This window comes from Ursus arctos, unplaced genomic scaffold, assembly GCF_023065955.2.
Source record: "Ursus arctos isolate Adak ecotype North America unplaced genomic scaffold, UrsArc2.0 scaffold_11, whole genome shotgun sequence".
Taxonomy (NCBI): Eukaryota; Metazoa; Chordata; class Mammalia; order Carnivora; family Ursidae; genus Ursus; species Ursus arctos.
In genome coordinates, this window is record NW_026622775.1 from 51,070,040 (window position 1) to 51,142,128 (window position 72,089).

A 72,089-nucleotide genomic window follows, 5' to 3' on the forward strand; every position below is an offset into this window, starting at 1 on the left:
CGCAAATATTACCATTAGGAGTTGGCTTCCCTTCTAAATACAGTTGTGTGATTTTATCATCTCCTTCCATGTTTTCCCAAGTTGTTTATTTTCCTCATTTTTGCCAACACATTTTTGTAATCTTGAGTTCCAGAACCTGTTAATACATTGCAAATATAGGAAACTCTATAATAAGAATATACTAAAACCTGTTTTAGTTAATCTCACAATATAAAAAAATCATTCATAAAGCACTAATTGGTAGTTAAATAAACAAGATCAGGTATTTACATAAAGAGCACCTTTCACAATAAGATGAATTTTACCAGGCCAATGGTTTGACTGCTGCTGAGACAAAATCACCACTACGGTTAAGAGCTGAGATGGTAAACGCACAGTCCATTCCCTTGGGTACCAGAGCTGGGATTTTCTTCTCATTAGTTTTGAGCAAATGAGCTAAGCAGACCTAAACAGATAATGCCCTAGATATATCAGGATAGAGAAAACGAGTCTCTTAGGAGTTGAGCCTAAGTAATACAGAGACAAAAGAAATATTGGAATAACTGAAATTTTATATTCTATAAATGTCCAGAGTCAAACCTTCTTGAATAGGTAGAGTAATTGCTATGGGGAACTAAATTCCCTATACCTTTAAAAAGTAAATATGTTTTATGGTTCTCTACAATCCATTATTTTGTGGACTATATCCCTAAATTGTCCTGTTCACACACAGTTAGTCTTTGAAGAATACATCTAATGACTAGACCAAGAGGCCCTGGAGACCAGATTCTCATCTTCTGCCACTTGGTATCTCTGGCACCAAGTAGAGTAATGAACAGTCCTGACAAATGCAGATACCCTCAAATCTGCACGTATATGTAGGCATGCTTAAATACAAACAGCCAAACGTGGGACCTGCTTAGTCTTTTCATTTCAGAGATGCTGCTGAATCGTTTTAGAAGATGGGTTCCCTGTGCAGCACCTAGTACCAATATTTGGCAAGCACTAGGGTCAATAATCTGTTGCACAAATGAAGAGCAAATGCAGATTTACAAAAAGCTAAATATGCTATCGTGATTTTCGTACTGCCCAAATGAGTCAGGACTATGCCTCTTTCCATGTCCTTAACAAAAAAACAAAAAAACAAAAAAAAGAAAAAGAAAAGAAAAAAGAAAGAAAGAAATAATAATAATGATGATGATAAATGTTAGCAAAAAATAATTTAATTATTTAATTTTTTAAATTCTTTTTTTTTTTAAGACTCATATACTAGCATTCCCATTTCTAGATTTTTGAAGTTCATTCTGGCCTGGCATTCATAAGTAGCATTACCCAACAGGAGAGTATGTACTGAGGAGGAGTGGACTTCTGTTTATTTACTGATGTCTCCTACGCTCCTTGAACTGAGTCTGGCACATACGAGGTGCTCACCATTTGTGGAATGAATACATGCAGAACACATAAAAATACATTGTGAGAGACAGCTTGATGTTGGACTAAGCTGAATTAAGTGACATGCAGTCCTAGAAACCCTCCTTCTGATAGCTTTCATTATCAGATCCAGATTTTATTTCTGTATGTCCTTCCAAATGCTGCTGAATGAGAACGTCCACTGGTGACTTCCACATCTCAGAAACGGCCTGCCGAGCTGGCACAGTGAAGAAGCAGTAACTTCCTTTCTTGGCCAGAAACAAACATCTCTTTTAGGCAAAGGGGTCAGACGTTATCCTCTGTCATCCCACTCTTCCAAGGGGCCTCCTCTACCTGTGACATATTAATAAATGGTGTTGTATTTATTTCCTTTGCCTGTTCTCAGCTATTTTTATTTGCTTTTATCATCCTAAGAAGAGGCAGCTAATCCCATTTCCCAAAGTGGGTTAGTTATCTTTAGTTCTTGTATCTCCACCGTACTGCCATTTTTTTCTTAGAAGACTTGAACATTCCTAATCTTGGCCCTCAAAATGAAACATATGATGAAACTCATACTAGCTATTTAATGGAAAACAGTATGAAGGAAAATTGCTCATTACAAGTTCTGGAGTCACTAAGGAATTTCTGTAATTCATGGACATTAATTTGGAGATAGTGAGATAAACCAGAAGCAAGAATCAAATTGTGCAAGGGGTCAAAATTAAAAAAAAAAAAAAATCTACTTTACAGCTAATTAAAGTGAATAGAAAAATATTTGTGTTCTTGACAACTTATTCTGTATATTACTTTTGTCAATATACAGCATTTTAAAAAGTCAACCTTATCCCTAAATCTTATTAGACTTTTAAATTTTTGTTTGGAAAAGGGAGGGCAAGTAGAATTAAATAATAAACTAAATTAAAGAGAACTGAACACTTGCCTGGAGGAAAGGGGACACAGGGAGTGGTACTCTGTTATTTCTGCAATTTTCTAAGACCAGATAGAGGAGGGAGAGATAAAAATCTAGACATTTTGCCCAGTAATTGGCTTCAAAAGGCTGTGCCTGACTTTGTAGAAGATCAGTCTCCCTTAAAAGTACAGAGCTTGCTCAGCAGCCCAGATCATACTTAGGTAGTGTTGATTTACACACTGCCTTTATTTGGGGGAAGGGGGAAATGATCGGGAGTCCGTACTGATTTGTTGCAGTAAGAAATGGGGAATAGAGGGATAATCTTTATTTAATTAAAATATTTACTACTAAGAACAAGACTCTTCCAATTCCTACATTAAAGTTGGGATTTGTCTAATGTCAACTTCTTTTGAATTTCACAGTGTGTTCTCATGATCTGGAGAGGCCAAAGACACAGATATATGATACCTTGTATATAATGAGACATACTGTCCTTGGGTCCTCAAAAGGATCCAAGTAAAAGGGAACAGGGAACATACTGATGCCGTTCTGAGAAGGCTTAGAGCCTGATCTGAGAGTCATGGGGCTCTAAACTCCATGGGGGGGGGGGGGTAGTAACAATATCATTTCTACATAGAAATAAAACTATGGTTAAAGAATGAATTAATAACAATAACAAGCAAGCATTATGAGACGAAGCAAAGAAAATAGGGGACGTGATTCTTACATAAACAAATATATGATCTCCTGGTCTTTAGTTTTATGAAACCATAGCAGGGAATGATTGGCCAATTCATTCATACATGCAAATAGTATTTATTGATACACTACTATATTTCATGCACTTTTCCAGATACTGGAGATACCAGAAAGAATAAGCCAGACAAGCTCCCTGTCTTCAAGAATCATATCTAGAAAGGTCTAGCAAGGACAGTTTATGATTCACAAAACCTGATTTAAAGTTCTAATAGTAAGCAAAGCTTTGGTACACTTGAAGATCTCCTTCTATCTGGAAAAGTTTTACTCTTTCTGACATACAAGGATAATAGTGATGCACACACAACAGAGTGAAACAATGGCAGGGGAGAAAAAGAAAGCCCTCTCCCTGCCAGAGCTCTTGAATCAATTCTGACAATCAATCTACTGCCAGTTACCAAAATAAATCTGCCCACAAGTTGATGTTTAACTTCATGGTATTTAATATATGTCCTCTAAAAGCTATACGAGCGACTTGAAAGAGTTCATTGTACTTTTCAAAATGCTAAATAAACTATGAACTATATGGGGCGCCTGGGTGGCACAGCGGTTAAGCGTCTGCCTTCGGCTCAGGGCGTGATCCCGGCGTTGTGGGATCGAGCCCCACATCAGGCTCCTCAGCTATGAGCCTGCTTCTTCCTCTCCCACTCCCCCTGCTTGTGTTCCCTCTCTTGCTGGCTGTCTCTATCTCTGTCGAATAAATAAATAAAAAATCTTAAAAAAAAAAAAAACTATGAACTATAAAAACATTTTCTGGGCCAACTCCTGAACAGAAGTCAAATTTGGAGAAAGTTACAACACCTCTGCATTTCCATTCTCATCTCCAACAGTATTATTAAAAGAAAGCACAAAGTTAATATTATCAAGCCATTAGCCACTCAACATCTCCCAGTTTCAAAGTATCCTTTTTCCACTAACAATCTCATTCAGAACCAATCTTTATATAAGAAGCTCTGGTGGTATTTTTTTCTAGTATATCCTTTTTAAAGTACAGTACTTATTTTTCCAGTGTTTGTCCAATATTATAGTTTTTATGTCCTTTTGCAGGAATGCTTGTGGAATTAATGCAAGTTTAAAGAGTAAGGGTTTTTGTAAGGTTTCAAATACTCTATAATTTATAGAACCTGAATATCATAATCGGAATCACAATACTTATAGGGATGTTTTGTCAGTACATAGCAGTTACCTGTAAAAGAATATAATATGAAAGGAAAAACAAGAAAGAGGAAGGGAAAAATATTCTTCTGGCATTTGAGGTAGAACAAGAAAGTCACATGTAATGAAGATATTTCAAGCTTATCATCATATACTGCTCAAAGGGTTTTAAGAAATTTCAAACATACATAAGACAAGATAACATAATGGTGAAACAAATGTTTGGCATTTGAAGTCAGAAACACCAAAGCTGGAATTTCAATCCTAACACTTAGTGATTGAATGATTTTGGTCAACTAACCTCAGTTTCTTCATTATAAAATTGGGGTGATAGCACATATATTTTTTTTAAGTAGGCTTCTCGCCAAGTGTGGAGTCCAACATAGGGCTTGAACTTATGACCCTGAGATCAAGACCTGAGCAGAGATCAAGAGTTGGATGCTTAACCCGCTGAGCCACCCAGGCACCCCAGGATGATAGCACATATTTCATGGAGCTGTGGGGGTTAAACTGTAATATTTGTTGTGCATGCAAAGCATATTCATGTTCATAATAAGCACATACATATTTAATCAAACACACATACACACATTTTCAATAATCTTAGAAAAGAAAAAGGTATTATTACTTTCATTATCATGGTACAGCCTCACTGTGCTAAGAGTTTATGTTCAAAATTCATGTGTGCCCATTTAATTTTATATCATATTAAAATATTGGAAAATATTATATGCCATCATTAGGGTGAGGCAAGTCTAATACTCTCCTTCATATTTATGCCAACTATATTAGTTTCCTGTTGTTGCTATAATATTTACCACAAGTTTAGTGACTCAAAACAACACAAATTTATTATCTTACAGTTCCGAGGGTCAGAAATCCAAAATCAGTTTCACTGAGCTAAAGTTATGGAGCCATCAGGGCTGATTCGTCCTGGAGGCTCTGAGCACAGAATCTGTGTCTTTGCCTTTCTCAGTGTCCACCTATATTCCTTGGCTTGAAGCCTTTTCCAACTAAGAAGGACATCACTTCACTCTGCTTCTGTCATCCATCTCTTTCTCCAACTCTGACTCCTCTTATCTCCCTCTTTAAGGAGGGTTATCTGGCCAAACCAGATAATCCAGGATGATTCTCCCCTTCTCATGATCTCTAACTTAACTACATTTGCAGAATCCATTTTTTGTGTGTCTGTATGTAAATGTATACATATATATGTATGTATACACATACACACACACACTATATATAGATACATATGTGTATCTATCTGTGTAAGCATCTATATATAATAACATGCACAGGTTCTGGAAATCAAGAAATGGAGATGGGCGGGCATTACCTAGCCTACCACACCCACTGAAGGTGAGCAGAATATGTTACCCCAGAATGTGCCATTTTGACCGGTGAATTATTTTGAGCTGAAGACAATCAAGGTCTCAGAAAGAGCTTTTTGCCTCTCCCTTGAATGCCTCTAAGAATTTAGACAGAGGGTTCAGAAAGAGAGCTACCACCAGGTATTACTACAGAGTATGGACCAGGTGTGGTAAGCTGGGGAGAGGTCAGCAGGGACTATTCATATTTCTCTCTGTGTCCCATTGTCTCTGCATGAAAAGCATTTGTTTAACAAATATTTGCTCTTCCCATCTTCCTGTGAATTGTCTTCCTTCCCTTTGAAGCCTCAGACCCCTACCCCATTCTCCTTACCTCAAAATGGCATATAAGCCTCAACTGCCCTATTTGCCCCTGAGTCTCATATCTTTGGGGCTTCTACACACACAAAATTAAATTTGTTTTTCTCCTGCTAATCTGTCTTATGTCAATTTAATTAATAGACCAGCCAAAAGAACCTAGAAGGGAAGAGTAAATCTTTTTCCTCCCCTATAACACATAAGGCATAAGAAATGCCAATTTAAAAAATAATAATGTAATAAAATGCACTTAAGAGAATAATTCCAATTATAGTTCAATTGATTTTCAATACAGAAGAAATTCAGATCTTACAGAGACAGAGGCATTGTAAAAGTGAATGTGAATTATTATTTTGGCTTAATCACTGAATGTTAATCAACCTCAGAAAAAAAAAAATCTATTTTCTGGAAGGCATTCTGGCATCAGGAAGAGTTTCAGATTCTCCCACAGATTCTGTAAATTCCCAGTGCTCAGGTGACAGGTGGCAAGGTGAGAATCATAAGAAAGAAAGGGGAAAGACTGCAGAAATTATACACTGTGGGCTCTTTTTTCTGAATAAATAAAATATGACTCACTCCCCCAAGAAGGCATGAAAATCTCCCCCACAACAACTTTAAGCTTACAATAATCAGTCCATAGTCTACAGCTACAGCCCAAGGTGTGGGTCAGAACAGACCTGTGGAGCCCTGTCAGCTAGGGAACATCTGTCTGCTCTTTGGACTGTGAGCCCAGGGGGGTAGTGAAGACTGAGATGCGTACCAGAAGCCCCAGAATCTGTTGGAATAGCTAGAAATGGACAGAGGTCATAAGTGGATAGCCTGGAGATAACCATTGTGACTGAGGGGCATAAATGCTAAAAAATTTTAAAAGTTATTGGCTAAGTAACACTGAATATGAGGCACTGGAGAAGTTTCCTCTGCATCAGAGAAAGAATTAGAAGATAAAAGAAGCCTTGGCTTGGTTTAAGAAAAAAACTGAGATAAGAAACAGAATAGCAAGAATTTCAAAATGACACTCAACAGGATATTTACAAAAATAGATGACATTTTCAACATGATTTTTGCTTTGGGGTCATAAAAAGAGTGAAAAAAATGTATAAGTTGGTAGTACTCTGAGTAAATGGGAGTTGGGAGACCTGGTTAAACTTAAGTAATTTATCGTTTAAGCAGGTATCATTAAGGAAGGAATGAGATGATCGGGTTGTAAAACAAGTTGTAATTAGATTCATATTATTCATATCATCCCAAGAAAATGAAACCTGTTTTCTGGCTATTCAATGAAGTTCAGCATAGCTTATAAAATAGGAAATGTTATTGAGTGATATTTGTTCTTTTCAGAACTGGCTTTTTCTAAGTATTGATAATATTGGACATTTAGCAACTGGACACTACAAAAGAATTAAAACATAGGAAGGTAAAAGGAAGCACCAAAGATCGTTTAATTTTTTTCCATGTATTTTTGTAGTAATGGCGCTTTTCTTTAAAATGTTTGGAGGGGGATGCCTGGGTGGCTCAGTCAGTTAGGCAACTGCCTTCGGGTCAGGTCATGATCCCGGGGTCCTGGTATCAAGTCCTGCATAGTCGGACATCCGCTCTTTGCTCAGTGGGGAGCCTGCTTCTCCCTCTGCCTCCCATTCCCCCTGCTCATGCTCTCTCTCTCTCTCTGATAAATAAATAAAATCTTTAAAAAACAAAAACACCCTGTAGTTTTGTACGCATCTGAAATAGATGTCTGTATTTCCAGATGATCATACTAAACACTAGAATATAGAACATTCTTTTAAAATAAATAAACAAAATAAAACGTTTGGAGGAAGACATGCTAACATATTCTGATATCTCGACCCATTTAAGAAAGGACTTTTTCTAATTACTCTAGAAAGTCTAACCTTACATTACAAAACCAAAGATTTTGGTTTTCTCCTGGGGATTCAGAGTAAACACTGCTAGCTCAATCGGTGTATTCATAAGGAAAGCAATTCTTTTCCTTTGCACCCAGCTGTTACAGAATGTTTGGAAGATGTGGACATTCACGTCGTGCCTTTAAGCGCTCTATTAACTCCAGTGATGTGTGTCATTGCGTGTGTGGTGGTTCTGAGAGATAGTGCTCTGCGCCCGAAGTGATGTTGTGGGAGAAATTCTCCCTTTCTCTCATTTGCCACTGTTTTCAGTATTGTTGTCTGATGCATTTAAGGGCTCTACACAAACTTCAGCAGGGCTGTGTGAAGTGAACCCCTTCAGTCATGCTACCGCTTCTGCTGCAAACCAAGACACATCCCTCAGCAGCTTCCTTTGTTGAAGAGAAACACTTCCTCAAGTGTATGATGCCCAGTTAAGCTCATCCGAAGTCCTTCCTCCTGATATACTTTAAGTCCAGGAAGTCCACAGTCCATATTCCACACATAAGGTGAAAATACAGTGTAACCTACTGGACATGCACCGGAATATTCTAATTATTTTTATGCTGCAATTTCAATGTGCTAGCTGGGGTATGAAATAAATAAGATGTCCTCTAGAGCTCAGTTTGTTTGCTCTTTGCTGTAACAATGTCTCTTCTTAAAAAACACTCTCACAAGCACTGATAGGGCTCTAACATATGTGCTCACATTTCAGCGACCACCTGTAAGTCCATCTCCCTGGAAGGCACAGGCCCCTGGGAAAATGACAGACGGTTGGTCTCATTCAAACTGTCAGAATCTCTGGGAGTGGGGCCCAGAAATCTGGATTTTGAGCAGCTCCCCAGGTGACTGCGATTCACACCAAAATCTGCGAACCACTGATACCGATTTTTTAAATTAAAAATGGCATTATTTCCGCGAGTGTCCGATTTGAGCAGCCAATGTGAGCGCAACCCCCAGGACCACTCATGCCATCAGCAAGCCAGGCAGGTATCCGGCACGGATGCAGCAACACTTGCCCCAGCTCATCTCCTAAGTGTCCTGTGTAATCATTAGCAAAAGCATCATAATGATGACTCTGTGACCCAGCGGCGCCCCTGGCTTTCCTCCCACCGGCTTTATCTACAAGATAAAAGCTTCCAGCTTTATCCACTGCAAAAAAAAAAAAAAAAAGTCTGTTTCTCTCCCCCCCCTCCCCAGGTTTTGCAGTATGTTTAACACAGCAGGTGGCTACTTGTGACACTTCCAGGGGGCAGAATGGCTTCTGAGGCATCTGGCCCCCTGCTGAGTGAAGGCAAATTCTTAGTCTCTGAAGAATCCATAACAAACATTCATAGTTTTTGTAGACCTTTACGTCTCTATTATTTTTTCCCTTTAAAATGGTTTGAGGGAGAAGTGCTTGACAGGAAAAAAAAAAATGCCTGTTGTATGGCTGTGGTATGTGTTCATACAAACAGGAACAGGCTTTGTTCTAAGAGCATTCTACAAAGTGGGGGCTCCTTGTGTATGTGGGTCACCCAGTGAGTTGGTTACATCCAGATTTCTCAGCTCTACCCAAAGAGTTGGTCTGGGGTGGGGCTCTGCATTTAAACAACCCTTTTAAAAGATTCTGATTCAGGTAATTCATGGATGAACTTGAAGAAACGCTGCAGTAAATGGCCCTCTGCACTATCTTCCCCACTGTGGGAACCCGAATTCCAATTGCAACGACTGGTTTTCCACATGCTTATTTATAGTAATAGCTGAAAGGATTTTCCAACTCTGCATTTTCTAGAAACAGAAATATTCAGTGGAGAATACCTGAGCCTACGATTGGAAGTAAACCATATGCATATGGTTTATTGAAAAATTAGCTAAGTAAAGACACATAAAATGAACCTAACAATGTGCATGGATTCTGTCTGAATGATCATTCATCCACACAAAGGATTGGTGAAACACGGACTGAATATGGCTAAAACATATTCACCTTGGTCCTAACTGTAACCTCTTTCCATGTTGTAACACCTAATTTTCTTCTCTTAAAAGGTTCTATGTTGCACACTTGCTTTTCAAACAGGAACTTTCTTATATCAAAGTGCTGATGTTAATTACAAGAACTCTTAGTCTTTTCATCAATAGTTATTCAGAGTTCAAATTAAATTAGCTCCTTCAGCAACCACTGCCCTCTTTTAACTCCATCTATTTATTGCCACACTTTCCAACTTGCTAACATATGGCTCGTACAACATAAATCTATAATGAAATCTGGGTCTCCCCATTATGGATACTACAAAATATATGCTGTTATTTACTGCAATTGCTACTTACCTGGCAACAGAGTCAGTTTCTCTCTCTCCTTCTCTCTCCCCCTCCTTCCCCTTCTTTTACTTGAACTCTGCCTCCGTGATGGTTCTCTCATTTTTGTAGACATTTGTGCAACTATGAGCTTTGCCTATATTTCACTACAACCTCAGGAAGCTGTTTTTGGAAGCAGGAGTTGAATAGAGCCAAAAGAACCCTCCACCAGGCATAATAAAACTTGAATGCTTGTCATGCCTTTTGGAGGTTTCCCTTTTAAATGTGTACAATTTCAAAAGAAAACTTACTACAGCAGAACTCTCTTTAACATATACAAACTTTCGGAATGGATTTTGAAATTATATACATAACCCTGTACTATAATGATCATAAAACATGTCATTTCATTTACAAAATGAATGCTAACAAATTTAATCATGTATCCCTACCTAGTTGGCCCAGAAGTATTAACATAAATCCAGAGTGTCTGAGGCATACTAAAACTCATGGGTACATTAAGTATTTGTAGAATTCTAAGATTGACTCTTCATTTTTTCCCCTCAGTAAACACGTAATAGCTTTATCATCAAATAGGTAGTTTAAATGTAAGTATGCCTGGAATATAGAAGTAAAAGATACAGGAGGTGAACAAATAAAGACAATGGCTTACATAGAAAACCTCTTCCATGGAACAATGAATATTACCTAAAATTTATGGACAGTTATGTACGTGATTATCTCTAAGACAGAGATACACATACTTTAGAACATATAATCCATAGAATATATAATCCAAACCCATGTGAATAATTCTATTTTGTTTTAAAATAGCCAACTATTGGAGCGCCTGGGTGGTTCAGCTGGTTAAGCGTCTGCCTTCGGCACAGGTCATGATCCCAGGGTCTTGGGATTGAGCCCCACATGGGGCTCTCTGCTCAGCGGGGACCCTGCTTCTCCCTCTGTCCTTCCCCCTGCTTGTGGTCTCTCTCTCTGTCAAATAAATAAAATCTTTTTTAAAAATTAATTAATTAACTAAATAAAATCGTCAACTATCATCTGAACTATTGGAAGAAAACAGAAAAATCTACATGAACAACGATTGTTTCTGTTAATGCTAATGTCTGAGAAACACAAGTACCAGGGGCGTAGGATTTATGTGGATGAAGGTCAAGGTGATAAAAGGGCTATACGAAGTTCTACCTCCATCTGCGGCCTTTTACTAAAGTTTCCTGACACAGACACCTAAAACTAATCAGATTGGAAACCACTCACATTTTACTATCCAGAGATCAGGAATTTCCTTTTATAACACAATGCAGTAACCAATACAACTGAGGTTCAAATGGTGCACTTTTGTTATTACTAGCTAAAATATAAACAGTGATTTGTGATTTATCAAAGGCTAGTCAGTTAAGACAGGGGAAGAAAACAGATAAAAATGACAGGGAATTTATGTAACAATATTTTACACAGTTTAGTGAGCAATAGAGACATAAACTTTTGCTGTGGCTAGAAACTCATCTATAAATAGTATCTACAAATAATTGTTCCTGTGTTCCAATTTCTCATTCTGATATTTTATTTTCTTTTAGCTGTGATCCTACCAGACTGCCTCATTTTCGTTCTAGTTGCTTTTCTGGAAATGTTTTTTCCGTAAAATATAATTGGTAGAATTGTTTCTCACAACACCTAAAAACATCCTGATTAGGATACATAGACTCTTGTTGCATACACAATTGATATAATCCCTAAAAATCCAATGCTCCAGGAGGAAAAAGGTTTATAACAGTAAATCCCACAAGAAAACAATTTAGTATACATAAAATATGCGTGTGTTCCATTCTGTTTCAAACTTATATGTGGCAAACTTTTACAGAATCAATAAATGATACCAAAAAAAGACATTCCCCAATGATATTCAATAGAAAAATTTGCTAAATATAGACTGGATCTGAGAAGACATGAAAGCAGACACCAAGTATATTAAGACAAGCCAATTCTAAATATTTGAGTATTTGACAAGCAGTTTAAACTAATCTAAACCAATTCTTTTATCTTTGAGAGAGGATCCCAGACTCCCAAAACTATGACTGGCAAGTTTTATCCTGAGTAGCTGGGAATATAAGAAAGGATCAAAGATACAAAAATAATGTCAGTGGTTAAAAGGAATTCTCAGGCCCCTATCCGTAGAGCAGCCACCAAAATTCACCCAAGAGTTCTGGGGCAGGAAACTTTGCAGGAAGAAAGAATAATAGAGTCAGGACTACTCAAGGAGTAAAAGAGTTTAAAGACATCATGTGTTCACTTCTGAACTAGCTACTCAGCTGTAAACAAACCTGGTACTCTGTGTAATTAATTGCCTTGTATGCTATTATTCAATAAGTCTATTATTATCAAGAGAGATATGTGTATATTTTTCCTTATACACTCTGGGTCGATATCGCATATCACCTCATTGATTCTCCTGCTGAGTAGAGAATGTGGGGACCTTCTAATGTTATTAGTGATACACAACCCAGCAAGCACAATAATACGGTCCCTAATACAAAAGAACGCTTTCTGTCAACAGCTTATTAGGCCAAGATCATTAACCTTCAAAACAAATTTCTCATTCATAACAATATGAATAATCCCTCTTCTCCATAGCTTGTAGGGGTTATCTGCTCTAACCCACAGTCCAGTGGTTTTGTACCTGATAATTAACAGTGGCCAGGCTACCTGGTAGGCTCTATGGACACAGAGTCCTGGCTTTTATAAAGTTTACACTCCTATAGAAGGGCCAGAATGTAAAAGACTGTAGTGATAACCAAACTGAAAAATGTATGTGAATATAACCACATGTTACCTGTTCATAGGAAGCAGAGTTTGTCTTATACGGACAGCACTAAGCCCTGACCCTTCTCCATAGCCGAGTAACAGATGCTATGATTTTTTTCGGAAAAGTTTTATGAAAAAGATGATTAAACAATATTAAATATATTTTTTCAAAAGGAAATAAAGCAACTCTAATCTTATCACTGTAACAAAGCATTTACATTTTTGCCTAATACTTTCTCGTTATCTATATAATCTCATTCATAGCATTTACATTTTAGTTTGCTTTTTAGTAGACTTAATTTTTATGTTCTATATTTTTTTAAAGATTTATTTATTTGGCAGAGAGAGAGAGCACAAGTAGGGGAGCAGAAGGCAGAGGCAGAGGGAGAAGCAGAGCCCCCACACAGCAAGGAGCCCAACATGGGGCTCTCGATCCCAGAACCCCGGGATCATGACCTGAGCTGAAGGCAAACATTTAACCAACTGAGCCACCCAGGGGTCCCTGTTTTATCTTTTTATATTATAAACATTTTACATATTTATTTAAATGTACATGCTATTTATATTTGCAATAAAAAGTCCAATGATTTTCTTATTTCTAAATGTTCTAGAGCAGTTTAATTCAAAATCCTTCATCATTTGTCATTACTAACTACCAGCCACATAGCATTTATACCCACATCTAAACCATTGCACTATAGCAAACCTGCATCCCTTATTTTACAACGTAAGACCTACATTTCTTTTGTTCTTTTAGGTAGAGTCTAGTTACCAAAGGGAGACAATCTTGTTACAGAGTGACATCTGTTCAGAAGGCCCAAGCACCACAGGGAGGGAGATTTTTCACAGGAACCACTACCATATAATGGTATAGTCATATTTCACACAATAATAAATTTGCCTACTCCTTTCCTAATTTCTGCTTAGTACATTTTCTTAGCCTCCTCCAGAAAAATATGAAACAATAATGGTGATAGAAGAGATTCTTATATTATTCTGAATCTTTCACAGAAAGATTTTGAATTTTCAAAATTATAACAGGTTAGATTTGTATTCATCCATACTAATGAATTTTCCTTCTACTGTTTTACCTATGGTTTTTAATCAGAAATGTATTTGTATATCATCAAAAATCATTTCATCATCTATTGAAAATCTCTGATAACTTTTGTCCTTAAAATGTTAACTGCATGAATTAGATTAATAGATGTTCAAAATTAAACTTTCCGTATACTCCTAGAAATAACCCCATTTCTTCATACTGCTATTAGTTTAATATATCTGTATATTATTTTTCTTGATATTATTTTCTGAATTTTGGCACCAATATTCATTTGGTAGAAATGTATAATTTATTGTTGTGTAATGGTTCATCATAGTCTCTTCTGTTCCTGTGTGTTTCTTTAGTATCAGATGTAATGTCAGTTCTTTCCGATTTTGAGTCCTCTCTTTTTTTCTTGATTAGAGAAATTGATCACCTATCTTACATCACTCACAAAAATTAACTTGCAATGAATGAAAGACTTAAATGTAAGATCTGAAATCATAAAACACTTAGAAGAAAACATAGGGAAAAAGCTCCTTACATTGGTCTCGGCAATAAATTTTTAGATATGACACCAATAGCACAAGCAACAAAAGCAAAAATCAACCAGTGGGACTACATTAAATTAAAAATCTTCTGCACAGCAAAAGAAACAATCAGTAAAATAAAAAGGCAACCCATGGAATGGGAGAAAATATTAGCAAACCATCTATCTGATAAGGAGTTAATACCCAAAATATATAAGACACTCATACAACTCAATAACAAAAAGCAAATAATCCAATTGAAAAATGGGCAGAGGACCCGAATAGACACTTTTCCAAAAAACACATACAAATGGCCAAAAGGTGCATGAAAAGGTGCTCAACGTCACTAATCATCAAGGAAATGCAAATCAATATTACAATAAGGTATCACCTCACACCTGTTAGAATGGTTGCTAACAAAAAGACAAGAGATAGCAAGTGCTGGTTGAGGATGTGGAGAAAGGGAAAACATATGCATTGTTGGTGGGAATGTAGATTAGCACAGTTTTTATGTAACAGTATGTAATTTTCTCAAAACATTAAAAATAGAACTACCATATGATCCAGCAATCCTACCTTTGTGTATATATCTGAAGGAACTAAAATCATTACCTGCACCCCTATGTTCGTAGCAGTGGTATTCACAATAGCCAACACACAGAAACAACCTCGGTGTCATCCATGGATGAACAGAAAAAGAAAATGTATATATATAATGAAACCTTATTCAGCCATAAAATGAAGGAAATCCTGCCATTCATAACAACGTGGATATAAGGGAATTATGCTAAGTGAAATAAGTCAGAGAAAGATACTGTATAGTCTCACTTACATGTGGAATCTAAAAGCCCCAAAGTCATAGAAACAGAAGAAGAATGATGGCTTCCAGGGGTTGAGGAGAACAGCTGAAGGTGGTACAAGGGTACAAACTTCCAGTTACAAGATGAATAGGTTCTGGGGATGTAACGTACGTCACGGTGACTATAGTTAACAGTACTGCATTGTATGCATGAAACTTGCTCAGAGAGTAGATCTTAACATTTCTCACCACACAACAAAACGGAACTATATGAGATGATACATGTGTTAACTAAACTTATTCTGATAATCATCTCATAATACATACGGGTATCAGATCCTCACATTATATACCTTACATAATGTTCTATGTTGATTATATTTCAATAAAGCTAGGAAAAAATGAAAATAAATAAATGTTTTTAAAAATAAAATTTGAGGGGCGCCTGGGTGGCACAGCGGTTAAGCGTCTGCCTTCGGCTCAGGGCGTGATTCCAGAGTTCTGGGATCGAGCCCCACGTCAGGCTCTTCCACTATGAGCCTGCTTCTTCCTCTCCCACTCCCCCTGCTTGTGTTCCCTCTCTCGCTGGCTGTCTCTCTCTCTGTCAAATAAATAAATAAAATCTTTAAAAAAAAATAAAATAAAATAAAATTTGAAAGTATAAGTACACAATAATAACAGTATCTGTATCATAGAATTGAACTAAAGATTAAATGAGTGATTCCACTTAAAGTGTCTTTCAAGAAAGTCAGTTCAATAAGTTTTAGCAATGATTGTTATTACTATTTTTATGATATAGAGACAACATGATTATCTACCTAGCCTACAGAAGAGAAGCTCAAAAAAATCTAAAATAGTAAGTTTGCTGGATAGAAAATAAACATGTAAAAATCAATATTCATCACCAACAAAAATTTAGAGAGTGCATCTTTTTAAATATTTACAATTACAAAAAAAAAATCATCCTGGGAATAAGTCTCAAAAAAGTTAAGGGAGATCTTTATAGAAAAAAAGTTTATAATATCACCAAAGCACACAGAAGCAGAACTAGATAGAGGTGCCTAACATATAAATGGATAGAAAGGCTTTATCACAAAAATGACAGTCCTCTCAAATTAACCTATAAAATCAATGCACTTCCAGCCCCAACAGGGGTTATATCAGAAGCTTAAAGAAAAGATATATCACATCATAGGGGACTCAATACAGAGATGTGATGATAGTTAGAAGGAGGAAGTTCTTTGCTATCTCTCCCTTCACTACCACTACCACCACTACCTCCCGCCTGGTGGAAGGGAAGGAACGGAGTTAGGGAAATCCAGATGGCACTGGAGCCTTGTAATATAGGAGTTGTGTGCATAGAAGTCTGCGTCTACTGCCACATTGGCTAGAGGCCAGAGAGGGAGCCAGAGAAATAAACTCCCTTTGCTCTCTCTCTTCCCAATCTCCTGCTGGTGTTTCCCATTGGTTAAATCCAATAAGAAGTCAGAAGCCAAAGAAATACAAAGGAGATAGCTCCATGGACAGCTGGTCTAAAGAAACAACTGAAGAATATCCATCACACAGAATGCTTCATGGAATTTAACAAGCAGACTCTAAAATAATACGGAAAAGTTTATAAAAATAGCCGAGACAATTTTTAAAAATAAGGAGTAGAATTCTTCCTGACAAATATAAAGACAGCTCATACTGTTAAAAGGATTAAAGAATTAAGTATTGGATTGGCACAGAATTAGACAAACCAGTGGAACAGAATACTAAATCCAGAACAGATTTAAATATATGATACTTACATACGCCAGACTTAGCCTTACAAATCAATGGAAAAACTAAAGTAGGACAATTGGCTATGCACAGGACGGGGGTCGAGGTGGAGGTAATCTACCTCAGAACAACTACAAAAAAATTCCAACTATGCCAGAGACCTTAGTGCAAAGTATTAATGCTTCAACAGGAAATTGGATGATATCTTTATAATCTCTAAGAAAAGGCTCCTCAAACAAGTAAAGCCAAATTCGTAAAGGAAATAAATGATAAAGCTGGGAGTAATAAAATTTCAAAATCTCTATATAATAAATGACATTGTAATAAAATGTTTAGAGAGGACAGTTAGCAAGAAAATATTTGCAATGAACGTAAATGATAAAAAGTACTCTAAACATACAAACAATTCTTAAAAGTGTATTTTAAAAATCTAAAGTACAGGGGAAGAAATAACAAAGTATTTAAAAGGCAATTTGCAAAGGGAAGATTTAAATGGTCCCCATAAAATACAAAACAATGCTCTGGGGCCCCTGGGTGACTCAGTTGGTTAGACTCTTGGTTTTGGCTCAGGTCACTATCACAGGATCGTGGTATTGAGCCCCTTGTCAGGCTCTGCGCTCAGCACAGGAGTCTGCTTGAGATTCTCTCTCTCCCCTTCCCCCTCTGCCCCTGCTCGCACATGTGCACACACTCTCTCTCTCTCAAATAAATAAAAAAAATCTTAAAAAATATATATATAAAATGCTCAATAGCACTAACTGGGTAAAAGAAAACAAAACACCAATGAGATATTTAAACTTATACGTGCAAAAAATAAGAAGTCTGATAATACTTCATACATTGCTGAAGGACAGGTGAACTGGTAGAGAATGCAGAGAACAGTGCAGAGAATATCATAATCGGTAAGGATAGACAGGTCTGTAAAGATCTGCTGAAAATAGAAATCTTCTACCCTCTGAACACCATGACCACATTTCACAATTTTCCTACATATTTAAGTATCTATAACTGATATATAAAATTACTTTTATGTTCATAAAGGTTGTGAAAGTGATGTAACATTATAATTATCCTCTGAAGCTTTCTTTTTCACTCAAATTTTAAAGATTGATCTATGCTGACACATGGAAATTTTAGTTCATTTTAACATCTATATAGTATTCAATTGCTTCAAGACACCATAATTAATAATTTTTAGAATTTTTACATTAATACAAATGACATTCTTACAAATCCATGTCTCTTTATGCCCACTTGCAAGTTTTTCTAGAAGTAAAACTGCAGAATAACTCCAGAAATGTAATACCATACAGTTGGTAGACTACATTGACGTGAAAAAAGATATCCAAGAGACATGTAAGAAGACAAGGCACAACACAACACATATTTATTAAAATGTGTGTATTCTTATCTATCTGAGCATAAATATATATGATATATATGAGCATGATATGTCTATATTTTAGATATATCTCAGGAAGGAAGTCAACGTTTTTGAGTGGAGAGGGAATTGAAGGAGGACTTTTATTTTCCACTTTTAATACATCTGTGTTGTTTAAATTTTTTACAACAGATATGCTTTACTTGTAGTTTTACAGCTATAAAACTATAAAACTTTTGAAAAAAGTCCACACTTATTCTTTTATTTTGCATTGTGTTTATTATCCTACTACAGTCTAGTAAAAATATGCTTCAATATCGGATGGAATGTTTACGGTGCCTATGCTTCACAAACTGATAATTAAGCAATTAACTTACCCTTCAAATAAAGTTTTCTTCATATTACTACTATATTACAGCCCAGGAGCCATGCTGTCATTATTGAAAATTCTTAAAAGAAAGAAAGAGGGGAAAAATAAAAGCACTTGCTGAATAACGATGCCAACTATTAATACTATTCGCTGTTCCTTCATTTATCTATGTGGAGGTGGTGGTGGTTGTTGTTGCCAAATTTCTTTTTCTTATGAAACTAAATCTTCAAATATCATCCATGCCTAAAAAGTACCAAGACAACTCAAAATTTTAAATGTATCACATATCTCTTATTTAAAAAAAAAAAAAAGCTATATATACCTGACAGTTTAAAGGATCTATGTTAACTTTAATGGTATGAACTACTTAAATACCTACTGTTTATTAGGAAATTTACTTACTACCTTTAATCCTCATGACAACCCTAGTAGGAAGGTACTATCATCCACGTATTGCAGAAAAGGAAACCAACATTCAAACATGTTAAGCAATTTGACCAGTGTCACCTCACAAATGAAAGGCAATTATTTCAAAACAGCCCTTTATGGCTTAGAGTCAGCTTTTTCCAATGACCATTGTCTCCCATTTCTCTAATAGGGAAACTAAGCTTTTCTGTTTAAAATAAATTTTCAAATTTTCTTTATATAACGTAGTACTATCTGTAAGTAAAATGTAATAATTTTTCTCTCATTGAGGAGAGAGAAATGGGATTCATTTTTAAAAGCAGAGACACCCCCCCCCAGCACCCACATGATGAAGTGCACATGATCAGATTCACACCACAGCTGCTAAGTGAGTGGGAGCCCATGATGGACTAAAGGGCTTGTGAGTTCAGAGTCTGTAATCGACAAAACTGTTACCACCGTTTAAAAAAGAGAGAGAGAGAGAGAAAAGAATATAAGTTACTCTTTGCTCTTCACGAAAACAGATAAAAGTAAAACTTGGTAATTTTAAATTATTCTTTTAGTTACTTTTTAGAACAAGTTAGTGATGATAATACCTTATTTAAAACAATTTATTTAAAACAAACATTAATTCCAATTTAAAAATGGGCAGAGGAACTGAATAGACATTTTTCCAAACAAGACATACAGTCAGCCAACAGGCACATGAAAATAAGCTCAACATCATTGATTATCAGGGAAATGCAAATTATAACCACAGTGATATATTACCTTATACCTGTCAGAATGGCTAGACCCAAAAAGATAAGAAAAAGGAGGATATGGAGAAAAAGGAAACCTCATGCACTGTTAGTGGGAATGTAAATCAGTGAAGCCACTAGGGAAAATAGTATGACGGTTCCTCAAGAAATTAAAAATAGGATTACCATATGATCCAGTGATTCCACTACTGGGTATTTACCCAAAGAAAACAAAAACACTAAGTCAAAGATATATGCACCCCAATGTTTACTGCAATTATTTATGATACTCAAGATATGGAAGAACCCAATTGTCCATAGACAGATGAATGGATAAAGAAAATGTGGTACACACACACACACACACACACACACACACACACACTGAAATATTACTCAGCCATAAAAAGAATGAGATCTCGCCATTTGCAAAAATATGCATGAACCTAGAGAGTATTATGCCAAGTGAAGTAAGTCAGACAAAGATAGACAAATACCATATGATTTCACTTATATGTGGAATCTAAAAAACAAGTAAAAAACAGAAACAGAAACAGACCCATAAATACAGAGAACAAACAAATACAGAGGCGAAGGGGTTGAGGGATGGGCAAAATGGGTGAAGGGGAGTGGGAGATACAGACCTCCAGTGATGGAATAAATAAGTCACAGGAATAAAAGGCACAGCATAAGGAACATAGTCAATGGTATTGGAATAGTGTTGTATGGTGACAGATGGGAGCTACACTTGTGGTGAGCACAGCATAATGAATGTATAGTTGTCCAATCACTGTGTTGTGCACTTAAAACTAATGTGACACTGTGTCAAATACACTTCAATGAAAAAAAAAATTTTAATCCCAGTAAGACTTGTATCTTATACCATTGAGCAGCAAATTATTCAAAGAAATTCTCCAACTAGATATATCTCCATTGAGTGTAACTTAGCATGAAATAGAAGAATCCTTTCACATCATTTTTCTCTCTATGTAATTCTATCATAAAAGACATACAGATACATGCAGAAAAGTATTTAAAAAATAACCAACACCCACAAGAGAACTATTCAAATTAACAGAAGCTATCACTTTGAAGTTTTGCTTCAGATATTTTTTATAAATTCAGGAAGTATTTATTTTTTGTGAAAATAAATCATACTTATTAAAAATTATTTGGCAAATAAGGAAAAGTTGGATAAAAAACTAACCATAGTCCTATGACCACCATCAACATTTTGAAATACTTTCTTTTATTGTTTAAAGAAAAACAGATTCGGTTACTGGGTACTGGGTGGTGGAAAAATTTTAACACCTTTTGCATCATTTTTAACAATTTCTTTTTTTTTAAGATTTTATTTATTTATTTATTTATTTATTTATTTATTTATTTATTTGACACAAAGAGAGAAAGAGAGCACAAGCATGGGGAGCAGCAGGCAGAGGAAGAGGGAGAAGCGGGCTCCCCACGGAGCAGGGAGCCCGATGCCAGGCTCCATCCTAGGAACACGGAATCATGACCTGAGCCAAAAGCAGACGTTTGACTGACCCACCCAGGCACCCCTAACATTTTCTACAAGTTGATAACTATGGTTCATCCTCGTAACAAAAGTCCACAGAAAGAGTGTTAATTACCATTGGTTTTAAGATTGGTATCTTAATTTGTGTCTGCAAAACCTAAGGGAGCAGATATTTCTCTGAATTTGTTTTTCAGAGTCCAAGGATGGTTGTCCTCTACCATGAATGTTGTAAGGAACAAATCGAAAAGTCCCAGACTTTACCTTTTATACTTCTTATTCGACATCTCAATGATCTGCCCAATTAATTCCCCCACTTCTAATTCCCTCTTATTGTTCATGGTAGAAATCTTTCTTCTGTGTAGTAATTACTGCATAAATACTTGTTTCTCCATTTATTCATTACACATTTTTAAAATAATTGATACAGGATTAAGAGATTCCCTAAAAGATTAAGTTTAAAAGTAACCAATAAAAATAAACCAAGCTATGTCATCGAAAAGGAAGGACTACTGGCAAGAGCTACTATATATATTAGGCTAAATCTTAAAGCATCATTTCACACTGTGTCTGGACTGTGTAACTTTGGGTTACATTAAGGCAATATTGCTAAGAAATATCAAAGGAAATATAGCTCCAAGTGGAAAATAATTTGTCTCTAGTTTCTTGAATTTCAAATTTGGGAGAAATCAGCAGAACCAGAATACAAACTTGTGTGGTACTTAGGCAATTTAACTTTATTAAAACTTAAGTACAAAAACTCATCTGACTGAGTAATTAAACGTGGCTACACACCATGCTTCAATAGCATCCGTATAGACTCTTCCTGTGTTACACTATGAAAATCAATCTCAAGTCAAATTTTAGTTGAAATACTTTTAAAAGAGAAAAGCCCACCTACAATTCTACCACCCTAAAAATTAATATAAAAATAATAAAAATATATACATTTTATAACAATGTAAAACTACCTAGATATAAAGAGTTTTAAAAGCTTTTTATGCAGTTCTTAAGGTATCACCAAGAGGGAGGACAAATAAATTGATGAACAAATGAATAAATACCTCATCCCTTTTCTTTCAGTGCTATTTATTTAGAAATTCACTAATTTAAAATAATCAATTCCCACAATTCTCACATTTTTAAATGTTCATAACTTTAAAAATTTGTTCGTCTGCATATATTATATATTATTCTCCCCAGATCCTTCATATATTTGTTTTTTGCTCAAACATCGTCTGGTTTATTCATGAGGCCCCTCCTTGCTGTCACCATCACACACACACACACACACACACACGCACACACGCATACACACTTCATTCTTTAATAGTGAAAGCATTTTGTGACAGTCCCTCCTACTTGGCACATCTCCCTCCGTGGGGCTGTCTGTGACTCCTTCGAAACTGCCACGCTTTCCTGACAATAGGCCTTGAGCACACTTCATTTGTCCCTCTGTTAGAAAACTCTTCCCTTCTCTCTCCTTCTAATTAACTCGTTTTCATCCTTTCGATCGATGTCAACTCAAGTGTCACCTTCTCGAGGAGGCTTGCCCAGATCTCCCTCGCTAAGTCAAACTCCTGGTACTGGCTTTCTCCCCGCTGTGTTCTTGTCCTTTAAGGCATTCACTCTGGCATGCATGTGTTTGTTTGTGTGGTTACTTAATTAATTTCACAGAAATAAAACTTTGCAAAGAGGCAGTAATCATGCCACATTTTGTTACTCATTATACCACCAGGATCTAGCCAGGGAATGCATATTAACGGGAAGTAAAAAAGAAGGGAAGGAGGGAAATTGATTAGGTCAAGAGATGACCTCATAGTAAAAGAATTCTTTAACTGGCCTCATTTGGTGACCTGAAAGATGACGAATTTGTAAATAAAATACCTTTGAGAGATACATTGTTTTAGCTTTTTCCTTACCATCTCTTTCACTGTAAATGGATGTGGCTTAGTCCTGATTCTTTCTCTTTCTTGTTTTTTTTTTTTTTTTTTCATTTTCCTCTATAGAAAAAAAAGTAATTTACCATATATCTTAGGCTACGTTCGTTTCAAAAGCAGAATGTGAAATAAAAAGTTACATGCAAATAGTAGAAGGCGATCCCAGAAAGTAAGAATGAAGCACCAGGTAAAGTGAAACAGGGAATAAAAGCCAATACAAGTGTATGGAGTTGGGTCATCACCATGGCCAAGTTAGGTTCCACCCAACCTTGACCCTGGGAAGAGCTACAGAAAGCCTCTCTCTCTCAGAACTGCCCACCCATTGCCACTGATTGAGGGGTTCTCTATGTGGTGTTAGCTCCTCCCCACTTCTAAGCTGCACTTTTAGGGGCAGAGGGAGAAATAAGACATGCTGGTAAAATCACAAAGCAGAAGTTCAAAGATACTCAGCATTAGTTCAAGGTGAGAAGTCAACACAAGTGAGGCACAGCCTACCTACAATGTTTGCCATGGTCACAGACAGTACTGGAAGTGAGTCTGAAAGGATACATGACAGGGTCCAAGAGGCATATGACACACCTCATGAGAATCAAAGCGTTGCTCAGCCGAGTATCAGTCTCAACTTGACAAGCAGCACCATAGTCCCTGATTTACCCCTCTCACCAAGCTTCAGTGAATTTCTTAATGTACGTTAGGACCCTGAAGGGAAGGAAGGCAGGCCAAGAACCCACTCCAGGCATTCTGAACAACTTGGTTGTATGTCAAAAACTCAGTGGTTTCTGTTACCTGGAATACATAATCACTTAAAAATAGCATTATATATTTTAGTTCACTTTGAGTATCTATCTGTCACTAGACAGATTCAACAAAATTCTAGGTCAATCCATAGAAGTGTAGTTAATAATAGGCCATCCTTGAAGTATATTGTTAAAGACATTATTTCTAAAACTACTAACCACCATTTGCAACATTTCTTCTGGGAGAAATATATTCTTGGTATTGGGATATTCATCCATACATCAATAAGAAAAGAAGGTGATTCACTATGAACTTGTTGACTCTTATATGCAAATGACAAGGTATCAGTCTGTATCAGTTGCTTATCTGAGGAACAATTTGAAAAACAAAGGACAGTTGTTTCTAGGAAGAAAGGAGCTCCAGACCCCACATTGTTCACTGCCTATATGTGGAATTCATTTGTAAATTAGGGATTCATAGATCATGGGGCGTTTATGTTCAGGGAAAAAAGTGGACGTGTGTGTGTGTGTGTGTGTGTGTGTGTGTGTGTGTGTGTTTGTGTGTGTGGTGTGTGTATGGCACTCTTAAGAGAAAGAAAAGTTTTGCCAATTAGTTACCATGAATTTGAATTTACTAGCTTCGAGATTTCAGATGGAGGAAGCATCCAAGGGGTGAGCTGAATTTTGATGGTGCTTTTTCCCCCTGGGATGAAGAGCGGGGGCATTTGCCAATCTAGACACACACCAAGAGGCTGAGAATATGGGCTTTGCCTGAACAGGGACCATGGATATGGGATAGAGACTCCAGCAGAAATTTTGGCGGTCTTGTGGGGCTGGAGATTAAAATATATACATATACACACACACACACATATACAAATAATAATCAATCAATCAATAATTTTTAAAAATTTAGGGACAGGAGGGACCAAGATCCAAGTGAGAAATAAATGATGACGCATCAAGCTGACACATGGTTTTACCTCATGACATTTGCTGACATGTGAAGCTGCACATACGATGCTAGGAAGAAAGCTTCCGAAAAGATCAGTATTCTCAGAAGTACTACCCTGAATTGTGTTTAGTACCTGTGAGTGCAGCAGTGAATGCTATGCTTGGCAGCTAGGTTCAGTATTCTCAGAAGTACTACCCTGAATTGTGTTTAGTACCTGTGAATGCAGCAGTGAATGCTATGCTTGGCAGCTAGGTTCAGTATTCTCAGAAGTACTACCCTGAATTGTGTTTAGTACCTGTGAATGCAGCAGTGAATGCTATGCTTGGCAGCTAGGTTCAGTATTCTCAGAAGTACTACCCTGAATTGTGTTTAGTACCTGTGAATGCAGCAGTGAATGCTATGCTTGGCAGCTAGGTTCAGTATTCTCAGAAGTACTACCCTGAATTGTGTTTAATACCTGTGAATGCAGCAGTGAATGCTCTAAATAGCTATGCCTGGCAGCTAGGTTCCCCTGCAAGGGATGAAGACTATTAGTACTTGAGTCAGCTCAGTCACTGATTGGAATACAAGGATTGGCCACCTCTCCATTTTCTTCACCTAGCAGAAGGAAAGCTGACAACTCTTTGGATTTGGATAAATCATCTAGAGCCTCTAGAATTTTTATACACAAGTACTAAAACCAAGACTAAAGAGAAACATTGAAAAAAAGCTCCCAGTAACCCAGTTATTGGCATTAACTGACAAAACTTTAAAATAATTTCGGTTAGTATGTTCAAAGTAACAGAGGAAACGGTGGAAAAATAGATTAATTGGTATCTATAGAAAAGAATGAAAGGCACATTTGAAAACCAAAAAAGAAAAAAAAATACAATAGCTAGAGTAATAACCCATAGAAGAGCTGGGCAGAATAACAAGTATAGTGATGGAGAGAAGGCTAGTAAACTGGAAGAGAAGGCCAAAGGAAAACATCCAAACAAGCATAGAGAGGAAGAAAAAGTAGAAAATAGTGTAATAAGTGTAAGAGCATGTTGGGCACAGTGAAACCATATATTAAACATATAATTGAGATCTCAGAAAAAATAAAAGAAATAGAGTGGAGTAGAGCTCTAGACCAAGAATTCACCAAAGAATTTCGTCCGATGAAACACATCAATCCACAAATTCAGGAAGTCTGCAAACTCTAAGGAAGATAAATAAAGAGAAAACCATACCTAGGAACACCACAAAACTGAGGGAAAATAAAGACGAATGAAAAATCTTAAAATCAGCCAGAGACAAAGACATGTGATCTACAAAACAACAAGACTGACAGGTTGGATGGAAGCGCCCAGTCAAAAGAATAACTAGTTAAAGTGGTAAAAGAAAAGAACGGCCACACAAAAATTCTATACCTAGTTTACATAGTCTTTAAAAATAAATGCTGTACAAAAATATACCCAGGCACAAAAAAATGAAAGAATTTGTTGCCAGAAAACTTGCAAATTAAAGAGATATACAACAACCTATTTACAACTTTATGACAAATTGTAATAAATGAATTGTCAAGAATGCCACTAATTAAAAATACTAGATGTTTAAAATAGAAATCAGCTCATTTACTGTGTGCACCATACCCTGTGAGAAATGCAGGGCAGATATTACCATCTTTATTTTTATGGAGAAGAAAACTAATGTTCATGACATTCAGAAGCCAAATTACATGACAAAGGCAAAACTAGAACACATATTTCCGACCCAGTGTTCATCATTCTGACATGGGTAAGTAGAAAATACGTGATAGAAAATACATTTTCTACATGGTAGTAGAAAATACATGATACATGATGCCTGGCTGGCTCAGTAGAGCACATGACTCTTGATCTCAGTAAGTTCGAGCCCCACATTAGATGTAGAGGTTACTTAAAAATAGAATCTATAAAAAAAAATAGTAATAGTGTCATAGAGGTCTGTTAAGTTGCACCATGTGTCCAATACATACCAAAGGGATAATTGTGACTTCTGGAGATTTGTCTCAAATTTTCTTTAATTTTGTCTTTACAAACTCCATTAATGATGCTATTTTTATCCCAGTGAATAAGATATTATCACACTCCTGATATTTTCTACTGTTTCATAACTGTTAACTTTCACTCTTAACCTAGCACTCCAGAAGCTGAGACACCAAAACTTTTCTGTCAAAAATATTTTACTGACCAATTTCCATACTGAAGACCTACACAAAAGTTAACACCACAATGTTTTGTGATCCATGAAACATCCTTAAACTAGAACATGAAAAATAGCATGGAAAAGACCATAAAACAGTCTCTGACTGAGTTCAAGATATAATTTTGCCTCAAGGAAGGCAGGAGTCTCACTGTATTACAGACATCCTACAGTATCTCTTCCAATCAACTGGAACAGCGAAAACAAGAGGCCATCTAACATATACTTAGTCCTCCTACAAACTCTTCTTAGAAATCTTCCAGTATTCTGACATCATGCTCTTTTCTAGGACCTAGACACATCATTATTGCCTACTCTGGGCAATATACTATAGTTTTGCTTTTGTCTTATAATGCAACTTCTTTTCATCTTTCCCAATTAAGCAACCTTGTGTAACGAAATAGCCAAAATATTTGTGAATACCTTAAAGAACATTGCGATAATATTCTCTAGTTCATGGACATTATTTTGTTATGTTTTTAAAAATAATATTGTACTGCCAATCAAATATACAAAATCATATATATTTATAAAATGCTTCCACTTTCTGAGCACTTTTCTCACATATTCTAGTGTATGTGTGGTGAGGTCCCAGACCATTTTTTACCTTCTTGGATACAAATTTTTGAAACAAAAGATTTCACACATAAAACATAACCTGTTATCTTTAATGTAGATTCTTTACTTACCACATAAAGGGAGTAAAACATTCTATTGTTAAAGGAAATATCATTCGCCAAAAACCATTAGCCAAATACCATATGCCTCATGCTTATGATTGCTCACTGATTGTCTGATTGGGATTATGTATATTTTATACAAATGTACATTTTTATGTTGGGGATACCCCATCACCTAAGCACATCAGCAGCCCATACGTTCACTGGGCTAGTTTCAGAAAGAGATTTTGTCACTATAAATGTAAGAAAAGCAGCCAGCATGAGCAACAGGTTCTCTGAGAAGCTTCATTTAAAGCTCCTTAACTTTTACCATAAGGAGATGAGTACAGATAGCAAAGTTAAAAAGAAATAAATCTTTTGAACAAACAGGTGGAGCCCATTGTGATAAGAAGTCGGGAAACAAATAATGAAATAAAAATTATTTCTGAATCACAGAGAAAATATTGCTGCTAACCCCCAAAGCCCTGGGTACAGGAAAGCTCATATCACTGGTCTCTCAATATAATGTAACACACTCAAAGATGTAATTATGCACTTACCAGAAGGAGAGACAAGTGCACAAAGACCACACAGTGAGCTTTTCCAAAAGCAAAACTGATGTGACATCCTCCTAGTCCCACCATTTATATTTAGTAAAATCTCCCTCCATCATTTCACCCAGGTAGTTCCTTTTTCACTTCCACCACATTTTTAAATTCCAATAATTTTCTATCGTGTCTGATCTAAAAAGACCTCAACCTTTATCAGAAGATCAATCACTGGTCAAGAAAATTTACTTTTATACCTCCATATTTAAAAAGATCACCTGTCTTTAAAGAAAAAGAAACAGTCTAAAGGAAAACCAGTAAGCCTTTTCTAAGAAAAAGAAAATAAAATTACTATTTGAATTATAACTGAGGTTGTTATTTTCTTCCACCCTAGCATTATGTTAGCTGCTGTAACATCAAACTTGTATACAAGAATCTCCTTTGTATTCAGGGATGATTTATTATACACTAAATCCATGAATATAAAACAGCTCTTAAATTTTTAAATATTTTAGATTGTAGTGAATAAAACTTCAAAAGAAAGTAACTGAACCCCAAAGCAACAAACTTTCATCCCCTCTACTTTTTTAACAAAGTGTTTCTTTTGTAAATAAATTGACATTGTATTCAAATATTCCAATAGGTATCACCACTTCTCTGTGATCCGAACATTGGACTCTTCCCAAGCAGAAGGGATTCATTCATTGATAAAACGTGTGTCAAATCTGCAGGTAGAGAGGAGGCGTGGGTATTGGTACATTGGCTTTCCAGCACTTACACACAGCACAACTCTAAACTAAGACATCTGAGCAGGTTCCGAATCGTTTCTCTTTAAGCCCTGAAAGCTCTGTAAACAGAACAGATCTCAAACGCGTTTAGCAAGAAAACCTCTTCCGAAACTACTGAATAACAAAAGGGATTGCCAGGAAGACGTGGATCTCCCTAACTGTACACTGAACCTGCCTCTAACTCCATTCACCTGCCACAAATAATCCTCGAGATAAACGCTTCAGAAACCAGAAAGAAAGAAAAGAAAGAAAGCCAGCGTGGGTCTCTCTAAGTTTGCTCTTTGACTCACACCACTTGGGGAAAGAACTTGGGCGTCTTTCGGCCTCAGCTGGTCACTTCATTTCCAGGAGCTCAAGAAGCTAGCCCTGCCCCTGGATAACTGCGACACTCACCGTGGGCGCAGGACACTTCTGGTGTCTTAAGTCCCAGCTCTCAGTCCCGCCTGCAGCAGAAACACAATGGCATCCCTCTCCCTGGCGGGCGGGTGCCGGGCACTGGGATCCGACTCGACAGTTGCGGAGAGCCTGACTCAGTTTTGAGCGCATTAGCGCTACCCCCAAGACAAAGGTTGCCCTCGGTGGTCCTTGGCGTCCGCCCTCCCTGGGTGATCGGTGCCCGCCCTCCTCAAGCCCACACTGGAGGCTGGTGAGCCTGTAAAGTGGCCGTCCTCGATTCCGCGCTTTCCGAGGGGTGCGGTTCGCTGACTAGTATGAAGCTGGTGTAAACAGCGCGCCGCGCACTGGGGAGCAACCAGAAAAGGCTAGCGCGCTGGGCGGGCGAGGGCGGGCCAGCGGAGGCAACTACCCCCAGGCAGCCGGCTGGAGCAGCCTCCGCTACCCGAGCGGCGCCCGCAGGCGAGCCCGCCGCCCGAGAGTTGGGTCCCAGCACCCACCACGAACCCCAGCCAGGAGCCTCGGCTCCTCCGCGGACCCACCGGGCAAAGGCACCTGCTGCCTGTGCTCCGAGTCTGGTATGGTGCCAAGCCCCGCTCGGGGTCAGGGACACAGGCGCCCGGGACGGCGAGCCGAGGAGGGTGCGGGCTCGCAGCAAGGCTGATTGAATGATCTTTGCAATCACTCACCGGCGGAGGGCGAAGTCGCTCAGGCTGCAGCCCGGTGGAGCGCAAAGAGCATCCCGCGGCGCAGGCATCCTCCCATCCTTTGTCAGTAGCGGGCGGAGCGCTCCTCCCCAGCTTGCGGACGTACACCCGGCTCTGGCTCGGCTTCCCAGCCCTCTCCCCTCCTCTCCTCCCCCTCCCCTTCTCCGTCCCCCTCTCGGAGCCGGCACTCACTCGGCTCCCATGATGTCATCCGGTGGAAATCTGCCATGCTCAAAGACTAGAATAATCCAGCGCTCACGCGGGGAACGCGGCGCGGGCGGAGGCGGCAGCAGAGCCTTTCGGCGTACCCACAACCTGCCTGCCCAGTATAACTGGAGTCCAGGCCAGGACGAGGAAGGGTCTGCAAAAAGGTGGCTCCGAGCGGGGTGGGCGTGGTGGGGATAAGGCCCAGGACGAAAAGTGCGGTCTCTCCTGAAAAGATTTCTAACTCAGTGTTCAGACTGACGGCAGATGCTTAAGGGTAAGGAGAAAGTTTTTTGGTGTTTTTTTTTTCTTCTTCTTCTCAGCCGCTCTTGCGCCCCAGCACGGTGCTGGACCCTATGCTACAGCCAGGAGAATGACTAAAACCCCAGGGATTCCAGAGCTCCAGCCTCAGTGAGAAAGTTTAGGATGTCTGACCGGTGGCAGCCTCAGTGAGGAGCAGCTAAAAGGATGAAGAAAGACTCAAGGTTTATGCGCGAAAGAATCTGAAACAAAATATCGGAAAACTAGGGGGTCACGACGACACTGACACGAAACTGACAGCGAAAAGACCTCTGCTCCCAAAAGAGAAACCAATAGCAGAAAATCACCGGTGACCTTAGTTTTTCCTCATTTCCTCTTCACCAAATATTATTGGACACTCTAGCGGTGACTTCCTCGTGGCCTCACCCAAAGGATTGCCAACGGTGATGAAAACATTTAAATCACAAGAGGTTCATTAAAAGCCATAAAAGATGTGATGTCAACTTTATTTTTGCTTGATATTCTTTAAAATATCAATGGTGTTTTATTGGAGGAATAGACAGCCTCTTCTATACAATTAAGGGAAACACATACAAGCACCCCAGATATGAGATCCAGCCCTCCACCAATCCAGGGTGGTTTCATGTTAAAAACTTGATGTTCAAAGAGCAGATCTGAACAACTGACCTTTTGCATTCATCACTCAATGCTTCAAGGAGTGTCTCAAAGTCCCCGGAATTACGTACTGCTATGACCCTTGGAAGAAACTACAGTTGCTTAGGAGAGCACTAACAGTTAATGCTGATCAGACAAGATTAACAACTGATAGTGCCTACTAAGGAACATGCAGACTCTGCCAGTGACTTCATCCTCCACAATCCTTTAAAAGTGTAGAGACTAGGAATATCATTTATTGCAAATATAAGTACAATTAGGAACTCCTTAATCTTTGTAAATACAAAGAGAAAGACTCAGTATAATAACAAAGACTTGAAGGGCGTATTAAATAGGCTTGTTAATCCATTGGCAGAATTGTGAAATCCACTAGGATTTTTCTTAGGAAAAGGTAATAAATTGGGAAAAAGCAGGATCAGAAATTGTTTTTAAAAATAAAATATCAAAAAAGGGGCACCTGGGTGGCTCAGTCGGTTAAGCGACTGCCTTTGGCTCAGGTCATGATCTCAGGGTCCTGGGATCCAGTCCTGCATCAGGCTCCCTGCAGGGAGTCTGCTTCTCCCTTTCAGGCCCTCCCCCCTCCTCTCCTCCCCTCCTCGTGCTCTCTGTCTCTCTCTGTCTGTCTCAAATAAATAAATAAAATCTTAAAAAAATAAAATAAAATATCAAAAAGGCCATGATGCGCGTAGTTTGAAAATAGTGTAAGAAATCTAAAAGTGTTAATATTTGTTTTCAAATTAAAATATTTTAAGAAATGGGTATTTCTAAAGTGTTAACATTTATTTGTTTTCAAATTAAAGTATTTTAAGAAATTAATATTTTTAAGTATCAAAATAATGACTATTTTTTAAAATCAGGGCAAGTAGGAAGGAAACTAGATGAAAAAAAAAAAGAGAGGTAAGAATTTGGTAATGTAAGCAATGACCGTCTTTGAGAATAGACAACAATCTAATTGCTTGAAAAAAAAGTAATTAGAACTGCTAATGATGCTGTTCTAAGTATATCAGAAGGTCAAATTGTAAACCTTCCTTCCTAGATTGCTTCTCTGATGCCCCATCTATCTTCATTGCCTCTGTTTATCTTGCTGTTCTTCAGCATTCTCTGGACTAACACACAAATGTGGAGACAAGAAGGTCAAAGGGAGTTAGCAGGTCTAGGAAGCTTAGACATATAACCAAAAAGATCAGAAAAAATATCCCTCACTTTTTTTTTTAATCACTGCTCTAATGGGCTAAAAGCAAAACCTCTACCTCTTCCTTTAAGAAAAATGAAATGCATTCATATGTGATAATGTATTTGGTCTGTGAGAGGTGAAATGAAATGGGTCACTTATGTCAAGGGGTTTTAAAATGAAATCAACAGGCCATTAAGGAGATGGGCCTTATGCACATTCTTATGGGTGGAAACCTGAACTTTTGAACTGGGTCAAACCACAAATATTCCAAGGACTCTGCCCAAACACCTGCAACTTACTACAGTAAGAGACTGCTTAGCAACCAATTATGTTCAGTTAAGGTTTTTTTTTTTTTTTCTGCCACCAACACCAATCAAAAACTCTTTGTAAACAACATATACAAGCAATCCTTTTTCACTTTAGAAAGTCCTCACTTTTTGATGTAGTGTACCATGGAACACTACATCAAAAACTAAGGATGTACTGTATGGTGACTAACATAACATAATAAAAAAGAAAAAAAAAAAAAGAAAAAAAGAAAATCCTCACTTTTGCTCCCTAGTGGAACACTATTTGGGTTGCTATGAAAATCTGCCTACCACGAATTGCTTTTCTTTGATCTCAAATAAACGTTCTTGCTTACTTATTGCCCCCTCATTATTTAGGTTGACAGGTCTTATGGAAAAGTAATCAGTTTTATTATTCTGGCTGTTTTTGAAAATTAAAAATACTGTGCTGGGACCTTCGCTGTGGCCCTCAATTTTAGCAAAGTGAATTTACTACATCTCTACAAGAACTTCTTTCCCATTATGTATTAACCTACCGAGATCCTCACCTGTGTCACTGACATTTCCCACTTCCAGTGCATTCTTTTTTCCTTATTTGTAATTTTTAAGTCATGCTGTTTGAATATTTTAAGATATTTTTATCCAAATGGATGTCTAAAAATAACTAAAACAAAACATTCAATTGTTACATTGACAAAAGGATCATAATTCTCAGGAAAAATTTACATCTGAACTCATATCTTACAAATCTAACTTACGTTCTAATCTTATTTAAATGGTGAATACATTAAACCTTAGAATTGAAGGTTCAGAGTGGAAATATTAACTCTGCCTCAATTACTGATGCTCTGCTATACTGTTTTCATATTGATACATGATTCTCTTCACCAAAACAATGAATATTTTGGGTGGGAAAGTGGAAACATTTTAATATTTTCCTTTGTGGATTTCATGAAATATAAAACTTATATACTCTGCTTTTATCTGAATTAATAAACTCATTAATAGCTAATTGCTTTTTAAAAATAAGTTCTCCTGGGTATGAATTTGTTAACCATTGATAAATAATAAATAATAAGCAAAACTAATATTAGTAAGCCTTTATTATGGGCCAAATGCTGTGCTAAGTGCTCACATGCATTAGTCCATTTGATCTTTAAAATTACCCCCATGACATGAATGTGTTATTAACCTCTCTTGAAGATGAAGAAACAGATACCTAGAGAGATTACAAAAATTGTCCAGGCAACTAAACTAATAACAAGTCAAATTTAAGATTTTATTCTGTCAGCCTAAATACATACAGCCTGAAAATAGCATGCCAGCAACTTTTAGATAATTTTTCCGAGAAAATGGAAGTATGATTTTTTCACTTAATTTTATGTATTTGGCAAGGTGGACAATATGTTTTTGTGAACTTTGCCATCACTCACTAAATTCAATAGGAATTTTGTTTCCATTATCTCTGTTAATGTATGCTTCCAAAGTTATTTACATGGAAAAAGAATCTCAGGATACCAAATAAATTTTAGTCTCCAATCTATCTTTAAACAGTTTTAGATATAAAGCAAGGTGCAGTGATTTTTGTACTTGGAGACAGATCACTGTAAAATGAAATTTAGAAAAATAACCATAAGGCATTAATTTAAGAAAAACAAAGCCTACCTCAGCAACTATCTTCTCTATACAGTTAATTCTATTGTAGGTCTAGGAAAGTAAACTACATCGCCTATCCAACTGAAGGCTTTCTTCCCTGCTGTGAATATTAACAAGGAAAATAGATCATTTTACATATTGTATCTCAAATGCCCCATATGTTTTTTTATCACAGAAAGTAATATTTCCTGGACACAAATATATAACCGAGCTTCTTTAAATAGAAAGGTTTAGTATAGATTTCTTCAAAACCCTTTTTTTATCTTGCCTTTTGGATAACTGGCTGATGTTCAGCAACTCTGCTAACAAGGGTTATTTGAATGAATTGTGGAAAATTTAGAAGGTACATATAACAGATTATCATTCTGTTAAGATATGCTGCTAAACTAGCTTTTTGTATTAATCTCTCATAAATAATGTACACAAATAATAGTAATCCTTATATTCATGAGATAGTTAGCAGACATAAGTTAATTTATTGCATGCTTGTGACCTAAACATTAATGTAATTTTGACTTTGGCTTCAGGATGCTCGTCTGTCATTAAACATCCTTATTTTACAGGACAGGTGGCCCATCCAATGATCTTATGCTCATTTTCTAATTGCTCTGTGTGTAATGCTGGTCATTGACACCAACAAGACATAGAAGTGGCATAAAGAAACAGCTTTTGTTTAAAGGTGGAGGAAGGGATGAGGAAGTTATTTGGAAATTGCCACACTGCTGGGGCTCCTGGGCGACTCAGCCGGTTAAGGCTCTGACTCTTGATTTTGGCTCAGGTCTTGATCTCAGGGTTGTGAAATCGAGCCCTGGGTTCAGCAGGGAGTCTGCTTCTTTCCCTCTATCTCTCCCTCTACCCTTACCCTCACTTGCACTCTCTAAAATAAATAAATAATTTTTTTTTTTTTTTTTAAAGAATATTAAAGGAAGAAACTGTCACACTGCTTCATTTAACCTAGCCACCTTATCTTTCTCATTTGGAAAAGGTAGTTAATGGTATTTGTTTTATACACCTCTGACTTGAGAGGATTCTATAAGAAAAGAAAGTGGAGTAGAAATATGACACAAAGGTAGGGCAATATTTGTAACAGATCTAAACAGGGCCTTCTGAGCTATGTCTTGAACAGATACAGTGAACATTCAATTACATGTAATTGATTTTACTGACTAGGACAAGAAGGAAGAGGTGAAGGGGGGAAAGGAAAATCTATTCTGTTAAGGATCTTTCCAACAGACATAAAAATGGAACAATGGAGAGAGGATGGCCTTCCGAAGGCTAACTCCGGTTTTACCTTTTACTATACCTTGATTTCATTATATCTTCATCTTCATCTCTCTGAACCTCACTTTCTCCTATAAAATACAGTCCAAATGTTCCTCAATTTATTTTAGTGTTTTTAAACCAAGATACATGTGCAAATCTAGTGTACTTTTAATACAGTGTAAATTCTCACTCCTCCCAAAAGTTTATTTTATTAATTATGACAAGAGTGATGACTTGGTCTCAAGGAAATAAGACGCCATCCCAAAGCAAGAAGGAGAAATTAATCTGTTTTATGAATGATACATCCCAAACACACTGAACAGAACCTCGAAACTACTGGTTGAATAAATAAATGTATGACTGGATCATTGTGGTGATTAAATAAAATAACAGAACACAGATAATACTCAAAATGGTACCCAATATTTAGCAGCTATCAATAACTAATACAGTCCCAAATCCAGGCTCAGGGACTAATCGCACTCTAAAACTTTTTATCCACTTATTCATTTAGAAAGAAAGCATAGAGTCTGTAATGTGTTTTGTACACTATCCCCACAAGGGCCTAAGTCAGCACCCTGAAATCAAATGCAGCATTCTGTCTTCAGTGAAATAGATGACGGTTCATACCAAGTGTGATAAAATAAGCCATACAGAAGTTCAGTCACACTTCATTGCAAATGAATTGTGAAATTTTTTTCTGTGTTCATAGATTTCTAAATTTTAGAGCTTGGACAAATGGTTGTGAATAATAATGGTTAACATTTATTGAGTGTCGGGGGCCTGGGTGGTTCAGGCGGTTAAGCGTCTGCCTTCCACTCAGGTCATGATCCCAGGGTTCTGGGATGGAGTCCTGCAGTGGCTCCCTGCGCAGCGGGGAGTCTGCTTCCTCCTCTGCCCCCCCTCCCACCCCCGTCTTAAAAAACAAACAAACAAACAAACATTTATTGAGTGTCTGCTACGCATCAGGTTCTGCTTAAGCACTTCACATTAATTAATTTAATAAACCTCACAGCAACTTTCTAAGGTAGGTACAATCATTATTCCTATTTTATATAGTAAAAATATGATGCACAAGTCAAATCACTTGCTTTATTTGGTTTATGAACCAAAGTAAGTCTAGACGGATTTGTGTTAAACATTATAAAATAAATTAATGAATTAAGAAGAATATATACATTTATCTCATTAGAAAAGGAATTTCTAAGATGGAAACAATGAAAGAAATCAAAAATAAAAATAGTAATATATTTAAATGACAAAATTTCTTGAATATCAAAAATACCATATTAAAATTTGAATTTTAATAAACTAGATTAAATGGTTTCAGCAGATATTGTTGGCATATTCAATATATAAAGAGTTCATATAAATCAATAAAAAGCACTAAAACCTCAGTAGATAAGAAGAAAAGTGACATAAAGAAATCACAAAAAAAGTTTTGCCATTGGCAGAAAAAGTGTGATAATTCAACTAAAATTCGAACTAAAAAATCAAGGTACAATTTTTCAATATCAAGGAAAGATTTTTATAATTTATAATACATGCCAAATGCTTTAGGAATTCTTACAGTCTTTGAGGTAATGTTTTGATTTCTTTTTTTTAATTTACCATAGAGAAGTAACTAGAAATTCAGGGAAAAAATATTTATCTACAAAGATGTTCATTAAAGAGTAATTTATGATATCAAAAAAAAAAAAAAAAAAAAAAGGAAACCAATGCTTTCAAGGCCCAGGATCATGAGGGTTAATAAAACTTCAAAAAAATGAAGTGGAAAAATTGTTTGGGACTACCAATATCCCATTTTTCAACAGACTGCTGAGTCTAACGGAACTGTCAATGTTATAAAATCATAGTTTAGTTTCCTGATATCACATTAATAAGCTCTCTGGAGTTGTTGCCAGGGAGCCTGAGACCCTGAAGCCATTTATCTAGACAGGAGAGTTTTCTCTGCAGTTGTCCTGAACAAGTAGGAGGGTAATTTACACTGCAGAGATATTTTTTCCACAGTAAATGATGACAAGCTATGAAATTGTTATGTTCCACTGTAGACCTGTATGCCGTACATTTCTCCAAACAAGTTGCTAATACTGCAAATTTAGAGCTGCATTAACTTTGAAGTCTTTGGGAACTTGATTAACCAGCTAGAGTCTAATAAACGAGTGATTTCAACCATTAAAAATGAACCCCACCTATGGGACTATTTATTCCATTCTATTTTTCAATGGATTGTAAATAATGATTAGGAAAGCTACTGATCATTGTATGTTGGTACTGTAACCAGCCACTTTATTATAATCTTTTATTCTAATAGTTTTTAATTTGATTTTCTTGAATTTTCTAGGCAGATATATTACCTGTTAATGGTAAAAAAAAAAAAAAAAGTCTTACTGCCATTGTCTATAATTTTTATTTAATTATTCTTATCTTACTACATTGGCTATAAGCTCCAACGCACAATTAAATAATATTGGTAAAAAAACAAAATGAGGGATACCTACATGACTCAATTGGTTAAGTGTCCAACTCTGGATTTCAGCTCAGGTCATGATCTCAGGGTTGTGAGATTGAGCCCTGCATCACATGGGCTCCATGGTGGGTGTGGAGCCTGCTTAAGATTCTCTCTCCTTCAGCCTGCCACCCCCCTACACACACCATTCTCTCTCCCTCTCTCTTAAAAATTTAATTTAATTTAAAGAATGAGCCTTATACAATTTATTGACTTCCTTTTCTTAACTCCAACTCCATCCCCTCTTTCTCCTTATTCCCTCTTTTGTCATCCTTTTCTTGGTAAATAATTCCACCATTCATCCAGGTTTTCAAGTAAGAAATCTAAACATGACTGCAAGATCTTTCCTCTCACTTGTATCCTACTGGAATGATCAATATCTCATATATACACATACAATTATTTTTAAACAAATTATTCTACTTTGATTAATTAAATACCAGTTCTGTCTCAGATTACCCCCCTTTCTTTATCCCTTTCTTCCCCTACCAATCTTCCTAGTTCTTATGTTCCATAGATGAAAGAAATCATAAGATAATTGTCTTTCTCTGCTTGACTTATTTCACTTAGCATTATCTCCTCCAGTGTCGTCCATGTTGCAGCAAATGTTGAGAAATCATTCTTTCTGATAGCTGAGTAATGTTCTATTTTATATATGGACCACAACTTTTTGATCCAGTCATCTGTTGAAGGGCATCTTGCTTCCTTCCACGATTTAGCTATTGTGGACAATGCTGCTATGAACATTGGGGTGCATATGGCCCTTCTCTTCACTACGTCTGTATCTTTGGGGTAAATACTCAGTAGTGCAATGGCTGGGTCATAGCGTAGCTCTAAGAAACAAACTGAGGGCTTCAGATGGGAGGGGGATGGGGGAATGGGATAGACTGGTGATGGGTAGTAAGGAGGGCACGTATTGCATGGTGCACTGGGTGTTATACGCAACTAATGAATCGTTGAACTTTACATCAGAAACCAGGGATGTACTGTATGGTGACTAACATAATATAATAAAAAAAACATTAAATAAATAAATAAATAAATAAATAAATAAATAAATAAATGCCAGTTCTTTTAAAACATGACTGACATCATACCATTCTGTCATTATACGTTTTCCAATCGAATATCTATCATGTGTATTTGTAGAGTCCTATGGGATATGATATAGTCATCAAGTCCTGTGGACCCTATTTCATAAAAATTTCTTGTAGTTATTCCCCCTTCTCCATGCTCACTGCCACTGTTCTTTTACAGACCCTTTTGTCTTGTGCTGGTTAGTCTCTGCCTGCCCCCCTAGATCTGTTCATCTTTGTTTTTCTCAGTTCTCCAGAGAGTTGACCTCCTTGGAGTTTTCTTTGCTCCCTGGCTTCTGGTGGGGACTGGTTTAGAGGTACCAGAAGGATTTGGAGAGTGAGAAGAGAAAGAGTTGAGTTTATATTTTCCCCCACTCCCTCTCAGCTTCATTGTGGTTCTGATGGATACCATGCTTCATGATTACAGCTTCTCCCATGATTCCAGACTTCAACCAGGCTCTCATGATACCTTAAGAGTAGTAAACCTAGCAAGACTTAAGGGTAGTAATGGCTTCCCACTCTTGCTAGTCCTAACCTATTGGTTATGCTAACTCTGCTCACATATCAGCAATTATTTCCTTTATTAGAATGTCTTTTAATAAATCCCAGGAGAGTGTGCCCTTTGTTTCCCATCGAGACACAAGCATGTCTTGATACACAACTCTTCTTCAAACCACTGAAATGGACTCTAATTGATTTCATGCCTACAGCCTCACTCTCGCTACCTTTTTACAACACATCCTTCAATGGTGAACAGAGTACCCTTTTCTCAAATGCAAACCTGATGATGTCATTACCTAGGCAAAATCTTCAGTGTTCTTCATCATAATTGGTAGTAGTTTCCAAACAGAGTTATTGCAAATGACCTATAAATCCTTATGTACCCAAGAATTTTCTGTGGAATAATAAGCTTTATTTATACACTTATTAACCTGGTATGTGGTATATTTAATATATATATAAAATATATAATATAAAATATATAATATAAATATATATTAAATGTATACATAAATATATATTAAATATATATATTAAATATATATATATACACTACTGTGATTAATTAATACTAGCTCATGTAAAACATGACTGACTTCATACTGACTTTGTCATTATGTGATTCCCCAGGAATCAAATATTCCATAATGTACATTAAAAGAATACTCACATTCAAAATAAAATCTAGACTTTCTAATTTTCTAGTTCATTCTTGTACTGCTCACCCACACACACCTACATTGTACTTAAGTGCCATACCCTCCCTGCATCTTTGCTTTAGGTAATCGTCCTATTTCTGAAAAGTACTCAACCACACTCAATAACGCTTTCATGACAAATTCTTCGCCATCTTTCATAATAGAAACATTAAATTGAAAACCAATAAGCTTGAGTTTGAGTTAATTACTTTGTATGCATTATCTCATTTAATAACTCATTACAATAGATGAGATGAAACTTAAGGGATTTGCACAAGTTCACACAACCATAAAGTGTAAAACTAAGACTTGAAACCTGACTTCAAACCTAACACCTTAAAAACTAAGCTGTTCTTTCTGACAAGGTACTAGTCTAGAAGGTCAAAAACTTATACTGTTTGAAATCTCCCTCATATACTTCTCATTTTTATTTCCATGCTCCTTGATATATATACCTCTTCATACTGTATTGTCATTATTTGCTTACTTGTTTACCTCTGCCATTAACTTTGAAATTTTTAAGGATAAAACTCAATCTTGCATTTTGTTTTCTTCTTTGCATACCAGAATTTCTTAAAGTATCTAGGTATTAAACACAGAATAATTTTTAATCATATTAATGCTTTATAAATGAATGATACTTCTTCTAACACTAAAATGAAACCATATCTACTAGAAATTGTTGCACTGCAACATTTCCAAAAATGCTTATTTTGTTTATATTCCTGATCCAATCCTGGCAAGATATTTATATCCTGTGTCTCATTTGACCATTTATTGTGGCAACTGCCTACTTTTTTCTTAGTTGCCTAATAATGATTAAATAACCACGTGTGCCAAGAACCATCAATCTTCAGTTAACTTTAATTGACTTGGTTCATATATGAATACTGTTAGTGGTTACCTTTATGTTATCAATATCATATATTGTAAATTAGCTGTACAATGAAAAATACTGCTTAACTGAATGTCTTCATTTGTAATTTATATTGTTTCTTATTTACTCAGCAACGTAGACCAAATTTAGAAGATGTATATGGGGAGGGAAGCACAGTCAAACCTCTATATTTAAACCATAAAATCAAAGTATAAGAAATAAAATTAAATAATTAAGCCATGTCCTTTGGCTACAGATTTCTTATGAACATGATAAAATTTATCAAAAGTCTGGTTAAAGTTCAATTAATTCCATGAAAACATGCAATAATGACAGCTAATATTTATTGAGGTCTATTATATTTCAGCTATTTTTCAGAATACACACATTAACTCATTTAATCCCCACAACAACTTTATGCAACAGGCATTGCTATTTTACCCATTTCATAGATGGGAAAGCTGAGACACAGATATGGAAAGCAACTTGCAAAGGCCATGCGACTACTGATGTGCCAGGTGGTATTTAGAGCCCAAGTAGTCTATCCTCTCAGCCTCCTTAATCACTGTGCAATACTGTCTCTATTTAAGTAAATACCAAATAAAATTATTATTAATGAGGACACACACAACAGCATTAGAAATAAGGGAGTACTTTGGCCCATATTCCTGACCTGACTGGTTCCTGGGACAGTATTCTGGTTCCACCATTTTCTAGCTGTGTATTTTAAGTTCCTCATCTATAAAATCAGAGTAATAATAGTATTGATTTTATAGGGTTGTTGTGATGATTGCATATATGTGAAATGCTTCAAACAGTGCCTGGAAGAGACCAAATGCTAGTTATTAGTATTTTTCAACTAAAAGCAGATTACTTATCCTCTTGGTAAGCATTCACTTAGGTACAGTTTATATGAAAATTAATAAACTATGATTCCAGTTTATAGATCAATCTATTGTGTACTTATTAAAATGAGTTGTCTTTCAAGAGTTCTGAAGTATATGTGAGGCTGAGGCATGACCTTATACTTGAACTAACTAATAAGTTTTAATTTGTGAGCCATCCATAAAAAGTGGATGGCAATTTCTTGAGTTTGCAGTTGAGATTCCTGTAGTCACATACGTGTACAGCTGTAGAGAGTGCTTTACTGGATTCACGGTTAAGCAATGAACTTGAGTCAGAAAGGCTGGCTTCAGCACCCTGGACAGAACTTTGCATGCTTGACCATGCTGCCACCGTTTGATTGTTTGGACTTCTTAGATGCAGAGGCATAATGAGAAAAGACCTGGTATTTTCTAGAAAATTGAGCAAGAATATATACATGTGCATATAGTTCATTAATATCTTGTATATATAGCAGTATTTATTACTCTGTTCACAAGAAATCAAGATCACTATAGCAGCTAAATATGTCAAGCAAAAACTAAACAAGGAAAAAGTGAAAAGAATAGCTGAAATTTCAGAAGTACTGTATCATTCCCATATTTTCAGTTATACCCAAAAGAATGCATATTGGTAATTTTCTAAGTTTTCTAAAATAATTGATTTATAAATTTTTATTGCAGTGGAGCATATTTAAGGTGGCAGATTCATGAGATTGGTAAGAGTTGGCAATAATATTTTATGTCTTATTTTACTTAATGGCAACTTATGTGCTGTATGAAGTTTATATTTAAAGGATATTTTAAGAATAACTACATAATCTTATCTTCTGGAAGATAATTCCATGGTCAACATATGCTTTCTGACCCAAGATGTTTGCACTTATGTTTTTCAATATTTTACCATAAAATTATAAACTTCCAGTGTGCTTTTACTATAATAGTAGAATTATTAAGTTTGCTTCTGGTTCCTTGCATTTAAAAATAAGACAAATTAACTTCCGAATTGACCTTACCACTTTGTAAATTCTCTCTAAGGTAATGGCATTGTGTTAAGTTCCCATAGCAGGCAGTCAGGTTTCCTTGGCAAATATTTATCTTTACATGTGACTTCCATTCCTAAATTCATAAAGTCTTTCCAGATTCCCTTTTTATAAATGACATCTCTCCTTCTGGATCCCTCCTTTAGATTTCTGTTGTACTCTACCACTGCATGTTTTTATATTTTACATTTTTGATTCTATTTTGCAATGAACATTCCTTGCCCTGTTAAACATCAGCTCCTTAAAAACAGAGATTATATCCCCTTCACATTTGTAATTCCCACATTATCTAATATAATGCATTATACATGGAAGGCCTTTAAACAAAGTTTATGAAAGAGCCATAGAATATTTTGGATATCAACTTGTTAAAAGTATGCACTGGAGGATGGTTTGTGGTATTCAGTACATTCTTCTTTGGGTAACTTTTCAGAAAAATAAGGTAGAAGTGCATTTCTACAAATATATTTCAAAGATTATGTAGCAGAATTAAAAATCATCAAATATAGCAGCTGAACTAGTATTGCAATAATGTCTACTAGTCCTGCCGTAGAACAGAATATTTCCTGTTGTGAAGAAACCTGTCATGATGCAAATTATTTTGATGCAGAGGATTCCTCCAAATATATAATGACAGGTAAGATCCCAAAGGCACACAAAATAAGTTAAAATACTCAAATAATAGGATTTATTTAATCAATTAAGATACATTGTGAGAAGCAAAGGGGAAAAGATGGCACAGGTTAGTGCACTTGAGATAGGATACAAGCAGAGTGAAAGACCATACTACCTAACTTCTTGGTTATGCAATTCTCCCGCTCTGTCTCTTTGTCCCTGTCTCTCTGTCTCTGTCTCTCTCTGTCTCTCTGTGTGTATATATACATACACACACATATATACACACACACAGAGGGATATCATGTCTCTCTCATTCTTCTGAGCTGCACTCTCCATTAATAGTATAGTTACAAGCACCAGAATTGAAGTTTGAGTAGATAGGTTCCACGAACAGAAGCAGACTAGGACCAGCACACAAAATTGCTCTACCAGAAAGATGCAGGGCAAGTATACCTGAGCAATCATGGGACTCATCATTTGAAAATCTCACTGGACTCAGCCTATGAGAAGCTATGGATTTTGTGTTTCTTGAGCAGAAGACATATGAGGCCTGAATGGACACTACCAATGAGTGACCAAATTAAAACCTTGAGAAAATTCAAGGACTTACAGATACTTAGTGCCTCGTGAATACTATGTGTCTCCCATATATTTACAGTGCCGCAAATATTAGGTGTCTTTTGATCTATCTTTTTATGTCTATGTTCATCTTGTACAGGTCCTGCTTACTACCTTACTTATCTTATTTGGCTCATCTTATGGATTCTGACTACACCTCAATAGCTACTTGCTTACACGTTATATATATACAACCTAACACAGTTTATGAGTTTTGCCTATGTGCTCCTCTTCTGTAGGATATTCAAATATTTTCAAATAATTTGTTCAAAAAAAAAACCTCTGTAGCAATATTAAAAATTGTGCCATTAGGCTAAAAATACATTGTATATTTAAAATATTCAGAAAAAAAGTTAATAGACAGTAAGTTTAGCACGAGGTTCATGACAGAATATGTATTTATAAAAATATACACAAAACTTCCACAAAGCCATGTAAATGGAAAAATAAAAATTATTTCCATAGAATGTAATAGCATTAGAAGGGATCAGGGATATAAAGACAGAAAATAAGTAGCAGGATTCAACAATTTAAAAGATCCTAGTAAGAGCTGCTCTACTGGTCAGGATAAACTAGGTTATGTTGTGCTCATAAACACCCCAAATCTCATTCTTAAAATTAAAAAGGCTTATTTCTCACTCACTCTTCATGTCCAACACAGGTTCTGCTAGGAACAGAAGTCTACTATCTTTTTTTTTTTTTTTAAGGATTTTATTTATCTATTAGAGAGCACGAGCAGGAGAAGCAGACTCCCCCACTGAGCAGGGAGCCCGAGGTGGGGCTCAATCTCAGGGCCCTGGGATCATGACCTGAGCTGAAGGCAGACGCTTAACCGACTGAGCCTTCCAGGTGCCCCTGGAAGTCTACCATCTTATAATGTCACCATTTCAATACAAGGCTTTACTTTTATCATGGCAGGAGATAAGTGAAGGAAGCAGCTGCAGTGGTTTTTTAAGTGATTCTACCAGAAGTGACACACATCACTTTCATTCACAATTTCTTGCCCGCAAAAAGTCACTTTGCCACACCTAGTTTCAAGGAGGCATATGGCAAGAAAGGAAAACTGGAAGTTTTGGAAAACACTGGCCAAGTCTTTCGTGGTAATTATTAACATGAAAGCAATAATCAGAGATTTATCAAATTGAAAGGCAACATGAAATAGTGAAAATTGAATATCAGTATCTCTGTATATATACACATATCTATACACTCATATGCATATACACATAATATATATGCATATATTTGTGTGTTTAGACCCGTATTTATATACATACACACATCATTGGGATGAACTGAATGCAACCTCATTCCTAGTCAGCAGAAAACTTGAAATCAAAATAATCTACATTGGGGTGACTCCTCCCATACCAGATGGTTCAGCTTGATTCATGGCTAATGAGCTGGTTCTTGTAATATAAAAAGCATACCCTGCAATTTGTCAGTTGTTTCTTAGAACAATGAGGTCAGGATTATTCATTCAAACGTGACATAGGATAGCCTAAGTCACATTATTAGCATAAATAAGCTTTCCTCATATGATACTACCATGGCAGCCTTTGAAAGAAAATCAACATTCACCTTTTGAAACGTCATGGTTTTAAGTACCTTGTGAGAAATGCAGCATCAGCATTTACTGGGATGTGTGGGGAAGACTGAACTAGAATGAGGATGCCCACTGACTTTGGAGATAGAGCCCACCCTCCTCCCTGCAATATCAGGAGAGTGTGAGCACTACAGGTTCCAGTCAGCCTGTAGGCTGCAGCTGAAATTCTTCAATAAACAAGACCTCAGAAGAATGCCTTTCTTCCTGGGAAGAGAAGGAAAGGTGGGGGTGAGGTAAGACTCCGGACTATGAGATTTGGAGAGGCCTCTTTGGAGGAAGAGCACAGAAAAGTAAAGAGCCATGGCCGAGAGGGAGGGTCCGCAAGTCAACACTCTTGGGTTTGTTTTATATGTTTTTATTTTATGTTTTTGTGTAATATAAATGGGAGCCTTTAAGAAAAGAACTGTGTGTTTTATTCTAGGTCAAAGAAGATAGTGTCTGATTTTTTTTTTTTTTTTTATCTTCTTGCAGTGTCCCAAGCAAGAAGAGACTGAGAGACTTCTAAACCCTCCACCCCCATCTCTGAGGATGAGGGAATGAAGCTACTCTCATATCTCAGCAACTACTGAGACAACTGCTGACCTACACATGGCTCCCTAGCTTACATGACCCCAAGACTGAATTTCCTGTTCCTGAACCTTGCCCCAGCATGGCACACAGAGCCCATGAACACCCTGCGGGGATTGGCAGAAGGAATGCAGAAGCTGGTGTTTCTGCACTCCTCATAAGTCCTTGGAAAATGCATTTCACCTCTCTCACTCTTTTTCCTCATCTGTAAAATAGAAATGGTAATGTCTGTGCTGTTGCTCTCACTCATACATTGTGAAGATCAGATGAGTAAATGCATGAGAAAATCTTCTGAAACCATAAGAGCTGGTTTTGTTATTAATGATCTGTTTGTTTTTAATATTTAAATTAGGTAATCTTTATATGTACACAGTTCTTTTTAAAACAGTAACTATTTTCTGAGGCAATAACTATCTAATCTGCTATGTGCATTATGTATTTTATCCTTAAAGTAAACATACCTTGTGCAAGCATACTTCTTTCAGATTCCCCTGTGTAGCAAGCCATTCCACTTGTGGATTTAAGAAGATGAGAGCATTTATTTCAAATATCAAATCCTCTTAAGGGGAAAATATAACACTAACTTTTTGGTGGTCAGCACTCCAGTCACTAAAGAAACTTCTGCTGATAAATGTGTATACTTTATTATTACAGCTATTCATAACACAACTGACACGGCACTGTAATTACATTGTTATCTATTTTTCATAAAATTTTTGACACAGCTTGATGATTTCATAGAATTTTAGAATATTAAGCTGAAATGTATCTCAGAAATCATTTAGACCATGTCTAGATAAAGTAACTAAGACCAAGAAAGGTTAAGTGGCTTTTATAAGATTCCACAGTTAACCCTTGGCAGAATTATGACTCTGACTTAGAGTCGCTTTACAAAATAGTGAATTTTCAAAATATTTACGAAGAAGCCGTCTCAATTTTACTTAGTAAGGAGAATATATACTATAGTGATATGTGAGTAAAAGAAAAAATATTTTAAGACTAAGTAATGCATTAAATTGAAATATATATATACCCATAATTAGTGTTGCATTAAGCTTTAAATATTCATTAATTTCACAATGTATAAAAAACACACCATTTCTTAAAATAAAACATGAAAAGTATGTAATGTATCAAATAGTACCTGGGAGAGTCAATATGCTACATAAAGTATTTCTCTTCTAAATGAAATATTCATTTTAAAAGAATTAATGAAAATTGGCTACTAGCACCTTTGTATGTGTCCAAAAAGTATCAACAATATAAAAATTTGTGCATACACACACAAATATTCTGTAAAATAGCTGAGTCAACTTAAGTCTAAGGTTTCTCTTTAAAGAGTACTACAGTAAAATGTCATCAAAAGAGCTTTTAAACATGATTCTTTACAATTTAAAATGTAACTATCTATTTTTGGCTACTATATTTTTTATGGCCAAATTCTTTGGTTCCTAACTTGTCTCATAACTATCTGATGCTTTTGAGAAACAGAATAATTCTTTTTCTTCTTTTGGGAAGTAACAGCATCCATCTGCCACTAAATCATGTTGGTAGGGGAAAAAAAAGTTTAGTAAGATATTTAATGAAAGTGTAGTTAAATAGTGTTTGAGTTCAATGGCACCAACATGGGAATTAAGCATTCTATGTAGCAAATTATATGGGATAAAGCCTTCATAATATATAAACAAAAAGAGGATAAAAAGAAGTAATATTTTTATCCAATCTTTATTCCTTGACATAGAAGACACAGGAAAACCCGTCTTAACAGAAATTTATAGCGTGTGAATCAATTTCATGATGGTGATCTAAGAAACCATAAAATACTGAGTTGAAATTGATCATCGAATTCTACTATGTAAAAAGCTCATCATTCAGCAAGACATTTATTGACAAAGAAACAGAAAATTACATGAGAAGTTACCATCCCCTTTGAGGGACTGGTGTGAGCATCATCGATGAGGTCTTGACCTCTAAGACTAAGTGGAGGTCTATTATAGAGCTGTGGCAATCCCTAACACCTTACCTGGCTGGGCAGAGTGACATCATGTCTGGTAGCATATCTGTCTTTCCTCCTGTGGAGCATTTAAAGCACCAGGCTTTGCTGTAATTAAGAGTGTAAAATATCTGTACTCTTAGAGGCTCTCATAGGATTTGAACACAAATTGAATGAGCTCCAACATCTGTACAAAACTCATTTATAATACTTGATTTTTGAAAGCTGTTTCATAATGAGTGTGTTAATTACCCACTTAATAGAGAGGTGTCATGTTCTGACATTGCTTTGAGCTTGACCGTTAGGAAAAAGTTTCTGCACAACTTCATCTTCACTCCTCACAGCTTTGTCTTTTCTTAGTTACAATTCAATGTCAAGCCCTCTATTTTTATGGAGGATTTATTTTAAAAAAAAAACAACAGATTGTACAGCCTTTTCTTACTGATTGTAAAACCATGCTTAAAGATGCTGTGCCCTCTGTCATTCAATATCCTTTATCCAAGGACACACATGATCAGTTTGTGCTTTAGTTTAGTTCAGCAACAACAACAAAAAATCATCTTTATAGATGGATGTGCTTGTTTTCTGTTGTCACAAGATGAAGGCTGTGTTGCTTTCTTTTTTAAATCTTAGCTGAATGAAAACAGCATCAAATATACTCACCAAACACTATAATTCAATTCTGGTCCTGAAAACATTTCACTTTTTCTCCTAACTTTAGAGATGCCATTCAGTTTTATACCTCCAATAGACAACTTTGAACTCTTATTAAATCTATAAACTTCCTCAAAACTCACTTTCCAATCCTGCCTTCTTCTGATCTATTTACCTGCCATGATCTTGGTTCTTCCTTGGAGGCCCAATCCCACATGGACATTGAGCCTAACCTGGCCAGAAAAATATATTAGGAGGCCCTACCTGGTCAGATTTGCTGTGTGAGACAAGATATAACACATTAGATTCAAGATTCAGTGAGCTGGGTAGATCATGGATACCTGGATCCCCACTTAGCAACACACATCTCTCATCTTCATTCCTTCTCATTGTAAAGATTGGGTTTCCGCCTCAGTTTCTGAAATTAACACTCCATGTTTCTTATTTGGAATAGAAGCCTATTCTAAGCGCTAATTGGCGTTGTTAGAATACTGATAACAAGTGTAATATCAGATCATCTCTTTCATACAAGAAAGATACTGTGGTGTGTATCCCTATGTGAGAGCTGATGTCCTCCAAACCCCAAAATTACTCAGAAAACTAATATAGTCATTTATTCAAGCTTAAATATGATCGCTACATAGAAACCATAGCTGCCAGACTCTTCAAGTGCTATATTGAATTTGCTGGTATATTGGTGTTTGCCCAAATCAAGCTCAAGTTTATGATTTGTCACTTTTATTTCAGATCATTCCAACCTCAGTGAACTTTCATCACTACAGTCCTACTGCCTTAGTCAATTCATCCTGACTTCCTCAGGCAATTATTTCCTACCTTCTATTTTCTCTTGAACCCCTCAATAATCTGCCCCCCCCCCTCGAATGCAGCTGAAGACTTGCTCATTAGATAGCTTCCTCATCCTCACATATTATACTATCTGTACAACAGACAAAATATACCTGCTGCTACTAAGGTAGCAAGTCTCCTATTCACTAGATCCAATTTCCTCTCATCTGCCCAAGTTATCCTCTTCAATACTCTGACTCTATTTAGCATTATTAATTCTTCTCTTTTTGCTGGACCTATGGTCAGCATACAATTGCACCATTATTTCTTCCATCTTTAAAAAAATCAAGCTTTAATGAAAGTTTTCAGTTGTCCACACTTTCTGATTCTATTTTCATGTTCACTGGTTTTGTCTAGAAGTCACTCCAATCAGGGGTTCATTCCAGCCACTCTACTAAAACAGCTTTTGTCAAGTTAATCAATGACCTCCACAATACTTCTTCCAATGTTTTATTTTCAGTCTTCATCTTCTTTGACTTCTTGGGAACATTTGAAGCATTCAATCGTGTTCTTCTTGAAATACTTTAGGTAGTCATTTGGTTTCTGGAGCACCAATGCTCCCTAGTATTTCTCATATCTGACCATTTGCTACCTCTTGTGATGGATTTCTCTCCTTCCCCAACATGTAGATACTGGAGTGCTCCAGGGACTTATTCATCCTACCTTGTCCCTATCTACATTAATTCTCTGGGTGATCTCATCAATTTTCATTGGCTTTAAATGTGATCTTTATGCTGAGGACTTTAAAAATCTCACTTCGGACTCAACTCCTTTGATGAACTTCATATTAATATATGCAAAAGTCTTCACTTGAATAAGTTTCTCAAGCCAAACTCTTAGCACCAGCATTCCTCCCTCAGGCTTACCCTTTTCAGTAAATACCACTGTCATTTATGTGCCATCATTCTCGGTGACTCATTTTATATCAATTCCCACATCAGATCCATCAACAAATTCTGTTAAAGCATAATGCAAACCTTACATCTCCGTGTCTCCTCCACTGGTATCACCCCATTTCAAGCCATCATCATCCTCCTCTAAAAGGTGGTCAAATCATCCTGATTCTCTGCTTCTATTCTGTCTTTCCTCTACAGAGCTGTCATAGTATTTCCTTTATGACATTGAGACTGATACATTCCTTGTTTACTATCCTTCTGTAGTTTCCCATCATACTTAGAAAAAAATCAGTCTCCATCTAAATTTACAAACTTCAACAGTTATGTGACCTGGTGCTGGCTAACTGTCCATTAGTATCTCTTATCACCCTCACTCTGATTCACTAACAGTGGCGTCTGGCTCTTTCTCCAACCAGACAGACACACTCCTACCTCAGAGCCTTTGCATTGGATATTTTCTCTTCTTTGAATGCTCTTCCCCAGGCATCTTCTTCTTGACTTCATCAAGGCCTCAGTTCAAATGTTACTTCCTCCAAGAAGTCTTTGCTGATAAAACCACTGTAAACATCACAATTTATTTCCTTGAATTCTTTGTTTATCTTATGTCAGTTATCATTACCTGTCACAGAAACAACCAGTGAATTCAGTCCATTTTGCTTCAAAAATATCCAATTTCATGAAAAGTTAAACTTGTCATTCTTGGCTTCATAAAAACAAAAAACAAGCTAATGGATTGATTTTAAAAGTTTATTTGGGCATTGAAAAGACACAGAATGTGATCAATATTACCTCCAAACTCTCTCTTTTAAAAAATATTATGTGAAAATGTTAAAAAGCATATTATGTGAAATTGACAGTGGTATTATCTAGAAAACTCTAGGAGATAACAGTCAGAGAGAATAATGGTGCACTTTTCGCATATTCTGACACAGAACTAACAGTGTTTTAGAAATGCTAAATGTACTTATACTGCATGCTAAAAAGTTCATTTCTGACGTATTCATCCTGCTCATATCATTGAGAGACAATTAGTTGAAAAATATTGCATTTTATGGTTGAACTCATAAACAACTTGAGCAGTATATTAAAATATTCATATCCTTTTTATTTGATAGGAGTATTAGAGAAATAATGTGAAGTCCCCAAACCAGAGTTTAAGTCTTGGTTCCATCATTTACTATGTCTGTGGTCTTGAGTGAGTTATTCAATGCCATATTTTTGTGTTCTCATTGTTACAAAAAGAAAAAAGAAGCAGATATTTTTGAGATACTTAAAAATACATAATGAAATTATCTGAAAACTGGGAAGCTATTAGTAATTTAAATTAAACCTTGACAAATGTTATGCCATGTTGGTTGGACACAAATGCTGGCATACAACTGGCAACAACTATTTAGGCATAAAGTCATATACCAGGTATCTTACCATAATATAAAATAATAAAATTTTGGAAAGGCTAATATGTTTATCAAGTCCTTAAAATACTACCGTATATGCAGTGAATGATTATGAAAGCAAGAGTCTGTTGCATATCCAAAGAATATAAGCTGGTATGGTAAAATAAATATATATGCTTATTTATTTGCATTAGGCTTTCTTTAGAATAGCTTCAAAATCCTTATATTCATGTAGCAGTTACATCAAGGAGATTTCAAACTAGTAAAGGAATTATTCTTGTTTGATGCATTTCACCATTTATAGTCCAGCTGATATCTGTCAACTCATATGATAAATCAGTGATAGAGTAAAAATAAAAAAAGATAATATAATTGCAGCTCAACATAAGTCTTAGACAGAAATTTAATTTTTCAATTACTTTTAGGGGCGCCTGGGTGGCGCAGTCGTTAAAGCGTCTGCCTTCGGCTCAGGGCGTGATCCCGGCGTTCCGGGATCGAGTCCCACATCGGGCTCCTCTGCTGGGAGCCTGCTTCTTCCTCTCTCACTCGCCTGCTGTGTTCCCTCTCTCACTGGCTGTCTCTCTGTCACATAAATAAATAAAAAATCTTTAAAAAAAAAAAAAAAAAAAAAAAAAATTTTCAATTACTTTTAACACTAATTCTTTGCAACCATTCCTATGATGTTAGTATATTAATGTGTTCTTCCAATCTTGAGTTATTGAAAAAGATCTCAAATGACCTCAGTGAGGGCATTCTACTTAATTAGCTGAGAAGCAACAAAATCATCACTAAAAGAAAATGAGTAAACAGTTAAAGTTTACTGAACACAATATTAATTTTTGAAGTGTACCACCATAAAGCTAATATGTGTGTGATATACAAAAGAAATTACCACCTTCCAGAATGGTTCTTTCAAATGTCCGACGGCACACATAGTATGACACATCATCCCTGAGATACCATGCCTCTGCCTCTTCTTTCTCTTCACAGGGTGCTCATGTCACTACAAAGTCACACTCAGCAAGTTTGATGCTGCTATGGTCCCTAGTTTAGCTATAGTTTTTATAAATATAAAATGTTTATGATAAAACAGCATCAATTCTCTTTTTATTCTGCCATCAAATAAGTTGATTATAAAGTTTATTTGAAAGAAAAAATAAGCGAGAATAGTCAGGAAAATGCTGAAGATAAAAGCAGTTGGGGATTGGGAAGTATTTGGCTATGCCAAATATTAAAACATCATATGCAGCTTCTGTAATTAAAACAGTGTGGCATTAGAGTATGAATAAGCTGTTAGACCAATGGAACTGAATTAAAAAATACAGAAATAGGCCAGTGATGGTTATTAAGGGGGGCACATATTGCATGGTGCGCTGGGTGTTATACGCAAATAATGAATCATGGAACACTACATCAAAAACTAAGGATAAACTGTATGGTGACTAACATAACAAAATAAAAATTATTATAAAAAATATAGAAATAGAACTAATCTGGTGTGAAAATTTAGCATGTGATAAAGGCTGCATCTTAAATCACTGGGGAAAATAGGACATTTTAATAAATGGTATTGAAATAACTAGATAGTAGAATTCCAAAACATACAATTGAATTTGTTCCTGTACATTATGACAGAATCTAAATAGATCAAATATTTAAATGTAAAAAATAAAATAATTTAAGGATTGAAAGAAAACAAGACTATAATTTTCTATAACTTGGAGCTGGAAAAAACTTTTCTAACTATACTCAAAATCAAGATGAGGTAAGAGAATGATAAATTGGACTAAATAAATAAATTTGAATTTTTAAATTCTATACTCTTGTGTATGGAAAAAATTTAAATTATAATGATCAAGATAAAAAAATTTTAAAAACAGAAAAATATTTTTAACTCATATCATTTTCCAACTACACATCATGTTTTCCAAATTATATGATACTTTATTATTGACAGAGTATCAACTATTCTAATATTTAAATAGCTTTTTAAACTAGAAGTAAAAGACCAGTAGTTCAAAATAAGCAGGATATAAGGACAATTTATGGAAAGAGAAATGCAAATGGTCTTTAAACATATAACAAGATGTTCAGTTGATCGTGAGCATTGATAATGGAAAATAAAATTTTAAAACTTCTCAGAGAGGTGCCTGGATGGCTCAGTCAGTTAAGTGCCCGACTCTTGGCTTTGGTTCACATCATGATCTCAGGGTCATGAAACTGAGCCTGTGTCAGTCTCTGCGCTCAGTGTGGAGTCTGCATGAGATTCTCTCTCTCCCTCTGCTCTCCTCCCACTCATGCTCTCTCTCTCTTTCTCTCAAATAAATAAATAAATCTTAAAAAAAAAAAAGCTACTCTGAGATACCATTTCTCCTCTGTCATTCTGGGAAAAATCTGACAGTTGGACAACAGATTTTTGTTAAAAAGATTTACATTGATAGGAATCCACCAAAATCCTAGAGGAGAACACAGGCAGCAACCTCTGTGACTTCAGGCCCAGCAACTTCTTGTTAGACACATCTCCAAAGGCAAGGGAAACAAAGGCAGAAATGAACTACTGGGACTTCATCAAGAAAAAAAGCTTTTGCACAGAAAACAGTCGATGAAACCAAAAGACGACCAACAGAATGGGAGAAGATATTTGCAAATAGCTTATCAGATAAAAGGCAGGTATCCAAAATCTGTATAGAACTTATCAAACTCAACACACAAAGAACAAGTAATCCAATCAAGAAAGGTCAGAAGACATGAACAGACATTTCTCCAAAGAGGACATACAAGTGGCCAACAGACATATGAAAAAATGCTCCACATCACTCAACATCAGAGAAATACAACTCAAAACCACAATGATATACCACCTTATACCAGTCAGAATGGCTAAAATTAACAAGTCAGGAAATGACAGATATTGGCGAGGATGCAGAGAAAGGGGATCCCTCTTACACCGTTGGTGGGAATGCAAGCTGGTGCAGCCACTCTGGAAAACAGTATAAAGGTTCTCAGAAAGTTGAAAATAAAGCTACCCTACAACCCAGCAATTGCACTACTGGGTATTTACCCCAAAGATACAAATGTAGTGATCCGGAGGGACACTTGCACCCCAAAGTTTATAGCAGCAAAGTCCACAATAGCCAAACTATGGAAAGAGCCCTGTCCATTGACAGATGAATGGATAAAGAAGATGTGATACACACACACATACACACACACACACACACACACAATGGAATACTACTCAGCCATCAAAAATGAAATCTTGCCAGTTGCAATGATGTGGATGGAACTAGAGGGTATTATGCTAAGTGAAATAAGTCAGTTAGAGAAAGACAATTATCATATGATCTCAATATGTGGAATTTAAGAAACAAAACAGAGGATCATTGGGGAAGAGAGGAAAAAATAAAACAAGATGAAATCAAAGAGGGAGACAAACCATAAGAGACTTTTAAAGGTAGGAAACAAACTGAGGGTTGCTGTGTTGGAAGGGAGGGGGTGGGGGATGGGGTAACTGGGTGATGGACATTAAGGAGGGCACATGATGTAAGGAGCACTGGGTATTATAGAAGACTGTTGAATCACTAACCTCTATCTCTGAAACTAATAATACACTATATGTTAATTAATTGAATTTAAATTTAAAAAATTTTAAAAAAGAGAACTCACATAAACATTGCTGATAATGGCAAAAATTTGGAAGCAATACAAATGTCTTTCAGTCAAGATTTAGTTAAATTATGACCCATTTATTCAATGGAATTGTATGTGACTTTTAAAGAATGAAATAAAAATAAACAAAATCATTGGATTTCTAACCTCTAACAAGTGCTATTTTAACCAGAACTTTCTGTTTAATTTTTTGCTCACTAACCCAGAAAAAGGCATAATTTTTAAATGGGTCTTTTGAAAAAAATTGAATAATCACCATTAAGAAAATCATTATATGTTTTGTTTTCAGTCTTTTTAAAAATCACCTATCACTCTAAAATTTTCTAAATAACCACTACATTTAAACTGTCATTGAGGCATACAAGACCATGTATAGAGCCTCCAAACAAATTTAACTAAATTCAGTGAAAAGTGCAAGCTGACAAATTTATTCATGATGTGGAAATTTAAATCAGATAAAAAAGAACCTTGATTTGGCTACCGACTTGAATCTATAATTCACATTCAACAAGATGAAAAAATCACCAATGCTGGGAGTATTATAATCAGTAACCTAAGGATTCAGTAACTAGCTTGGGGGTGAGGGGAAGGAGAGAAGTAATCAAGTCATCAACACTCGTCTTATTAATGTCAATCTTACAAGCACATTTTCTTGAAAGGAAACACTAAGTAAGAAGGATTCATATTTCTATTACAAAGTCATACATTTTTATTTCAGCTTGAAAATTTGTGTTAGAAATATGACAAGGAATATAACAGTCTGGCACAAGAAAATCAAGTGCTATCATCCATTCATTCATAAACCATAGGATTGGGGTATACATAGCTATCATACCAAGGGTCAAATCATATGCTAGGGACTGGATATTTGAAGTACTGTAGTTGACAAATAAATGATTGTGATTCAATGTGATAAGTTGTATGCAAAAGTACTTAAAAAAGACTATGGGGAAAAATTGAAACTGTCAAGAAGGACTTCTTAGCACAAATAGCATGTAAGCTGTGTCTTAAGGAATGTTTCATTCTTTATTCTATTTCATAACCAGATGGACGAGAACACCCATGCAAATGGATTAGCAAGTACAAAGATATGGAGTATGATATTACATGATCTATTTGGGAAATGGGAAATAGTTCTGTGGTAACAGTATTAATTGCAGGGAAAGTGGCTACAAATGAGACTAAAATGTACCATGAAGCCATAATGTGAGGTGTCACTTCTTCCAACTAAAATGATTTGTAAACCTTCTCATGGAAAATAAGATACCACCAAATGTACTTAAGCAGGATGATCAGATTTGGGTTATACGAAGAAAACTCTGATGGCAATGTTATAATTGGATTGGAGAAGTGAGAGACTAAAGATATTTTCCTAATTATCTAAAGTTGATACTAGTCAACAGGTCTTGGTAACTAATTGGATGTTTAAGGTAATAGACAAAAAAGTCAGGGATGATTCTGAGGTTTCTCTATAATACGACAAGATGAATTCATAGTGGCACAAAGTGGGAGGAGAGCAAGTTTGGGGAAATAAAAATAAGATTATTATCAGATGCCAGGAACTTCCGGGAGATGCTCAGATAACAGATGAATATACAAGTTTTAAGCTGAGATAAAAGTAAAGACTAAAGACACAGACCTTTAGTAAACAACTTGCTTGTGATATAAAATCTGTGGAGGAGGGTGGATAATATTGACATGAAAACTGTGGGAAACAAAAGAGTTCCAACAACAGAATAGATCCATGGACCACTGGAGTTTAGACTCCGGAGAGTCCTCTAGAGAGGATATACAGAGATGGGAGAACCTGGGTCAGAGGTATCAAGGGAAGAGAAAATTTTATGAAGGGCACATTGTTGTTCAATCCTTTACACTAGACATGAAAAATAAAAACTAAAATGTTTCCAGTGCAAACTTGGGGACCTTTTAAGAAGAGTCAGCGATTGATGAGGAGTAAAAAATTGTTTGCAATGAGCAAAAAGCAGTCAGAAGACAAGCAAAGATAATATGTCTATACATTTCTCAATAAATTGCATTTTAGGGAAATGAGAGCTTATCTATATTTTAAGATTGAGTTCTCTAGTTTTACAACAAAATATTGTCAAATTAAAATACAGTTGAAATACTTAACTTGTTTGCTTTGTGTAAATAAGTTTATGAAGTGGAAAAATAGAAACAAAGTGAGATGCTTATTTGACATGAGCCCAAGTAAGTTTACCAGAAAAATCAACTTACTATGCTGTGATTTCTATAAGGATTCTCAGACCTTTAAGAAGCCCTTCCCTGGTTTCCTCTCAAGGGCCTTCCTTACCCTGGGCTGTAAGGAGCTTTAATTCTTCAGTTAATGAACCCTTTGTTGTAGGTTCTGGTTCAGACTTTTGGAAAGATTCCAATGTAACCCCAGAAATTTCCTCTGTTCCTCCTTCCCTCCTTTCCTTCATCCCTTCCTCCTTCCTCCTTCCCTCTTTTCCTTTCTCACTCCCTCCTTCCCTCCATTGTTTCTTCTTTCAGATTTTAGGGCAAACCACATGTAAACACCCATCTTTTATCCTTTCTTAAAGTTCTCAACCCCTAAAATTTCTACATTTTCACCTTTCCTGTTTTCTTAAGTCTTGTTTTCAAGAACATGGCTTACCTCTGAGCTGTTCCTAAGTACCTGGGTCTAGCCTGGGGTTACTTCTTATTCCTATGTCATTTGCAAAGCAGAAATGATTGACATTCCCTGAGACAAAGTATGGTTAAACCTTTCTTGGTTCAGGTGCAAATTTCTCCTGATTCCTTAAATGTTTCAGCTGCCAAGGAAAACAGCCCTTCAGAATTCTAATTATTAAAATTTTACCACATATTCTACTTAACTTTTACAATATCTGTGCAAAGTATTGTCCTCACTAGATTTCTACAAAAAATATGCTTGTCATGTTCTTTCTTAGATCATGTGGTTTATTGTCTGTATACTGCAACTTCTCTCTTTTCAAAGAAAAATCTCTCCCATCTGAGTGGTGACCTGGCAAGCATAAGTTGAAACATCTAGTCCTGGGATCCAGCATGTGTGTTTTAAAGAAATATGCATAAGCATAACTCTGGGCCTTTTAAGTGTGTGAATGGAAAGAGTCTGTGGAGAACAAAGAATAAAAGTGGATCAGTTGACTACTGTTGCATAACAAACCACAAATTATTGCTGCAAAACTGTGGCTTAAAACTAAAACCATTTACTTGCCCATGAGCAACTGGGGTTGAGTTCAGAGGGTGGTTCCTCTGCTGGTTTCTCCTGCCATCATTTCTGTGGCTGCAGTCATTTCATGCGTCAGCAGGGGCTGGATGATCCAAGATGGCCTTGCTCACCTATCTGGCAGTTGGCATGGAATGTTGCCTGGAGCGTCTTGGTTTTCTTCCACGTGGTCTCTTATCCTCCAGGAAGATGGACAGTGATTCTTCATATGATGGCTAAAGCATTCCAAAAGATCAAAAATGGAAGTAGCAAGAACTCTTAAGGTTTAGTCTTGGAAGTCCGACAACAATGCTTTTGCCAAAGCAAACTTCAAGGCCAGTCCAGATACAAGGAATATAGAGGTAGGTTTACTTCTTATGGGAGAAATTCTAGTATCACATTGCATGGAGACATAAATACAAGACAGTGTGATTCACTGGAGGCCTTTATTTATAATTCATTGGAAGCCATCGCAACAAAAACAAAATGACTTCTGCCTTAATAAGAAGCCTTATACTTTTTTCTATCAGACATGATTATAACTGGTTAAAGTGTTCTCCCAAACTACACTATGAGCATGTTAAGGGTTAATATCTTACCTTACCTCCCTTAGAATCAAGACTTTAGATAAAACCCTTCACATAGTAAGAATAGAAATAATAATAATAAAATAATAGTAATAATAATATAGTATAATAGCTAATGTTTATTGAGTTCATTGTGGTCTAAAATCTTTGTATGAATTATCTCAATTGCTGCTCACAACACTAGTAGGAAAAGTGTTGTTATTACCCTCCATCAAAAGATGAGGAAACCAAACCTCAGCAGGAACAAAGAATGTAGCCGAAATCATATAAATGGGTAAAGGTGAGATTCAAAACCAGTTCTGCCTGACTCCTGAGCCTACCATCCCCACCACCAAGCCACACAGCCTAACATGGCGATGGCTGGGAGGAATGCGACACAGATGGTTTTGTCTCACTCCAGGCAAGCATATTCACACACTAAAGTATAACTGAGTCTTTTATTTATTGCTTCATACATTTTTTTCTTAGTTATTAGGGGTTTTTGTAAGTCCTGACGGTGTGAGGGTGATTTATTTTCATCTCAATTCTAACACATTTTGAACTATTTTATCAGCCTATGGGGGAAACAGATTTTTATTTTTATTTTTATTTGGTTTGTTTAAAAAAAACCCCAAAAAGCTGGTTTACTGGTAAAACTATTATAAGCAGTCGCCTGGGGACATCTCCTTTGGCAGACAACCTGTTTGTAGAGTCCAATTCCCATCAGCTCAATAGTTGAGATTAATGATATGGGAAGAGTTTGAACACTATAGGTGGCAGAATGGGTGATTTAACAGCAAAGCTGTGCAAATCAATCTGCCCCACATCTCACAGTCCTCTTGTACGTTTACAGAGAAAGAGAAAAAGGCAGGAAGAAGGAAAGGGAGGGAGGGGAGAAAAAAGAAATTTCCCACCTTCAACATTTGGAGTTATATGTGATTTGTGCCCACTTTTTATATTTATCTTTTTCTTTACTTACATGACAACGTGCTTATGCTACCGAACACCTTTGTTGTAATGTACCTCTCATTGATGGGAATTCGTATGTAACGCAGGTAACACCCTGCTTCCTCTGAGCCCCAGTTCTCAATGAAAGATGGGCTCAAGTTGTCCCCTTGGATGAGGGGCATGTGGAGGAGAATGTACTGGAGAGGGAACGGCAGGCAACTGCAGGAGAGGGCAGGGTGGATTCCCACGTTTACAGGATTTTACCAGCCTGATCTTCCCTAACGGTATCAACAAAAGGGGTACCATTTCATCGACTGTTCCTTAAATTGTCTCAGACATCCTGGCAAGCCCAAGTAGCAGAGAATGCAGAACTATCCCCAGGTAGCTCCAAGTTGAATTTGGATCCTATGGCCTGACCCTAGAACTCCATCAAGTTGCCACATAGTGTCACCTTGGTCATTTTATTAAATGCACAATGGCATGGTTCTGCATTTTATCAGCTAGAATTTTTTAGCCACGACTTCTCAAGTTATAAATGAGTTTTACTCTGCTTACATAACCATAAGAAAAGGTGTGCTAAAAATATGTATGCAAAATAACATATTTATAATAGCAACTAAAACTAAGAAGTATTTACTGGGGTGGGGTCTGCTAGTTGTCCCATAATGTCCATTTGCCCCTTCTTTCATACTAATAAAATGCTGGACTTTTTGTTCACTCCTGGTGTCCCAGAATAAAGGAAATATTTCTCAGACTCCCTTGTCACTAAGGGGTGGCCATGTGACTTCTTATTCTGGCCATGGGATATCAGTGGGAACATGTGGAAGCATTCTGTTTCCAGAAGCCTTCCTTGTAAGGTGCTTGGATATTCGCCTTGCCTTCTTCCTGTGTATCTTTTCCTCAGTCTTCCCACCTGAAATACAGCTATGTTGGGTGCCATTCTTGCAGTTATGTTGAATCACGAGGACCAGAACTGACATCTGAAAGGTTACTGGGCGATGTGGAAGGAACATGGGTCCCTGAAGACTGGGTGCAGCAGAGCGATCATACCAACCCCTTGTAAGATGCTTGCATGTGAGAAAGGAAGAAACTCCTTTCATGTTTAAGCTACTATTACTTTGAGTCTTTTTTACTTTCAGCCAAACCTCGTCCTAGATGATATACCTAGCAATAAAATTCAGAAAAAATGTACAAAACCTATGTACAGCACACTTTATTTAATGAAGGACATAAATGAATACTTGAATCAGCAGAGAATCATGCTAATTTTCTGGTTGAGAAGGCTCAATATTATAAAGATATAAATTCTCCCCAAATTGACCTATAAATTCAATGCAAACATAATCAAAATCTCAATTGGATTTTTAAATGGATCTTAAGGTGATTCTGAGGTTCATCTGGAAAATTAAATGTACAAGAGTACACACACAAAAAATGTGAGTAAAAGGATGATGAGTCGGGACTTGCCTTCTAATATGTCAAAATATATTATAAAATACATGAATTAAAATAATGTATTATTAGCATAGAAAGCACAATATACACCAATGAAATAAAAACACCCAAATATACATGTATATATACACATAGAGTATAAACAAATATAAGCAGGTAGCATGTATACATATATACACATGCATGAGACTATAGATATTTAAATGCAACCTGCTATATGTAGAATATGGATAAATATATAGTATATATAAGTAAAGATATATAAATATATGAGAATATATGTTAGTAGTTTTTAAAGCAGGGATGTTAAATGAGTGATGTTCAGGAAATTAGATATACCTCTGGGAAAGAATTGATTTAGATTTTATTTTGTATAATTTTTTAAGATAAATTCTGGATAGATTTAAATATTTACATGTATAAAAACAAATATAAAACAATTAGAAGGCAATACAGGAAAGTTTTTAAATATAATTCTAGGTTGGAAGAACATTTTTAAACAGCTCTCAGTAGTCATAAGAGATAATTAAATGTTCTCATTACATACAAATTTGAAGCTTCTTTTCAATGAATGGTGTAACAAAGTTAAAACACAAGCTACAATTTGAAGAAAATATTTTCAACATATAAATGGTATGTGTAACAGGTAAATGGTAAATTCTATAATATGTAAAGAGTTCTTACAAATTCAGTAAAAATGGGCAAAAGATTCCGAAGAATTCACAGAAAAATAAATGCAAATAACCTGCAAATATAAAACCACACAAATGTATTTAACATTTTTGTAATAAAAGGAATTAAAAATAAGATAAAGATACTAATTTTGGGGGCATTCAACTGCAAAATTTTGAAAGAGAAAATTTTGTTTAAAATGCGTGTAGTATTCAGAAACTCATACACTATGGATGGAATTAAAAGAAAGCAATCTGGCGATACCTTTTAATATTTAGAATGTGCATATCTTTCAGCCAAATGGTTCCACTTCTAAGAATATATCTTACAAAAAGTACAGCCCACGAATACAAGCATATGTATAAGGATGTCCATTGTCCATAACAATCTAAATCAAGAATGAAATCTAACCCATATTTGTAAAGATTTCCAAAAAAGGAAAGCAAAGCATAACAACAACAACAGAAGACAACAAAGAGTTTGAATAAAATGTCTCATATACATAAAAAATAAAACCAAACCTATACATAGAAAACGGCTTAACGTAATGCACACCAAGTTTAGGGATGGGACAAGAAGGAAGAGATGAGTTTAAAGGGACACAAGCAGGCTATTCCCAAGGACTTTTGCCTTATTCGAATTGTTCTGATACTTATTTCCCACAGGAATACATATATAAATGTAAACACTAACACTGTTTAAATCTGAGCAATGTAAACTCATTAGGCGATGAGCACAAAAGGAAAATCTACAGTTTTAGAAAGGAAAGGTGGTGCATCTCAAAGAGGCAACAAGGGGTACCTGGGTGGCACTGTGGGTTAAGGGACCAACTCTTGGTTTTAGCTCAGGTTGTAATCTCAGGGTCCTGAGATTGAGCCCCTTGTGAGGCTCTGTGATCAGTGCAGAATCTACTTGAGATTTTCTCTCCCACTCCCTCTACTCCTCCTGTTCATGCTTTCTCCCTCTCTCTCTCTTTCTATATATATATATTGGCGTCACAAAAGGATAGGTGAACGGGTGGCATTGACTCTTGTAAACAAGTTGGGATACGAGCATCCCAGAGTTCCATGCCAATCCATCACCAGGTCCCACCCTTGCTGTTTCCTGTAGGTCCAAACCCATTTTCCTCCAAATTCAACAGTTTCTTTATTTACATTTTTCCTAGAGTATGTCATCTTAACAAAAGAAACACTCCCAGACCTGACAATGTTTTGAATTCAAACGAGAAGCTTGGTTAAGATTTTGAAACGTCTTAGTATTAAAATAAATCTAAATGACAGCAAAATCTCAGTTTTAACTGCATATAGTATTGACAGGGTATTTATCAGTGAATTCAGATTTCAGAAAAACTGCAAATGCTACTAGTATAAGTCCTAGTAATGTATGTTTATATTGTAAATTTGGATAAGTGGCTTAGTTTATTCCTATGTAACAAAATATTACTTATTTTATATACCAGGAAATTACAAAACAGAAATGTCTAGTAGTTAAGATTTCAAAATTCCCTAAGTAAAACCAGAAACAAAATTTATTTATTTTCTTTACAACTCCCATAAACTATTGTCTTTTTCTTTAGACTGTTTAATCAAACTGGTCTATAATTATTGATCATTGATCATTTGCCATTTGTTATTTAAAAGTCACAAATATTTTATCCTATTTTAACACTGGGTTCCAATGATAACAAAAAGATATTCACTTACTATATAGACGCGGAAATAATTGCTTGAAAGGGAAAGTATTTTCCAATTAATTGTTATCTTTTATGAACCTAAAACAATTGCTTCGGCATGGTATGACATAATAGAATCGGAGTCTTATCTACCAGCTATGTGAACGTACATTTTTTTTATGTAACTGCTCAGACAACTAGATATAATTTTTTAAGTGCCAGTAAAGTGGTTGGCATGCAGTTGACCCTTGCTAAATATTATGCTTCCTTTCCACTAAGTGTGCCAATGGGCTCTGGGAAGCTTGAGCTCAAGTTATAGTTCGTGAAACCTTTTTTCGATTATTCATAGAAGCAATAATTTAGAAACCTATTTGATTTAATAATCATAAAATAATCTAGGTTGAGATTTCTGAACTCTGACACAAAGTTACTGAATTAGAATGATAAGGAATAAATTCAAAAACTCTATACAAACACCTTTCTGGGTAATTCTGATGATCAACCCCGGAAGAACAAAACTATCCTAGACATTTTAGTAAATGCAAAGAAGCATATTTAAAGTAACTGGCAATAAAATTCTACAGAATTAAAATGGCGAGAATGAACTATGAGAAATGGTGTGCATTTATTCACATCTTCTAAAATCTAAAGTCTCTTCATTTTAGCCATCTTGTCTGTTTTAATTTTTTACAGCACATGCTAATATCCATATAGTAAAGAGTAAATAAATGTCATTCTTGGCAAGTATTGACAGCATCTTACTTATTATTCAAATAGACCATCTTTGCAATCTAGTACCATCATTATAAACTCCTAAGGAGCTATCATTGTTTCTATGTGGTCCAAAGCATTCCTTGCTGAATAAATCTACATTTTGCATTACAAATTGCTTTGCTATTTGCTTCATCTTGCTTAGAACTTCCTAATCATTCATGACATATGACATTGTGATGGAAAGACATACACACAGAGCCACACACTGTGCTCCATTAATTTTATTTGTGTACTTAGTGAAAGTTCCAGCCACTGCATCTAAATAGCTTCTCCTCTTTCTGGGTCAAGAACATGAAATGACAAATGGAGTGTGATGCTTCTGGAAATTATTCTAAGAGTTACTTCTCCTACCTAGCTCAGGTTGCTATGTAACCCAAGAATCAGAGTTCTGGAAAGGTCCTGCTGAGATAGTTTAGTTCCTGCTTCTGCCCCCAGGCTAGGTTTCGTATCCACCTTCGTAGTAAAATGCAAAGCTCGATGCCAGCTTCTGAGACTGTCTATGTGTAAAAAACTAGGTATGTGCAGTGTGAATGTGAGGGCATAAAATGACCCCCCAACTGCTAATGTTTTTAAACCAACTGTAGCACATTACACAGACTTTTCATATATAGAGAAATTATCCCTGAATTTACTGATTTTGTAACTATATACATTTCATGCAGTGGTTTGGAATCATCAGGTTACTTGGTCCATTCTGTTTCCCAGAACTTTGATTACCCAGGGATGGAGCAGAAAGTAGATGAAATGATAGGATTTTAAAGGTACCAAGATCTTGCGTCCCTCATAACATCTTCTGTATCTACACCGCTGTAAATCTATCTTCTCGCCTTATTAATGGATTAAATTAATGAAGACTCTGGAGGCTGACTCCCTGTACTCACAGCCTGTTTCCACCACCTCCTAGCATAGGCATCACAGGCAAGTTCCCTAACCTCCCTGTGCCTCTCAATCAACTATCTGCTAAAAAATAAAATAAACACCTTTTAACTGTTGAGATAAAGTGAGGTCATCTATCTATGTAAAGCACATGGAACAATGCTTGGCCTATTACACCTTTTCCATGTTGACTATCATCATTAATATAATGATTATTAGAAACCACGGTGAAAACGTTTAGCTGCAATGATTCTCTCTCTCACCATTACAAATTGATAGTAGGTGTTAATAGCTTTTTTTTTTTTAAAGATTTTATTTATTCATTCGACAGAGATAGAGACAGCCAGCGAGAGAGGGAACACAAGCAGAGGGAGTGGGAGAGGAAGAAGCAGGCTCATAACGGAGGAGCCTGATGTGGGGCTCAATCCCATAATGCCAGGATCACGCCCTGAGCCGAAGGCAGACGCTTAACCGCTGTGCCATCCAGGCGCCCCAGGTGTTAATAGCTTTTACCTGGAATCCTGATCGGATGAGACACAGAAGAGACAAAATTAGTGGCAGCATTCTAATGATAAACACCATGCACTTTTTCATGCATTGTGTTCTAGTGTCTTGATTTAAAAGTTCCTTCCATTCAAATCTTAACCTTTTGTGCAAACCCAGCACAAGCAATTTCCTTTTTCATAGCAGCTCCCCTGATCACTGCACCCTGAGGTTGCTCCATCTTCTGAGACAATAGTGGCAGCTAACACATCATTCTGTGCTGTCAGGAACTGTTCTATACATTTCAATTATATTAATTTATTTTCTCCTCACCATATCCTTTGAGTTAGGCACTATTATTTTCCTATTTCATGGATAGGAAAACTAAAGCCTGGGGGTCACATAGCAAGTGGTGGAACAGGATTGAAATCTTGATCTTGAGCTCCAGAAGCTCGTTCTTGACCTCCCTTATTCTTGTGAATGCTTCTGGAAGTCATATTGACCTTGTGACCACTTGAATTTGTGAAACTACTTGAATTTTCCCACTGGGGTACCTCCTGTGTCAGGAACAGAGCCCCGCATGGTCTTGCCCCCCAGTGGTTGGCAGAGGAGAAGGCCCGTTGTCTCCCTGGCCCCAAGGCCTCCCACAGTGACTTGGTCTCCTGCACCTTCATTCTGAAAAGCCCCTGTGTCACTGGTGACCTCCATCCCCACCTTTCCTAGACACCATGGGGGTCGGCGAGGAGGAGGTATTGCCAGAGGTGCTACTGCCCTTGTGGAGAAGGAAAAGTAATTTTCCTCTATCCTTCTAGGTTGTTGGCAGAGGATCCACTGTAATAAAGGTAGACTAAAGGGAGAAAAACAAACAGAAGTGTGATAACATGTATACCTCTGGTACATGGGAGAGACCCAGGAAGACTGGGTAGCTCCCTAAAATGGCCTAAGCCATCACCTTAAATAATAAACCTAGCTAAAGACAAAAGAGGATATTGGTGAGTGGAGGAAAGCCAGTGATGCGGGCCTATCAGGAAAAGCACAGTGAACAAGAGTAAGGTTGTTATGTAGATTTAGGTCATTGTGTTCTCCATTGATAAAAGTTTCTAGAGTTTTAATCACCCTTCTCTTCCTGGAACAGAAAGGAAGAAACCCTTCTAAGTGGAGATTTCTCTTATAAATGTAAATTTTTCTTACAAAATGGTAACTTCTACTAGGTTTTTAGGCTTTCCTTTTGTCTGCTGTTTCTTAAAAAGAATCAGCCTAAAATAATCCTTATGCTAGAGATATTTGGGGATGGCAAATTCTGCTTTCATTCACCCTCACTGCAGCCCCTGCTCTTCTCTCTACCCTAAGTGCCTGAGCTCAGGGACCATAGAAAGGCAACTGAAGATTGCGACACATTGGCTTGGCCTGGTCCTTGAAGCCCTCCTGTCCTTAGGCTGGGAGAGGCCTCCTCTGCATAGGACCACAGAAGGGCAGCCTGGCTGGTCAGGCAGCACAGTGAGAGGGTCCAGGTGGGTTTGGTCAGTATGTCCCCAACGATCCAGCCACACAGTCCCTCATCCTGTCAATGCCACCACCCCCAGTACCACCTAGCCCAACACATCCCTTGTGCCAGTTGCCCTCCCCTGTGTTGTGTCCCACCCCACTCCAATACCAAACTCACTTGGGCATTTCCTTGCTGATTTTTTTTTTAATTTATTTATTTCAGAGAGAGAAAGAAAGAAAGTGTGAGCAGGGGGAGAGCAGAGGGAGAGGGAGACAAGCAGACTCCCCACTGAGCAGGGAGCCTAATGTGGGGCTCCATCCCAGGACCCCAAGATCATGAGCTGAGCCAAAATCAAGAGTTGGAGGCTTAATGGACTGAGCCACCCAGGTGCCCCCTCCTTGCTGATTTTTAAAATATGTTCTTTTTTCTTTAGATTTTTATTTATTTGAGAGAGACAGAGATGGAGAGGACAGAGGGAGAGTGAGAGGAAGAAGCAGACTCCCTGCTAAGCAGAGAGCCAGATGTGGGACTCGATCCCAGGACCCTGAGATCATGACCCAAGTCAAAGGCAGATGCTTAACCAACTGCCACCCAGGCACCCCTCCTTGCTGAGTTTTTTTTTTTTTAAAGATTTTATTTATTTATTCATTCGACAGAGATAGAGACAGCCAGCGAGAGAGGGAACACAAGCAGGGGGAGTGGGAGAGGAAGAAGCAGGCTCATAGCGGAAGAGCCTGATGTGGGACTCGATCCCATAATGCCGGGATCACGCCCTGAGCCAAAGGCAGACGCTTAACCGCTGTGCCACCCAGGCGCCCCCCTTGCTGAGTTTTGAATGTGATTTTAAAGAGTGGAAAATGAGACTATGAGTTTTTATAAAAAATGGTGTCTGGAAAAACAAACTTTTGGTGAATATTTTATTGCTATTTACTTTCCCCACAAGTTTATGTAATTACTCTGCAGTTAGATTATAGGCTCATTGAGGAAAAAGACAATATTTTATAAATTTTGGGTTCTCCCCAAATACCTAAGCAACAGCGATAGTTCCAAAATTCCTCTATAGCAAGGGATTAGCAGCACCTTCTATTGAGGGGGAAGGTAGGGATGAATTAGGGGATTTGCTTAAAGCTTCATTTAAAAGCAAATATTTTTTAGTTATGTTATATATTTATCTGGGGCAGTTATGGTGGTAGAGAGGCTGATAGAATTTTGAGTTGATAAAGACCCCTAATTACCCTTTGGCTCCAATACCATAAATAGTGCTGTGTACTGTTGAGGATGAAAAATTTTCCTCTACCCTTTAAAGTTTCTTTCAGGTGGTCTAAGAATTAAATTGAGACAGATTAACAGAAGAACTTCAAATTTAATTTTTATGTGTTGGAACCCTACATACATGACAGATTCAAAGACAGGAAGACAAAATGAGGTATACATGCCTTCCTTGGCTAAGGGGTGCGATAAGGGCTTGGGGCTTCAAAGGGAGTAGGGCAACTTACAGGACAATAAGAAGAGCAGATGTTTCATAATTAAATGTTTGCCCTGCCATACAGTTGGGTCACTCAGATAAAATTTATCTCTGGTAATAACTCTACTTCTGGGAAGGACCCCCAATTTAGATTCTTCGAAGAAATTAAGGGAGGGGCAGAAAGTTTTTCTTGAGTCCACAGGATCTCAATAGCCTTCAGCTCAAATAGTCCATATACCAAAGTGGCACCTTTTGGGGAGACTTGCTCTGAACTCCTTTAGCATACAGGAAGCACTTAATGAATATTTGATGTATAATTTTATAAATATGATAACATTAAATGACAGAAAATGCCATGGCACCTTCGTAGATTAGGAAGGGCAATACTCTTAGGAAAAAAATGGATAGTCTGCTCCACCCACAATCTAGGTTTCAATCCCCCCTGCTCCAGTTCTCCTTCCAGAATGACCCACTGTACAAGCCCAGTGATCTATGGCCACTCTGAACCAGTAGCAGACAGATGGTAACCTTAAAAAGAAAGCCTAATCTTAGGAATTAGAATCAAGATTTTATAGCACAATAAAGTCCAAGACCATATCTTTTTCCCCTATAAAACTTGAAGAAAAGAGCCAGAATTTAATTAAACTGCCATTACTCCTGAATTACATATTCTGTTTTCTACTTTTTCCTAAAGTTCTTCATTATCTTTTAGTTTTCAGCCCAAACCTAAGGAGGATGAAGAGGAGGAAACAGAGCAGGAGGAGAGGAGGGTAAGGGAGACAAAATGACTACCAGAGGAAAAGGGAACTATTGGGAAGGGGGAAAAAATCTCTCCTTTTCCTGTGTAGATTCTTTGGCTGGCCTAATAATTTAATTTGACATAAGACAGATTAACAGGAGAAAAACAAACAAAAGTTTTATAACATATATACTTCCTATATGCATAGGCGAGATCTAGGAAAACTGAGTAACTCTCTGAAATGGCCAAAGCCATCACCTTCAATACCATCTTCAGCCAAACAAAAAGAAAGATGTTGGGGGTGGGGAACTTGTTACGGGAGCTTATGAGGAAAAGTACAATAAACAAGAGTAAATTATTATGCAGAGCTTTAAGTCCTTAGAAAGAAAACCACAGGCCCCAAATGGAGTTACTGATGTTAGGCCAAGTCACCAAACTGGGGCTTAATATCTAATGGTATTGCACTTCCAACCTCCCCCAGAACAGTATGCTTAACCGGTCAATCAGGAATTTTCTGCTCAGCACCAATAAGGTAATCTGTCACATAAGTCCTCTCCATCTGCCAAAGGAAGATGACTTAATCCACCAATAAATCTCCCTGCTTTTCTCCCAGGGAAAGTGACTTTGCCTGAAACAATCCTTTCTTGACTTTTGCTAATTGTCCTGCCCTGTTTTTACCTATAAAACCCTTCTACTTCATACAGCTCCTCAGAGCTCCTTTTTACTTGCTAGATGGGATGCTGCCTGATTCATAAATCATTGAATAAAGCCAGTTAGATCTTCAAATCTACTCAGTTGAATTTTGGTTTTGGTTTTGTTTTTGTTTTTTAGCAAACTCCATGCCTTTTTCATTTCTAGAGATTTGGATCTCCTCTTGTTCTTGGTACAGGGAGGGAGACACTCTTAACACATGGATATATCCCTTATAAATGTAAATGTTTCTGGGGCGCCTCAGTGTCTCCGTTGGTTAAGTGTCCGCCTTTGACTTGGGTCATGATCTCAGGGTCCTGGGATTGAGCCCCACATTGGGCTCTCTGCTCAGCGGGGAGTCTGCTCCTCCCCCCGCACCGCTTGTGGTCTCTCCCTCGAATAAATAAATAAAATCTTTAAAAAAAAATGTAAATGTTTCTTAGAAAAGGTTAACTTCTACTCAGTTTTCAGAGTTTCACCTGTATCTGCTGTTTCTTAAAAAGTAACCAGCTTAAAATATCAGTATGCCAAAGAGGCATATTTTGGGGTGGCATATTTTGCTCCCCTTCAGAACATTTGCAATCATTTAATCTATTTTCCACTGTGGGAGAGCAAAGATAATTTTCTTCTGCCCTTCTAGGTTCTTGGCTGAGACTCCACTGCAATAAAGATAGATTAACAGGGGCCCCTGGGTGGTACGGTTAGTTGAGCATCAGA